The sequence below is a fragment of the Taurulus bubalis genome (assembly GCF_910589615.1).
Source record: "Taurulus bubalis genome assembly, chromosome: 9".
Classification (NCBI taxonomy): Eukaryota; Metazoa; Chordata; class Actinopteri; order Perciformes; family Cottidae; genus Taurulus; species Taurulus bubalis.
The window spans coordinates 14,100,847-14,165,807 of record NC_136597.1 but is presented as its reverse complement, the minus strand read 5'-3'; the positions used below and the strand labels follow the sequence as shown (position 1 = coordinate 14,165,807).

The 64,961-nt window shown below is 41.9% G+C and overlaps 1 protein-coding gene across 1 annotated transcript; it reads left to right on the top strand.

The window, feature by feature from the left end:
* Positions 1-9,419: 9,419 nt before the first annotated feature.
* Positions 9,420-64,362, top strand: pclob (piccolo presynaptic cytomatrix protein b; the record flags this gene model as incomplete). The annotated part of the gene is made up of 33 exons (XM_079223311.1): positions 9,420-10,454; positions 20,067-21,326; positions 21,704-22,747; positions 23,124-24,167; positions 24,537-25,580; positions 25,957-26,982; positions 34,151-34,285; positions 35,488-39,585; positions 40,720-42,391; positions 42,909-44,476; positions 44,684-44,949; positions 45,341-46,160; positions 46,533-47,583; positions 50,673-50,741; positions 51,057-51,083; positions 52,692-52,780; positions 52,871-52,946; positions 53,041-53,166; positions 54,755-54,863; positions 55,086-55,153; positions 55,253-55,497; positions 56,376-56,423; positions 56,517-56,647; positions 57,589-57,615; positions 58,047-58,140; positions 58,871-58,942; positions 59,343-59,634; positions 60,010-60,204; positions 62,041-62,182; positions 62,297-62,355; positions 63,059-63,196; positions 63,329-63,474; positions 64,219-64,362. The coding sequence occupies 33 exons, from the start codon at positions 9,420-9,422 to the stop codon at positions 64,360-64,362; spliced, it is 18,360 nt and encodes a 6,119-aa protein (XP_079079437.1).
* Positions 64,363-64,961: the final 599 nt, after the last annotated feature.

The following is a 64,961-nucleotide window of genomic DNA, read 5'->3' as shown; positions in this document are numbered from 1 at the left end:
TCTGTTGCTCTCCCTCAGGTTTCTTCCCTTTTTTCCCTGTGAAAGGGTTCTTACTATCTTTATTTGGGGCACTGTTTCCTGATCCGATGTGAGGTCCCGGGACAGGGAGGTTATGTTTACAGACTGTATAGCCCTCTGAGGCAAATTTGTACTTGTGATTTTGGGCTATACAAAATAAACTGAATTTAACTGAATTGAATATAATATGTCATAATCACTGAATCATTTATTTAAATGCCAAAAAGCTAAATCATAGGAAATCAAAGATTATCAGATAGCTGTAATATTTTGATGAAGATGAAACATTGTTTTCTCCAGCTGTAGAGCGGAGATACGAGATGAGGAAAACTAAGCTCAAGACAACATTTTGACTAAATCAGCCAGTCCCCTGACTCAAAGCTGCAGTAAGGATTTACATGAGTGATCTAATTAAAAGTATTCAGCAGATTTTTCACCCTTTGTGACATTTTAAGACACATTCTTCAAAGAGTCTTGTGCTACATTTCTAAATGATTAAATTAGGTTGGTCTCAAATGTAATACATCACTGATTAACTACCAGCTTTACCTTGCTTTTGTCACCCAATTCCTGTTGCACAGAACCTTTACTCTACAAAAAAATGTCATCTTAATTTTCCGAATATGCCTCAGCAATGTATGAAAAGACTTCATCAAGTATCCATATTTGCATAAAACATTCCTGCAAATTGGTTTTACTTAAATGTGTTAAAATGTGTTGGAGATTTGCTACAATTCATTTCTGACACCCTCTTGTATTTGCAGCACCCGTCTGAGCTGATGGCATTTCATGATAGCATGAAACAAGTCAACTATGAAATTAATTACTTCAATGGAATATTACTACTAAGGCACTAGTACTAGTAATACTGTATATCTGTATCTGTGGGTTATTACAGAATAGCTTGACATTTAAAATAAAGAGCCTTTTAGTGGGGCTGACTGTTTTACCATATCTGAAGTGATTTATCTGTAACAGTTTACAGTATCCTTCAAGGTTCTGTCAGTATCATACTACTATACTCATTCCTTCTGATGGAATATTTTGTTGGCTTACTTATTACTTTATTCTTAATTCTACAAGGTACAATGTTATGCAACATACAGTAAGCATCACGATTATCATTAATGTAATTTACATTTCTGAGAAATTTTAGGCTGCCTGTATCTGTTCCATCATTGCACTTTAGCACAAGTTTCCATTTTTGGTAATAGAATTCTAGGCATTTATAATTTATAAATTCACATTTGAGTCATATCGGTTTCAAGTCACATCATTTTTTTTTCCTTTCAAAGGCACTGTCAGGATCATGTCACAGTCTTAAATACATACCAACACTGTAAATAAATAAGACACCCTATAGGCAGAAGCAGTGTAAATGCACACATGGGCATTATAATAATATATGTATATATATATATATATATATATATATATATATATATATATTATACAAACAGCTGTAAGATACTCTGGAAGAGCATGAGCACGTCTTTGAGTCTAGCAAAACCGACCAGCTTGCATTCAAGTAGAGATTTCTGCTGTAGCTGAATGGAGGTTACACTTGAAGCCAAGCTGCATACATTTGAAAAATTATCCTCATAATGGACTGTTCAAACATTTTATGAGGCACTTTTTCCAGTGAATACATCAGGAACCAATAACACAGCAATGTGTGCGCATTACAGCAGCAGGCAGCTGGGAGCCTGTGGCCGCTGGTGAATATTTGATGAGAGAATGGATCCTCTCCCTGGGCAGGTTGAGTACAGTGTGTATACTCAATCACACACAAGCACACAGACACATGCGTATACACAAATGTACACACACATACACACACGCTCAGACACACACACCAGGTGGTATAGTTTCTCTGCTGTTCCACAGTCATACGCCAAGAAGGTACCAATGAAGATGATTTTAGAGTGCACTGCATACCTGCCGATGAAAAGAACACCAGAAAGTGATGCCTCTTATTCTCCATGCTCTGCCTCTTAGAAATCATGGACACACACGTACGCACATATAAGGTCAACTTATCTTCGTCACCAGTGTTTTTCAAGTGGTTTGAGAGGAATAGAGAGAGTCAAGACAAGGATGCCTTGAAATAGAGAAATACCACATGAAATTGTTTGCCACTATTTCCACACTTCTAGGATCACACCAGTATTTCTGAACGTTTGAGCCCATTTACTGTAAACCTGTTTTGAGGCTTGATTGTGTTGATTTTTTCTGTGTCACTGCAACGCAGACTTTTTCAAATAGATGCGCACTTAGAAACACATTAGCATATTTTAGCATGAAGAGGGTCACACATCTCTGACAACAAAGCAATCAAACATGGTGCTCATTTTGATAGACTCAAGCAAGTTGTAAGCCTTTGCAAGTTGTTTTTCATACTGTTGTGAAATTAATGAAAATCAGCCCGAACATGGTAAATACAAATAAAAAATCTAAAACTTTAGTTTACATTAAAAAGTTAGCAGTAATATATAGTGTGTGTAGGTTGTCCAGCTCCTGTAAACCTTTAAAAACAATGCTATTGAATAATTTTTTATGTCTTGGGAAGAAACATATTCACTTAGTACAGTACCTGCCTGTTATCAGAGCATGGTTTCCCTTTGACACTGTACACTGGAGGCTGGAGTCCTCAGGTAGTCTAAACCCCCATCTTATTTTACACCTCTTCAATTATATACAACCTGCTGTCTAGACCTTGTCACTGCACTTCGACAAACATTCTGATGTTCATCTCCCTGCAGAATGGCAAACAACACCGTTTATCAAAGAGCAATATATTCCGGGCGATATACCAACAACAATTATAGTGTTATCTATTCAGTGGAAGGCTGCATATGTTTTCAGTGATATGACTGGAATTTGTATTTAAAAGTCTTGTCCACTCTGCCATTATAAGGAAAGCATTTCTGAGAACATAATGCAAAGCTGTGCAAATTGTATTGCCTTTTAATATTACAAATTTATAGTGACAACAAGAAAGAGGTCTGACTCCAGGCCTTTGCCAGTTCCAATGAAGGCATACATTAGCACTGGAGCATCTGCAGCTCTGCTACACCCTCCTCCATTTTCTATTTAGAGCAACTCCTTCTCCACTCCATTCCTGTCCTCACATCCGCCAATGATTTTCCTCCACCTTATCTTTATGGTATTCATCAATTTAGTGTTCTCATTTCCATTATCTGATGTAGTTTTCTTCATCCCACTCTTTTCCACTCTTATTTTCATTCCCTTCCACTCCTCTCCCCTTTGCAAGTCTGACTCTGATCAGCAGTGATTTTCTGCTCACTGATTTGTTGGATTTGGGGGCGTGAACTGTGTTATCCATATAATTCTCCCATGACATAGCAGCTAAGGGAGGGACTGGTGGGAAAAGTGAGATAAAATAGCAAAAGTGGTGATCAGAGTGTACTGATGCCTTAAGGACGCTGTTCCTTTAAGAGTATTTTTAGTATGTCAGAAGGCAATGGTCACTGTTCATGAAAAAAAGACTGGGTGGCTTTAGAGACTTGTGCAGTGTTCTGGCATGAAGAGGAGCGAGGAAGAGAGAAGGCAAAGCACAAACCAGCAGACTACCAAGGCTTGGAAACCCGTGCATCGTGCTCATTCTCACACAATCAAGTTATCAGTCAGTCAATTACATTGTTGGTACATTTATAATGAATGACACTGTTTTGAATCAGTCCATGATGAATCAACTTAATTTTGTATTATTACTATTATTATTATTATTATTATTATTATTATTGTTGTAGAGACTACAAGTAGACTTAAATGTCATACTTGAAAACCAATAGATCAATTGTCAACTTCAATTTAATTTGTCGTTTTGTTGCATTCCATGGTGTCATGAGTGCATATTTTCCCCTCCTCGGTGCAGATATGTAAATTTAATGACACTGGCGTGTGTGTGATCAGGTTACTGTATTGATTACATGGTGACCCTGCCAAACACAGACACAGAGACCTAGATACCTAGAGAGGACAGCAATACACCTCCATGCAGGTTACTGCTCCAAACCGCTCGGGCTCTGCTCCAGAGAAAACCATGCCGGGGAAAAACTGCTTCGCTTTTCTCAAGGGTCAACGTCAGAGGTATGTCTCTGTTTGTGAAATAGTTTCTGAAGCAAAAATACTTTGCCATTTGTGAGGGACTCTTATGTTGTTTTGTTGTTGTTGTTGTTGTTGTTGTTGTTGTTGTTGTTATTGTTATTGTGGAAGTTGCAGTCTCATCCATGAGAACTACAGCTGAGAGAGTTATAAACTGCTTGGCAGCATTAAGCTCCAGTGTGTCGGCTTAATTAGAATGAGAGAGAGAGATAAGTAACGCTTCTGAGCTGGTTGTGCGGGGGCTAGGAACGGGCTTGATCGTGCAGAGAATAATACAAATGCTCCGTAAAGGTGATGTCTTTCTATTGGTGTACGCCTGAGTGGGCAGAAAGGCAACGCTGCAGAGAGGAGAACCACAGCACCTCAACGTCTGTCAGGTGAGACATGCCCTCATGTCTAGATTAATGTATTGGAAAATGAAATTCAGAAATAATTCCATTATAGTTAGCATTAATGGAGTCTGGGTTTGTCCCTTGGCAGCAAGGTGGCCTGATGGTTATTCGCTTTTGGCTCTTAGTATTTGGTCAAAATACTTGCAGGGTAGGTTACATACAGTACAAACTAAACTACTAAAAGGCATTTAGGTGTTAATACATTTTTCTGTATGGGCCCTGTGATGGACTGGTGACCTGTGGAGGATACCCCACCTCTCTTCCTATAGGCTCCAGATACCTGAACCTTGAACAGGTTAGGTTTCTTCTCATGGAGATCATCTTTCAATGTGAGCTGTGCCGTACTGGAATTACTGTGAACTTCATTTAAATGTAAACTAGAATTACATGATTTTAGGCAAGCGTTAAGGCCTGCTGTTAAATGAGTAACACTCTTTCGTAGCACTCTTTCATAACACTCCTTATCATTAATATTTATTTTTTATATCAAATTCTAGACTTCCTTTTTCAGATGTGGATGCAGATGTGTGAATGTTATACCTTAACTGAAGAATTCATGTGACTTGAAATGGTGAACATGGGAAAAAATATATTACTACAAGCTTCTGGAAAATAAATGTAGGCTTTGTGTCTCTATTAGGACTACTAAATTACACCACAGAGAAGGAAACAGTGACTGACGCTAATCATCCTTTGAAATACCTGCTGGGTATTCTGTCTGTTTCTTTAGGGAATCTGCTTGGATGGAAAGGAACTGGAAAAAAATCATATTAAAAAGACCTTTGATGGTAATTTTATCTAAGTCCCTCGTGTTATTATACTCACTACACATGTGGCAAAGCCAGACAAAAGAAAGCTGCAGGTGAAACATGTTTTAATACTCAACCATTTCGAATTGTTCCAGCTTTAATTCGTTTCACTCCTCAATACACACGAGAGCATGCAATTTGTTTTCGGGTTTGTCTCTACGAACGAGTGATGCTGTTAAAGTATATGATGCTTCAGCTGTGTGAGCGCAGGATTTAAGTCTGGTCTGGCGTTATCAGAGTGTGCGTGGGAGAAAAAGGATGGTGACAGAAGAGAATTGAGTTATTGCTTTTAGACTGACAAGCAGGGAGAGATCAAAAGAAAACAACATGATGGTGCCGCATCTGGTCATTGCCTGCTGTCTTACATAATATTGTTGACTGACAAACACAACTCACTTGTGGAGCAAGATGAAAACAGTTAAACAACATCAAACTTGTTTTTTTAAACAGCTGTTTCTTGAACCAGAAGTTATGTATTTATCTCAGAATATATTGGTTCAAGGGTTAAACAAAACATACAGATACATCTGGCACCAAATAATAAGTGGAATTTACTGTAAGAGCATTAAGTCTGAATTGACATATTTTCTATTTTGATACTCCACAAAAACAGGAAGGGTATCATCATTTATTATGTCTACTAAAACCATTTCCAAATAACACATTGTGAGGATGAGAAATAAGTAGTGTGAGATTATTTAAAGGATTTCCGGACCATATACAAACCCACTGCAAAGCGAGAGCATATTTCCCCAGATGGAGATTGTACTGATGAATGTTTCCTGTGTGTGTGTGTGTGTGTGTGTGTGTGTGTGTGTGTGTGTGTGTGTGTGTGTGTGTGTGTGTGTGTGTGTCTGGAATAAAGGCAAATCTGGCACTTTCCAAAGAGCTATAGCGATTCTGCCTCTCACACATCACACATGATGTAACTCTTCCACACGCCCACACACCACTTGCTCGCCATCCTTCCCACACTTCTCTTTCACGCTTACGACATTCCGAATAGGAATTCATCTATTGTATGTCGTGTGTAAATGTGCATGTGACTATGGGGTGGGGGTCTGTTCAGAAATGAGACATGTTCCTTTAATGGGGACCTATCATTGATGTTGAATAATCTTTATTGTGGCAGAAGGGTGATCTATGGAGGTGAGAAATCATTTCCCTCCTTATTTACTGGTGCAACGTTTCTCTTGCCATTTCAGTAAATAAAGTTGTCTTAACTCTAGATAAATAGATAGATAGATAGATAGATAGATAGATAGATAGATAGATAGATAGATAGATAGAAATATCAATTCTAAATAGTTGTGTAATCATATACTTTTCAAGAATCATGGTCAGTTCATGGTTGGCCACACGTCTCAGCATATTTATTCACAGTCCTGCAGCTGGAAGGAGGAAAGAAGAAAGCAAGCTAGTTTTGTATCACTTTAACAGTGGCACACGATAAGATCGTCCAGATTGTCTCTTCACATCTCATCCGCTTTGTAGGAAAACTCTTGTGGGAGAAATGCCAGAATAAGAAGGCCAGCACAGGAAGAAGAGACAGGTTAAATAAAGATTAAATAAGGCCATTTTATAATCATAGTTCTGCAATGTTGAGTTCTGCTGAAATGGGTTGTGTGCTAGCATTAAGCCACGGTTGACAGATGAATGGTGTTTAAGATATATGAGAGGGAGACACATGATCTATCAGTGTCTGACAATATTTGTTGTATGATCATATCAGGTAATATTTACATTAGGACAAACACATGGTGAGCTCATTTTGGGAGATGATGTGTATTTGGAATATAAATATAAAGGCAGGTATCAATCCAAAGACACAATATATTTTGACTCACTTCTAGCCTGTCTGATGATTCATTTAAAGTATATGAAACATACATGTGATGTGAGTGTTTTTTAAACAATTTTGAATATAAAATACAAATAGCCATGTGAAATACATTACACCCCTCTACTCACGATAGTAAATATGACAATGGTCGCTGAGAAAATGTGCAACATGCACGCACGAGGTGGGGTGGGGGTGGGGGAGGGAAGTCTTAAGGTCTTCGACGCGGATCACACGTGACTCCCGGGAAATAAATCGCCTTGTCCCCTTTAATTTCAATTTCCGTGCGTGATATATATTGTGATCACCTGTCAGATGCGGCGCCTGCGCACTGGAGTGGGAGGCGGAGTGGATGCTGATCGCTCTCTATCTGCTGCCCTGTGCCCTCCATCCCTCGGCGATCAGACAGACACGGACAGGGGAAATCCGAGGAGCGGTGGGCGGAGGATAGGGAGACAGACCTGCTGTTTAATGAAGGTACAATTTCCTTCGCTTTCACTGGAATACCGCGCTTTGCGTTTGACATTGTGACCGTGGAGGGTGAAGGATGCTCAACTGCAGGATGGGAGGAGATGAGTAGCGGGGACACAGAGCGGAGATCACAGGGTATTTCAGGAGACGTCGCCGATGACATGCCTTTTGCTGTGTTTCCTCGCTTATATATAGGCTGTTTTTTATGTTCCGGAATGTAGGAGCGTTTAGACTTTTTCCGATATCTGAAAAGACTCCCGGTCAAGGGCACACAAGTAGGTGATAATATGTTATTGTTATTTTATTTTTTGTTGTTGTATTATCTCTGCTCACCCGTGTGCACGGAGTTGTCATCACCTCGTAAGGGCTACGGACTGTCATGTTATCGGGTTTAGTGTAGTTGGGCGTAATGCATGCCGCTTTTTCACGAGGCTATACTACGGTAAAACGCGGTGGATCCGCTTCACCGCCTCTGGGTGAACCATCGCTGCCAGAGTGGACTGAGCGTATATACGTTAAATCCAGCTGTATGACATTTATTTGTAATGTTCATCACAGACCGTCATTGCCCTTATTGCTGCTTTTTCAAAGGAGAGTATCTGTATTCACTTCCCATGCATTACATGTGATGGGCCCCTACCCGGATGTGCCTGCAGTTTCTCCAGAGAGAGCGCTAGATTTCCTGTTTACTCGTCTTACTGCTGTAAAACACGTCCTGCATGAGATTTCTCACTCCCCAACACTCGGTGCCATTTGGGTGGTGGGTGACATCCGAGAATGTGATTAGCAGCGAAAGTCGGATTATTTGAAGAAAAATGTAACCCATGAGTCCACCTTGCACAGTCATTTGAATTAGGTTTGCAGAGTAGCCGGGTCCAATGAGAGCTATCTCACGCTCCTGTGTTACACATTGGTCAGTATTGTATTGCTGGCTGAAAGAGATCTCTGAGGTTTGTAAACGCTGTGATTACCGAGCGGCTCTGACCCTGTCCGTGGTCCTGAAAGCAACAGTCGAAGCAGAGCAAATCAAAGTGAGGCTGAACCATTAATGTCTTTCTCCGTATAAAGGTGACGATTGCTATGCAAATGTTGATTGCCTCAACCGAAATGGAAGTACATTGTGCTTGTGAAGCGCTGTGGTGTGTCACAAACTCGTTTTCTTCACATGTAAAGTGCAAATGTAAATATATTTTAAAGTGTGCAGTTTACGGATTTAGATATAGATGGGTTAGCCACGTGATACTATGTATGTGGAGTTGTTAGATATTATAATTATGTCTCAATATGTATACACAGGATAAAAAACTCACCTTTGAAATTTAATCCGTTAATGAGTGATATTAAGATTTCTCTACAGTCTTTATACTTTAGACGCTGTTGCTTCAGGTTTTTATTTTGTTTACCAGACATCATATTAGCTCAGACAGTACAGCAATGTGGTTCACAAATCCTCGTGCTCTCTTTCATTATCCCTCCATCTCGTCTTGTTCCCTGTCATCTCACACTTCCTCTATGTCTGTTTCTTGTGCATTTAGGAAGTCTGATGTAGATGCTGAGCCAGAGGAGAGCCCAGGGAGCAGCAGCAGCAGCGGGGCTGTAGATGCCCTCTCCACAGCCCCGTCACCAGCCCCCCCCCAGGCCTCTGCGGGAGAGCCAGGACAGAGTGGAGACAGCTCCTGCTTTGACTCCGACAGCCCTATAGATTCCAGCTCCTGCGAGGAAGAGGAGGGGGAGTTGGAGGGGGAGGAGGAAGACCCAGCTATGTTCTCCTCCAAATTCCTTAGTGGGGCCAACCCCCTGAATGCCGTGTCCTCTGCTGTCAATAAGTTTGGTTTATTTGGAGATGATAGGGAGGGGGATAAGAATAAGAAAGCACCTTCTCAGCAAGGGGCGAAGCCATCTGGAGAACAGCAGCCAGGAGCAGGCTCAGGCAAAGGCCCTCAACAGCAGCAGGGACCACAAAAATCAGGCCAGGGCACCCCTATGCAAAAGGGCCAGCCACTCCCTAACGAAGGATCACCACAGCTGCACGGGAATGGACAGGCTGGACCCCCAAACAAGCTTGGTGGGCATCCAGCTGCTCCAAAGGCAGGGACACAGCCTGAAGGCCAGCTTAAAAGAGAGCCTCAACAAAGTCAACCTAAGGGCCCATCACAGCAAGGTTCACCTAGGCCTGGAGCTCAACAACAGATTGGGAAGAGTGGAGCTCAACCAGGTTCTCCAAAAGCATCATCACAACAGGTTCCACCTAAGACAGGGATCCAACAAGAAGGGCCTGCTAAGACTGGTACACAGCAACAACAAGAACCTGCAAAGACTGGGGTGCAAGAGTCCACAAAAGTTGCCTCACAAAAAACTGTCTCACAGCACAAGTCACCTGAAGTAGGACAGCAACAGCAGGGGTCACCAAGAATTGGACAACAACAACAGGGCTCACCGAAACGTTCACAGCAACAACAGGGTTTCCCTAAAGTTGCACAGCAAGGCTCACTTAAAGTGGGACAACAACAGCAAGGCTTAAGGACTACACCCCATCAGCAGTCCTCGGACAAGCCTGAGTCACAGCAACAAGGCCCAAAGGGACCTGGTACACCTGGCCCGTGCAGAGCAGGATCTTCATCACCGGGACCAACCAAAGCTGGACCTCAGTCAAAAGCAGTAGCTAAGTCCCTTTGCCCAGTGTGTAACACAACAGAACTAAATATGCACACCAAGGAATCGCCTAACCATAAAACCTGTTCACAGTGTAAAACCGAAGTGTGCAGCTTGTGTGGCTTCAGCCCTCCAGATTCTGATGTAAGTAATAGCTTAGTATTTTGCTTATCTATAATTTGTTTTATTTGTATAAGTATGCTTGGTTAAAAAACTAAATGTGCATGCATTTTACTTCAGTAAAGTATATATTACAGTACATTTTTCGATCAATATAATTATCTTTGATGGCAAATACAAATTATTTTGCTATTCACTGCAGTCATGGTAGTGCAGTAATTGCTGAAAGTCCGTTTGACGTGAAGTTAAACTGCAATTGCAAAACTCCACTATATCCATCTATATATTATAATACTATGTTATAGCACTAATCATAACCAGTTGAATTAAGAGGAAATTAACAACACATTAGTATTGAAGTTATTCAATGTTATAAGTAATAATAATGGCACTTTTTTTCTTGTACTTTATATGCATTAATATGTCATCCTTGTCATTTTTTAATAGGGACATGAGTGGCTTTGTCTTTCCTGCCAGATGCAGAGAGCTCAAGGAGCCTCTGAACGACATGGACCATCCGTGAAAAAGCCTACACCCAACAAGGTTTCTGCTGCTCAAAACCAGACACCATCTCCTGCTGCATCTGTCAAAAAAGAGATGTCAGTCCCAGGTTCACCTCAGAAAATGCAGTCTACATTGGCAAAAGTTCCAGCCAAGGGTGAAGCTACTAAAGTTCCAGAAACTCAAAAACAGGCCAGTCCAGCATCTGTTCAGAAAATGACACCTGAGACCACATCCGGGTCTCTCAAACCAGATCAGACTAGTCAAAGTGGACGCAAGCAAAGCAGTGTCCAGCAAGAGTCAGGAGGATTATTTGGCTTGGGTGGAGTTAAAACTGAAGCTGGAAAGCCTGAAGCGTCAGTGACTGGAAAGATGTTTGGTTTTGGTTCCTCCATTTTTAGTTCTGCATCTAATATGATAGCCTCCGCTGTTCAGGATGAGCCTAAAACCACACCACCAGTTTCTCCCAAAATGCAGTCTACAAAAGAAACCAGACCAGCTACTGTCCAAAAGTCAGTGAAAGACAAGACACAAGAGCCACCCCAGCAGACAAAGGCTAATCCAGCAAGGCCGGTCAAAGTAGACAAAACTCCATCAGAGACTCCAAAGGCATCAGCGACCTTCCACAATGTCCCTGAAGGAGGTCAATCCACTTGTCCACTCTGTAAAATGGTGCTCAATATGGGCTCGAAGGACCCTTCCAACTACAACACCTGCACTGAATGCAAAAGCACTGTCTGCAACCAATGTGGATTTAACCCCATGCCAAATGTCAATACGGTAAGACACATGTTATCTTGATTAGGTTAACTAACAACTGAATTAATGAATAATTGAAGAAAAAGAGGAAGGAAAGGAAGTATACAAAACAAAATTAAGTTACATACGTCGCTATATAATATTATGATTTTGGAACCAAATTGCTATTGTTTCATGAGTAATTAGATTGGTTCTAAATAACTGGTAGGTTGGTTTAGGTACATTATTGCCTCCAAAGTGATCATTACTTGGATACAGAACAGATGACACTTGCAAATTAAGCTATTTTAAGATGTTAAGTTCCCTTTTGATGCTCAGAGTAGTTAAGTCATTTTCATTTCATTGTTTGGGATGGTAATCCCACATGGTATAATTCATGAATAGATGACATGGCAGCAATATTGTTTAGGCTACAGATTTATGACAGAGGAATGTTTGAGATATCATATATGTTGTGTTTTTGTCATGAAAAACACATTTATTGGAGTGGTATCTGTTTTTGTTTGTTTTCTGGGCAATGTCAAATCCTCTACTAAAGTTGCAAAGCTGTGAAGCCATTTTAATTCCATATCCTACTCACAGTGCCTCTAGTCTCTAAACAGCAAGATGGCTATGTGTCAGACCCTCGGCCAGACCTGGCAGACGATGGCTAGTCACACATACAAATGCAACTCCACATACCTCTAGCTTCACTGTGGTTTCCTGTAGTCTTAACCTTTTTTGAAGTAAAAATAGTTGTGCAATAAATAACCTTTTTGGGGTAATAATATTACAAATGTTGCATTGTCACATAAATCATTTACAATTCATTGATTCAAGGCTCTTGGAGAGAGAGTTTATCATTTAAACTGTTAATCTCATAGGAATTGTCTTGCAGGGAATACCACATATAAGGTAAATGGACATGGCATTCTGGCACTCAAAGGACTTGACATTTGACTCTGTAATTCAATGCACAGTTAGTAAGCCACCTTGCCAAGGACAGTCCAAGGCTACTTGATCTCGAGATACTGCTTCCACAACTAATGGCTTAAACAGTGGTAAACCAATATCAGGATGGGGAGTCCCTTTGTTTGCATTTTGCAAGCACTTTGAAAGTGGATGTTTTAGATATAGTCTAAACCACTGAAACTTTGGCAGTACTGCCATTTGATTTATTTTTTTATGAGCTTTTATTAGCATTTTTATGATGATAGAATTATTTGATTTAATTAAACACATTCAATTAAATACAAACATCTTATATGCAATTTTCTCAAATAATGCGGCAAATAATGGATGTAACCATTATAACAAGTCGGCTCACTGTATTCCATGCATCTACGTGTGTGTGTGTGTGTGTGTGTGTGTGTGTGTGTGTGTGTGTGTGTGTGTGTGTGTGTGTGTGTGAGAGTGTGTGAGAGTGTGTGAGAGAGAGAGTGTGCTTTTCTGATGCCTCAACTCCTAGATTATCTATTTCTTTTTTTGTTTACTCTTCAAACATGTACATGTTTAATTTGTTTGTTTGTTGTGTTTTTTAAGGGAAAGGAGTGGCTTTGTCTAAACTGCCAGGTGAAACGAGCTGCCAGTGGAATTGAACCTCAGAAAGACACATCTTTGGTCAATTCCTCATTTAAAAAAACTACTCCAGCACAGCCTGCACTACAAAAGACATCTGCACCAGGCTCTCCTCAGATGAAAGTATCTACACCTACAGTACAACCAGTCAAGGCTGACACTGCTAAAGGACCAGACAGTTATAAACAGGCTAGCCCCGCTACTGGTCAGAAAACAGCTCAGGAGAGCTGGACGACAGCTCCACAGAAACAACCAGACCAGACAAGCCAAACTGCACAAAAGCAGAGGAATGCCACAGTATCTACAGAGAAAGAGTCAGGAATGTTCTTTGGTTTTGGTGGTTCTAAAAGTCAGCCCGATGCGACAAAGCCTGCAGTTACTGGGAAAATGTTTGGTTTTGGTTCCTCCGTCTTCAGTTCTGCATCTACTTTGATAACCTCAGCTGTTCAAGATGAGCCCAAAACTACACCACCACGCTCTCCCAAAATGCCTGCTGCAAAGGACTCTAAACACCCCACTGCCAATATATCAGAACAAGAGAAGAAACCAGAACAATCCCAGCAGGCCAAGAGTTCTCCATCAGTACAGCAGAAAGCGGAAAAACTTCCATCAGAGCCCCCAAAGAGAGCATCCGCTTCCCCAGTTGTTTCCAAAGCAGGCCAGTCTACCTGTCCTCTATGTAAAGTGGAACTCAATGTGGGCTCTAAAGATCCTCCCAACTACAACACCTGTACCGAGTGCAAACACGCTGTCTGTAACCAATGTGGTTTCAATCCTATGACAAATGTTAAAGAGGTAAGATAAGAGTACTGTAAATTACAGAAAAAGTACTTGAACAGTGATTGTTGCATTGCTTTTGTATTATTACTGTAATTGAAATATTGTTAGAAATAACTTACAAGTAAAATACTTTCAATCGTATAACAACACTGATCTAAATTTGACTATTTACCTGTTTGCTCAAATATAGGTGAAGGAGTGGTTATGTCTCAACTGCCAGATGCAGAGAGCCCTCGGAGCAGCTGAGCCTCCAGGAACTCCTATGATGAAACTACTGGCCTCACCAAATAAAGTCCCTGCACCTGCCAATGCCATAAATAAGGAAACTCCCCCACTAGATAAACCTCAAAAGAAAGACATTCAAACAGCTGCTGAATCAAGGAAGACCTCCGCACCAGGCTCCCCTCAGAGGAAACCACCAACACCAGCAGAGCAGACAGCAAAGATGGAAGTTTTGAAAGGACCGGAGAGTCAGAAACAGGTCAGGCCAGCCCCTGGTCAGAAAACTCCAATTCAAAGCCATAAGACAGGTCCTCAGACACCACAGGACCACACAATTCAAACTGGGCATAAGCAGAATAATACTACCTCAGCTACACAAGAAGAATCCAGAGGGTTATTTGGATTTGGCAGTCCTAAACCTCAACCTGATGGTGCAAAACCTGCTGGATCATTGGGTGGAAAAATGTTTGGCTTTGGTTCCTCCATCTTCAGTTCTGCATCCACTTTAATAAACACAGCTGTCCAAGATGATTCCAAAACAACCCCACCAGTGTCTCCCAAGATGCCTGCCACAAAGCAAACCACATCTCAGCTTGCTGATAAACAAGAACAGGAGAAGAAACTACAGCCCATTATCTCTTCATCTCATCAAGCCAAAGTAGAAAAAGCTCCATCAGAGCCTCCAAAAGATGCAGCTGTTTCCTCAGTTATTCGCAAGGCAGGCCAACCTACCTGTCCACTCTGTAAGGTGGAACTCAACTTTGGCTCTAAGCAACCTCCCAACTACAACAAGTGCACTGAATGCAAGAACAACGTCTGTAACCAATGTGGATTTAATCCAATGCCAAATGTTTCAGAGGTAATATCAGCAAAGATTAATTTAATTTCAATACAAAATTTCAAATACAAAATTATGAGGCGTAAAAGTATCATATGGCAACCCATAATTGAACAGGAATACACCATGATATAAAGTGCATATATTGACATAATGAAATTATTGCATGCTGGTGTTGTAAATGTTTTGTAATTTAATTTCAATTTTGTTGTTGTTGTAGGTAAAAGAATGGTTATGCCTGGATTGTCAGATGCAGAGAGCTCTTAGTGCATCTGAACTCACAGGACCTCACAATACAGCTAACACAAGTTCCCCATCGGCTGTGCAGCAGAAAATAACAGCTCCCAATCAAGTCGAAACTCTAAAGGGGTTATCGAAATCTGATGCACCTTCAAAGATGGAGACGTCAGTGCCTGATGTACTTCAAAAGAAGGGGAGTCCCACACCAGGTTATCCTCAGAAGACACAGTCAACTAAGGCTGCTAAAGGACCAGAACGTGACACACAGGCTAGCCCCACTCCTGGCCGGAAAACTCCTCTAGATATTCGAGGGGCATCAGCTTCTCAGAAACCAACTGACCAGGCAAGTGAATTTGGACTGAAACAGAGTAAGGTCAACCTGGATTCAAAGCAGGAGTCAGGAAACGTATTTGGCCTGAGTGGTCCTACAACAAAGCCTGATGCCTCAAAAACAACTGAGTCAGTGACTGGCAAGATGTTTGGCTTTGGTTCCTCCATTTTCAGCTCAGCATCAACTTTGATATCATCCGCTGTTCAGGAAGAATCACGTACTACACCACCCGGTTCTCGTAAGATGTCTGCACCAGCACAAGCCTCACCCAAGATGTCTAATGTACCCAATATTTCTCCAAAAACTACACCAGCAGTTTCCCCCAAAATGTCCCCAGCAAGAGAGCCCAAAACCCTGGAGAAGAAACCAGAATTTTTCCAACAGAACAAACATGACAAAGCTCCATTACAGCCACCAAAGGCAGCAACAATCTCCAAAACATCTTCTAATGCAAGCCAGGCCACCTGTCCACTGTGTGAGGTTGAGATTAACATCAGCTCCAAGGACTTTCCAAACTACAACACTTGCACTGAGTGCAAGACCACAGTCTGTACCCAATGTGGATTTAACTCAATGTCTATAGACAAGGTAAGTGAAGGAATATATAAACAATACATTCATTATTAATATACTGTATGCATGTATACTATAATCTGTGATCCGTGGTCTTTTTTACGATTACCTCATTGACCAGTAGTGCAGTTTTGATGAGTCTGTTGCTCTAAATACTCAGGTTGTTGTCAATTACTACAATGTTTAATTGCAAAGCAACATATAACTGGTGTCTACTGTATTTTAGGGAAATGAGTGGCTATGTCTTAACTGTCAGATGAAAAGGGCAGTTGGATCATCTGAGCCTCCAGGGCCTCCCACATTGAAGATCCAAACATCTACTGGTAAAGTTCCTTCACCTGCTGCAGTCCAGTTGAAGGTCCATCCAGGCCCTGCTGTAGTAAAGAAAGAGACGTCAGAACCAGTCTCACCACAGAGAAAACAGTCACCATCTGTGCAGTCAGTGAAACTTGAAGCTGCTTCTGTACCATTGAAACAGGCCAGCCCAGCACCTGATCATAAAACACCACAGGAAATACAGAAGGCCGATCTAAGGAAGCCACCAGATCAGGCAAGACAACATGGAAGCAAGCAATCTGATTCTAAAAAGCCTGCAGAGTCAGTAACAAATAGGCAGACTGAACCTAAACAGAGTGATGCCTCAGCAGTGACACAGCAACAGGAAGGACGTTTCTTTGGTTTTGGTGGCAGTAAGACTCAACCCGAACCTGGAAAGCAGGCAGAGTCAGCAACTGGGAACATTTTTGGCTTTGGCTCTTCGATCTTCAGTTCTGCATCTACTTTGAGAACCTCAGCCGTTCAAGACCAGCCCAAAACTACTCCTCCATTGTCTCCCAAGATGTCTCCAGCAAAAGAGATCAAGTCCCCCAGTGCCCAGAAGCTTGAGCAGCAGAATAAAACAGGGTCATCCCAGCAGACCAAGACACCTCCATCAGTACCGGCCAATTTGAGCAAAGTCCCATCAGATTCTCCAAAGGTCGCAGCAGCTGTCAAACCAGGCCACTCTACTTGCCCACTCTGTAAGGTGGAACTCAACGTGGTTTCCAAAGATCCACCCAATTACAATACCTGCACTGAATGCAAGAACATTGTCTGTAACCAGTGTGGATTTAACCCTACGCCAAATGAAGCAGTGGTAAGACTCAAGAAAATATATATTAAAATATTATGTCGATGAATATTAAACTTTGTAAACCCTTGTAATACTCGTTTTAACTAGATGTACAGGTGCTGAAATATAGCAGAACATGAATATAAAACATAGTTATACACAGATTATCTAACAGGTTTTTTTAAACCTTTTTTCTGTTTGTTTTTTTTTCAGGTAAAGGAATGGCTATGTCTGACCTGCCAGATGCAGCGTGCTCTAGGCACAACACAGTCCCAGTCCCAGATACTTGCAAAACCCCAAAAGAATGAAATAATCAACCCAGTTAAAAATGAAAACAAAGACTCACCTCAAAGGGAACTGTCTGTTGCAGCAAAGCCAGCTATAGTCGACGCTGCAAACAAGCCAGAGGGTCAGAAACAGCCCAGCCCAGTTCCTTCTCAGAAAAGGCCACAAGAGACCCAGAAAACACCAGCTCCTAATAAATCACCAGACCACACAAGGCAAACTGAAGGCAAGCAGAGTAATGCCACAGCAGCGTCACAGCGAGATACAGGAGGCTTCTTTGGTTTTGGCGGTGGAAAAGCTCAACCAGCGACTGGGAAAATGTTAGGCTTTGGTTCTTCCATCTTCAGTTCTGCATCGACTTTAATAACCTCAGCTGTTCAGGACCAGCCCAAGACCACTCCACCAGTTTCTCCAAAGATGTCCCCAGCAAAAGGGACCAAATCCCCTGATGCCCAAAAGAAAGAACAACCGACAAAGTCAGAACAACCCCAGCAGACCAAGACACCCCCAACAGTACAGGCCAAAGTGGACAAAGCTTCATCAGAGCCTCCAAAGGTTGCAGCAGCCTCCAAAGCCACTGGCAGACCAGGCCCTTCTACCTGTCCACTCTGTAAGGTCGAACTCAACATGGGGTCCAAGGATCCACCTAATTTCAATGCCTGCACTGAATGCAAGAACACTGTCTGTAACCAGTGTGGATTTAACCCAATGACAAATGTATCAGAAGTAAGTGTGATTTTCTTTCCTTATAATATCTACATTTTATATAATTTTATATTCAAAACATATAATGACACATACAAAAATATATTATGATAAAATGTAAAAATGTCTACATAAATGTCACTGTGCTGTACTATGATGTTATCGTACAAAACCATGTGTGTTTAAAAGACACACTTACTCAAAATAATATGGTTTCCCCCTCAGATGGAGTGGTTGTGTCTGACTTGTCAGATGCAAAGAGCTCTCAAAGCAGCCGAATCAGTAGAGCCTCCAATGATGAAACCTCAGGCATCACCCAACAAAGTGTCCACACCTGGTGTTGCCCAAAAAGACATTATTTACACACAAAAGGGAGAAGTGACAGAAATAAATCCAAAGGACCGTCTAACACCAAGTGCACGACAAAAGAACGAAGAAACTACAACTTCAGTTCAAATAGACATCACCCAAAAATCAACCACTGTCTCATCACCTGCAAAAGAGACCCCAGGTACTGTTTCAGCCCCAACAAAAGTGGATAAAACTGCTTCAGCACCTACCAAGGAGGTTCCAACCTCGTTTGCACCTCCCGTCAAAGAGACAACAGCTGAAGTTTCAGACCTCAAGAAACCATTGCCTGCTCAAGCTCTTCCTCTCAACAAAGATATTGGAACTTCTCTCCAGAAGAAAAATAATTTCACTCCACCAAGTTCCCCTGCGCATAACAAACTATCAGAAAAGAAAGAGGATAAATCTAAAATAGTTGAGAAATCAGCTGATAAACCAGTCACATCTTCTGATGAAGTACAACCCCCAAAAGCTCTAAATAAAGAATCAAACTCTGTTGAAACATCCCTTGCCAAATCTGTTCTACCAGCAGCACCGCCAACAAGTCAAGAATCAGGAGGTTTCTTCAGCTTTGGTAGTCCTAAAACTCAGCGTGCTGCCTCAAAAACAACTGAAGCTGTGACTGGGAAGATGTTGGGATTTGGTTCATCCCTCTTCAGCTCAGCATCCACCTTGATAACATCTGCAGTTAAGGAGGAGTCCTGCACAACACCACCAAGTTCCCGTAAAATGTCTGCCCCAGCGCAAGTCTCTGGCAAGATGGCAAAATCACAGATTTCTCCAAATTCCAGCCCCCCAGTTTCTCCGAGGATAACTTCAGCAAAAGAGACCAAACTGACTGCTGCTCAGGAACCACCTCCGGATAAGGTACCAGATCAACCTCAGCAGACCAAGGCTCTCCAATCAGTACAGGCCAAAGTGGACAAAGATCCATCAGAGCTTTCAAAACCAGAAGCCTCCCAAGCGGCTCCCAAAGCTGGTCAGTCTACTTGTCCACTCTGTAAGGTGGAACTTAATATGGGCTCCAAAGATCTTCCCAACTACAACACCTGCTCCGAATGCAAAACCACTGTCTGCAACAAATGTGGATTTAATCAAATGCAAAATGTTACAAAGGTAATTAAATGACTGTAGCGTTCTACATTTTTGGTCACCAGACAGTTTTTCTGCTTTATTTGTATACATTGGCACAGGTACAAGTCGCAGAGTAAATATTTAGTTGACATTTTGAAATAGAACATATTGTATATACATTTAAATGTGTTCCTTGTTTCACTGTTGTCACTTCTAGATAAACAATGTATTTATTTGGATCAATACAACAATAGTTTTAATGTTTGTCAGTAACAAATGCAAATAATGTTACACATGTTCTGTGTTTTTCAGGCGAAAGAATGGCTTTGTCTAAACTGCCAGATGCAGAGAGCACTTGGAGCTTCTGAACCTTTAGGCCTTCCCATGATAAAACCTCAACCTTCACCAAGCAAAGAGACCCCAATGTCAACTTCTCAGGAAGGCATCAATAAGCCAGCGTCACCCAAAATTGAGCTTGTTAATACTACCACAACTAAGGAAACTGAATCCCCAGCCCTTGATGCACCAACAAAGAAAGTAACCCCTGCAGCTGCTTCATTACCTGACAAAACAGTTCCACCCACTACCACACAGGCTGATGTTTCACCAGCTTCACAAAAGCCTTCTGAAGACACACACAAAAGACAACCTAGTACGCCCCAGCAACAGCCTCCCAAAGCTGTGACATCTGCTCCTCCACCAGATCCAGAGGTAGAAAAGCTGTCCCCACAACAGTCACCAAAAGCTGTGACCTCTATTGCTAAGTCTGCTCCTCCACCAGATCAACAAGCGGGAGAGCCACCCCCAAAACAGCCTCTAAAAGCTGTGACTTCTATTGCTAAGTCTGCTCCTCCTCCAGATCCAGAGGCAGAAAAGCCGTTTCGACAACAGCCTCCAACAGCTGGAACTTCTATCGCAAAGTCTGCTCCTACACCAGATCGAGAAGTGGGAAAGCTACCCCCAAAACAGCCTCCTAAAGTTGGTACTTCTCCAGCCAAATCTTTAACACTACCTGCTCAGCCAGCAAAACAGACATCGGGTGGCTTATTTAGTTTTGGTAGTCCTAAAACACAACCTGCTGCTGCAAAGCCTGCTGAGTCAGTGTCTGGAAAGATGTTTGGCTTTGGGTCTTCTTTCCTAAGCTCTGCATCCACTTTGATAACCTCAGCTGTCCAGGATGAACCTAAGACTACACCACCAACTCCACGTAAGATGTCTACTACAGCCCATGACTCACCTAGAAGTACACCGCTAGCCTCCCCTAAAATGTTACCTGCAAAGGACAACAAGCCACCCGCTGTCCAGAAAACTGAAGAGAAGAAACCAGAGACACTACAGCAGGAAAAGACCCCTTCAACAGTACAAGCCAAAGTGGACAAAGCTCTATCAGAGCCCCCTAAGGCACAAACAGACATCCAAGGTGCTCCAAAAGCAGTTTCAACCATCTGTCCACTGTGTCAGGTCAACCTCAACATGGGCTCCAAAGATCCTCCCAACTACAACACTTGCACAGCATGCAAGACTACTGTCTGTAACCAATGTGGATTTAATACAATGACAATAGTTGCAGAGGTAAGTCACTGTCACTACAAGTCTGCTACTGAAAACAAATATCATTTGACATATATTGTTTTGTTAACCTCATGGTTTGTACTGTACAGCAGATTTATTATGTCTATCCTATGAGTATCATAATTGCCAAACATACATTAATTGGGAATTAACCGATTTCATCTTTAAAATAGGCATGATTTTAGTTGATATGAATTACAGATCATTGATTAAACACGTGACATGAAGATGCTGAAAGTGGTTAAATATCCTCTCAACTCTTTTAGGGATGAAATTACATACAATTTTATCGGTAACAAATGTGCCCTTTGGTTTGTCAAAATGCTGTGTTGTTGCTTGTTTTTAAACAATGATAAATTATATTGCACTTCTTTCAGATGAAAGAATGGCTTTGTCTGAACTGTCAGATGCAGAGAGCCCTAGGAGCATCTGAGCCCACTGGACATCCTGTCGTGAAACCACAGACCCCCCCATACAAGGTTCCTGGTTCTGAACTGAAGGATATACTGCAGGACAAGTCTACAGAATCTACAGCAATACAACAAGACCTCACAAAAGCAACTCCACAGAAAAAAGAAACCCCCAAAGCTGAGGCTCCAGTGCCGATTGCAGTCCAACAGACGGAGACAACACAACAAGATTTTGTGGAAAAGACGCAGGTCCTTTTGGGTACTGAACAAGGGCAAAGCCAACGCCAGGATGTGGCTGGCCAGCAGCAACCTGTTGGAAAATCCCCACAAGTACAGCTTTCTCAAACTCTAAAGCCAGAAGTTAAGGCAGGTCTTGCTAACCAAGAAATTGGAAAACCGCCACAACAGCCGTCACAATCTGCAACCACTATTGCCAAATCTGCACCTCCACCAGCCCAGCCTGCTAAAAAGGAGACCGGAGGCTTTTTTGGCTTAGGTAGTCCTAAAACACAACCTGCTGCTGCAAAGCCTGCTGAGTCAGTGTCTGGAAAGATGTTTGGCTTTGGGTCTTCGTTCCTAAGCTCTGCATCCACTGTGATAACCTCAGCTGTCCAGGATGAACCTACGACTACACCACCAACTCCATGTAAGATGTCTACTATAGCCCATGACTCACCTAGAAGTACACCGCTAGCCTCCCCTAAAATGTTTCCTGCAAAGGACAACAAGCTACCCGCTGTCCAGAAAACTGAAGAGAAGAAACTAGAGAAACCACAGCATGAAAAGACTCTTTCAACTGTACAAGCCAAAGTGGACAAAGCTCTATCAGAGCCCCCTAAGGCACAAACAGACATCCAAGGTGCTCCAAAAGCAGTTTCAACCATCTGTCCACTGTGTCAGGTCAACCTCAACATGGGCTCCAAAGATCCTCCCAACTACAACACTTGCACAGCATGCAAGACTACTGTCTGTAACCAATGTGGATTTAATACAATGGCAATTGTTGCAGAGGTAAGTCACTGTCACTACAAGTCTGCTACTGAAAACAAATATCATTTGACATACATTGTTTTGTTAACCTCATGGTTTGTACTATACAGCAGGTTTATTATGTCTATCCTATGAGTATCATAATTGCCAAACCTACATTATTAGGTATCAACTGATTTCATCTTTAAAATAGGCATGATTTTAGTTTATATGAATTACAGATCCGTGAATAAGCACGTGACATGAAGATACTGAAAGTGGTTAAATATCCTCTGTACTCTTTTAGTGATGAAATTACATACAATTTGTTCCATAACAAATTTGCCCAATGGTTTGTCAAAATGCTGTGTTGATGCTTGTTTTTAAACAATGATACATTATATTGCACTTCTTTCAGGTGAAAGAATGGCTTTGTTTGAACTGTCAGATGCAGAGAGCCCTAAGAGCATCTGAGCCCACTGGACATCCTGTCGTGAAACCACAGACCCCCCCATGCAAAGCTCCTGGTTCTGAACTGAAGGATGTACTGCAGGAGAAGTCTACAGAATCTACAGTAGTCAAAAAAGAGGTCACTCAAGCAACTCCACAGAAAAAAGAAACCCCCAAAGCTGAGGCTCCAGTGCCGATTGTAGTCCAACAGACGGAGACAACACAACGAGATTCTGTGGAAAAGACGCAGATCCTTTTGGGTACTGAACAAGGGCAAGACCAAAGCCAGGACGTGGCTGGCCAGCAGCAACCTGTTGGAAAATCCCCACAAGTACAGCTTTCTCAAACTCTAAAGCCAGAAGTTAAGGCAGGTCTTGCTAACCAAGAAATTGGAAAACCACCACAACAGCCCTCAGAATATGCAACCCCTATTGCCAAATCTGTACCTCCACCCGTTCAGCCTGCAAAACAGACATCGGGTGGCTTATTTAGTTTTGGTAGTCCTAAAACACAACCTGCTGCTGCAAAGCCTGCTGAGTCAGTGTCTGGAAAGATGTTTGGCTTCGGGTCTTCTTTCCTAAGCTCTGCATCCACTTTGATAACCTCAGCTGTCCAGGATGAACCTAAGACTACACCACCAACTCCACGTAAGATGTCTACTACAGCCCATGACTCACCTAGAAGTACACCGCTAGCCTCCCCTAAAATGTTACCTGCAAAAGATAATAAGCCACCCGTTGTCCAGAAAAAAGAGGAGAAGAAACTAGATAAACCACAGCAGGAAAAGACTCCTTCAACAGTACAAGCCAAAGTGGACAAAGCTCTATCAGAGCCCCCTAAGGCACAAACAGGCATCCAAGGTGCTTCACAAGCAGTTTCAACCATCTGCCCACTGTGTCAAGTCAACCTCAACATTCGCTCCAAAGATCCTCCCAACTACAACACGTGCACAGCATGCAAGACTACTGCCTGTAACCAATGTGGATTTAATACAATGGCAATTGATGCAGAGGTAAGTCACTGTCACTACAAGTCTGCTACTGAAAACAAATATAATTTGACATACATTGTTTTGTTAACCTCATGGTTTGTACTGTAGAGCAGGTTTATCATGTCTATTCTATGAGTATCATAGTCGCCAAACCTACATTATTAGGAATCAACTGATTTCCTCTAGGCATGGTTTAAGTTTAAATGAATTACAGACCAGTGAATAAACACGTGACATGAAGGTGCTGAAAGTGGTTCAATATCCTCTCTACTCCTTTAATGATAGAATTACATATAATGTGTTCTGTAACAAATTTGTCCCTTGGTTTGTCAAAACACTTTGTTGTTGCTTGTTTTTAAACAATTATACATTATATTGTACTGTTTTCAGGTGAAAGAATGGCTTTGTCTGAACTGTCAGATGCAGAGAGCCCTAGGAGCATCTGCGCCTACTGGAAATTCTGTCATGAAACCAATGACCCCCTCGTGCAAGGTTCCTGGTTCTGAACTGAAGGATATACTGCAGGACAAGTCTACAGAATCTACAGCAGTCAAAAAAGAGGTCACTCAAGCAACTCCACAGAAAAAAGAAACCCCCAAAGCTGAGGCTCCAGTGCCGATTGCAGTCCAACAGACGGAGACAACAACACAAGATTCTGTGGAAAAGACGCAGGTCTTTTTGGGTATTGAACAAGGGCAAGGCCAAAGCCAGGACGTGGCTGGCCAGCAGCAACCGGTTGGAAAATCCCCACAAGTACAGCTTCCTCAAACTCTAAAGCCAGATGTTAAGGCAGGTCTTGCAAACCAAGAAGTTGGAAAACCACCACAACAGCCCTCAAAATCTGCAACCCCTATTGCCAAATCTGCACCTCCACCAGCTCAGCCTGCAAAACAGGAGTCAGGAGGCTTTTTTGGCTTAGGTAGTCCTAAAATACAACCTGCTGCTGCAAAGCCTGCTGGGTCAGTGTCTGGAAAGATGTTTGGCTTCGGGTCTTCGTTCCTAAGCTCTGCATCTACTTTGATAACCTCAGCTGTCCAGGATGAACCTAAGACTACACCACCAACTCCACGTAAGATGTCTACTACAGCCCATGACTCACCTAGAAGTACACCGCTAGCATCCCCTAAAATGTTACCTGCAAAGGACAACAAGCCACCCGCTGTCCAGAAAACTGAAGAGAAGAAACCAGAGACACTACAGCAGGAAAAGACCCCTTCAACAGTACAAGCCAAAGTGGACAAAGCTCTATCAGAGCCCCCTAAGGCACAAACAGACATCCAAGGTGCTCCAAAAGCAGTTTCAACCATCTGTCCACTGTGTCAGGTCAACCTCAACATGGGCTCCAAAGATCCTCCCAACTACAACACTTGCACAGCATGCAAGACTACTGTCTGTAACCAATGTGGATTTAATACAATGACAATAGTTGCAGAGGTAAGTCACTGTCACTACAAGTCTGCTACTGAAAACAAATATCATTTGACATATATTGTTTTGTTAACCTCATGGTTTGTACTGTACAGCAGATTTATTATGTCTATCCTATGAGTATCATAATTGCCAAACATACATTAATTGGGAATTAACCGATTTCATCTTTAAAATAGGCATGATTTTAGTTGATATGAATTACAGATCGGTGAATAAACACGTGAAATGAAGGTGCTGAAAGGGGTTCAATATCCTCTGTACTCTTTAGTGATGAAATGACATACAATTTGTTCCATAACAAATTTGCCCCATGGTTTGTCAAAATGCTGTGTTGATGCTCATTTTTAAACAATGATACAATATATTGTACTTTTTTCAGGTGAAAGAATGGCTTTGTCTGAACTGTCAGATGCAGAGAGCCCTAAGAGCATCAGAGCCCGCTGAACATCCTGTCGTAAAACCACAGACCCCCCCATGCAAGCTTCCTGGTTCTGAACTGAAGGACATACTCCAGAACAAGTCTACAGAATCGACAGCAGTCAAAAAAGAGGTCACTCAAGCAACTCAACAGAAAAAAGAAACCCCCAAAGCTGAGGCTCCAGTGCCGATTGCAGTCCAACAGACGGAGACAACGACACGAGATTCTGTGAAAAAGACGCAGGTCCTTTTGGGTACTGAACAAGGGCAAGGCCAAACCCAGGACGTGGCTGGCCAGCAGCAAGCTGTTGGAAAATCCCCACAAGTACAGCTTTCTCAAACTCTAAAGCCAGAAGTTGTGGCAGGTCTTGCCAAACAAGAAGTTGGAAAACCACCACAACAGCCCTCAAAATCTCCAACCCCTATTGCAAAATCTGCACCTCCAACAGTTCAGCCTGCTAAACAGGAGTCAGGAGGCTTTTTTGGCTTAGGTAGTCCTAAAATACAACATGTTGCTGCAAAGCCTGCTGAGTCAGTGACTGGGAAGATGTTTGGTTTTGGTTCCTCTATCTTCAGCTCTGCATCTACATTGATAACCTCAGCTGTTCCAGTGGAACCTAAAACTACACCACCTACTCCCCGTAAGATGTCCACTACATCCATTGTCTCTCCTAAAGCTACACCTTCAGTTTCTAAGATTCCAGCTGCAAATGACTCCAAACCACCTGCTGCAGGGAAATCAGAGCCACCTCAACAGGCCAAACCTGCACCATCAGCACAAGCCAAAGTAGAGAAATCTCCGCCACAGCCTCCAAAATCTACAGACGTGACCCAAGTTGCTCCTAAAGCAGCTCTGTCCACTTGTCCACTCTGTAAGGTTGACCTCAACATGGGCTCCAAAGATCTTCCCAATTACAAAACATGCACTGAATGCAAGAACACTGTCTGCAACCTTTGTGGATTTAACCCCATGCCCCATACAGGAGCGGTAAGTGCAATATGTTTCATTCCACTTTTTTTTCACATACATTTCTTTTAGGTTTGGTAATTCCTCCTCTCTGTTTACTGTTCATTATTGCATAGTCAAGGACACCTTATTTTGGGTTGGAGTACGCAAGCAATAGCATTGATTTTTACAACTTTTTAATCTTTTTATTCTTTGGAATAATATTGTAAATAGTGGATAATTGGGTGATTGTCTGTGTGGGACACAATAGACCAAATTGTACCCCATTGCTGATTGAATAAGAGATGAAGATGCCACAGCAGAGAAAATATACGTAGCTTGCTTGAATTGGTTTTCAGTCTATGACTCAAGAAGTCTGTCTGCAGTTAATTCATGTAATCTATTTGAAGTATTGACCAAAGAGTTCTCAGACTAAATTAAAAACATACCAAATGCAGGCTATGTGGTGGCTGCTAACAGTCCACTATAGTGGCCTGAGTTATTACATAACAGCTCATGAGAAGGCAGCTTCAGCAGACCGGCAGCACTGCAAATGTATAAAAGTGATTGAGGGTTGTGCAACAGCATTAGTGAGATGGGATCTGCTGCCACAGCTGCCAGGGAATCTCCAGCCTCTGTGAGAGATCTGAGATGGCAAAGCCCTGTGATATGCCAATAAGCAGAGGTGAAACAGATTAAGTCCAACACAACACTGTGCACTACATTAAAGCAGCAGACATTTCCTTTCAGGCCATCTGGTCATTCACAGATCTGTGGCGCCATATAATTCAACAGTTCCCCCTTTGTTTTATGTGGGTGGCAGTAGCACAAGCGTGTACGTGCTTTGGGACATACCCACACATGCATGTAATTGTTGAATGCATGGCTGTGCACCACGTAAAGCTTTTTCATATCGTTTTTCTGTTGTTATAGTGCAGTACTATTTTTCTCTCTGAACAGCTCACATTCCCCTGTGGGGTTGGTCTGTTTTCCTTACAAACTGTATTAGCAGTTAATGCCTTGAATAATTCGGCTTTGTCAGAACCAGTGTTTTGGTGAACACATTACAGTTTAAAGTTGCTCAAATGATATAACACTGCACATACAAGTATTTATGAAACAGTACAATTAAGGTTAACTTTGATGTTCATACTTTCATAGTGTAAGATCCTATGAAAAACAAGTGGCACAGTTGGTTGCATTAAATCAGAAAAATATATATATAAAAGATATATTTATGAAAATTGTGTAAAAAAAGAAGGTTATTTTTAATATTTCTGTCTGACAGTCAAGAGTTGACAGTTGAGAATGGGAACAATGTTTTTGAATTATTTCCTCTCAGTAAACAATACAACTCATCTCTGTAGTGATTGAATGGCTGTAAGCATAATTTTTTCTCTTTTCTTTATTTCTGCTTTTAGTTGGGTTTCTCTGGAACAGATTACCACATGCCTATCCCAAATGGCACATTACTGTGGATAAATAGAATACAAATAGAAACAGAAATGTTTCTCACGTAATTGACACTTGTCACGTTGTTTATGGACACTAGAGAGGGGGAAGAGCCCGAGGGAACATGTTGTAAGGAGTAAGGGACTAGCTTGGATGATTGCTGCTGTGTGTACAACATTGATTCCTTCCTCTTACAATAATAGCTCTGAAAAACAGAAATAGCTTGGCATTAACACCACTGGACAGGATGAGCCACCATACTTATTGCTGTTCTACAATCTGATTTATCCAAAGGGGCTGTGCCTACCTACTATTATGAATGTATGTGGCTTCTTTTAAAATATAAAAAGGACTTGTAAGGTTTGAAAGATGAGAAGGCCACTTTAGGCAAAGTGAGTGCTGGCAGCAAGTCTATCCATTTTTCCTTTTTCTTTTTCTGCTTCAGCTGATGCCATCAAAAGCCTGGGAGTGACTGTTGGCCGATAAGTAGGACACACGTGTGTCGTGCTTTGCCAGCTAAAGCTTTGTGTGTGACAGTCGAGGCAACATGAATGATATTTTCTCAGTCCTTTTCTAAAATTTGACCATGTGCCTGTATTTTTTGCTTGAAATAGAGTTTGATTTCCCAGTACAAAGCAGTGTGTCCCGAATATGTTGTCTTAATGTAATGGGCTATTATAAGATCCATTTGACGAATCAACTGACAAAGGTTCTGCTAAGCTTCCATGAGAGACTGACCACAGACTGTTGACCCCATGATAAGGTGGAGACACTCGCTAGTGCACCCAGTGACTGTGTTAAAAATATCCACTCTGAGGAGGGACCAAACACTGCTTACCTGTTGCATTCCTTCTCTTTTTTCACAGCCTTTTTTGGAAAGTGCAATGAGGCTAGCAGTGCTAAAATTGAGTCGACTCATGCCTTGAACATGAAGCTGCATTCGTACATTTGTTATATCGGGTTTCATCAGTGTGAACACATAGTGCCACTGACCTGTTGTTTTTTAGGACAGATTATTGTATTCCTCTATTTGCTTATGGAAGGACAGAGTATGTTTGTTGTTTCATGACATTATGATGTGAGACTTAGCCCTCAGGCTGCAGTGATTTCCCTGAATATGAGAAAAGGATGTTGCTATTTTAATGCATGCTGTGGCTTTCTGTTAGAGTGAAGTAATAGGACCTCACCTAAGAGGTTTGACTGTGTTATTGTACCTCCTAGTGACTTTGCTTTCTATCTATGCCACACCCTCATATTCCCTCTCCTACCTCAATCTTTACCCATTGCATCCTGCCATGAAAAGGAAAGTTGATGAAGCATCATTTATCAGATTGGAAAAAGCAAGCAGTATATTTCCTCGTCTTTACAATGAAGCACTCTGTTTATTACAGATTAGTAGGTCAACGTTCTCTATTATCAGAGGGCTTGATTTATGAGGTTCTGCTCTGTAGGGGCCACTGAAAGCCAAGTATATTAGCCAGCTACAGCTTTTGCCAAAGGCATCTGCCAGAAAATCAATACGAAACTTACCAGCTCCAGAATCAACATCAGAAAAGCACTGACTTGAGGCTGAGAAATCGTGGTGTAGTCCACAGTTCAAAGACCATCCCCGCAGTCTAGCTATTATACAATGTAAATGTCAGTGCCATTGATACCCAGTTATTGGTTTATCACAAGAAGGTGTGGATTTGCACAAATATTAATAACTCAAATCATTTTGATTGATTAATTAGTGGGGAAAAGAGTGACAGGCTTTCTTGTAAGGAGCAGTTTGATAGATGTTCGAGCATTTAAATCGCAATGTTTTTGTTGAACCACACACATATCATAGCCAATGGTCCTGTACAGTGCTTTTCTAGCCTTCCGACCACTCAAAGCACTTTAACACTACATGACATGACATCATTCACACACTGATGAGAGGAGCTACCATGCAAGGTGCCACATCAGGATTATCAACCATTCATACACCATAGACGCAGCTACGGTAGCAATTTAGGGTTAAGTGTCTTGCTCAAGGACATATCGACATGGGCTAGCCGAGCCGGGGATCGAGCCAGCAATCCTCTGATTGAAGGACGACCGTGCTCACCACTCGCCACAGTCGCCCTGATAGTAAACTAGATGTATTCACTTTGTCAGATATCCATAATCCATGGCAGAAAGTCTAAAATGTGTATGTAGGATTGGAAAACTAATTAACACATTTGTATAATTTAAATGAAAGTATAAAATATTAAGGTATCTTAAAAAAATCCAATTTGTAAGGTAATCTGTGCCCAAAGTGAATGGATTTCTTCCCCAAGGTATTGCATTTTGAAAAACGTCTTGCTGTAAATACAGTTAAGAGGGCATTTCTTTATAAAGCTTAGTAGATCCAGTCTAATGCAGCACGCCTGTGTGTCAAGAGCATCATTTCCTGACTGCTGTCATTGTGAAGGTTTGGTAATCCAGCTCAGGCTAATCGTAGGGAGCAGCCTCTCCCACAGCTCTCTGCTTGGGGCTGCTGCTCTTTACTCATAAAACAGATTTAATTAGACAAAAGGACGATGGCGACTTTCCAAACCCTGTGGCTCTGATGCATGACTCTGAGACTATGTGGCTGTGAGGCCGTGACTGGCACTGGAGGGGAATGTGATGGGATTAGATCTTTTTGTTGAATGACGTCTTTTTTTTCTTCTTTTTTTCTTGCAGTCTGATATATATAATTAGGTTAGATACAAGGTTAGTGCAGTGGTGGTGCATACATGTGTACCTTTGGTACACATAAGGGTGGCTGTAACTCAGGGGGATGAGTGGTCGTCTCGCAACCACAAGGTAGCCGGCTCGATCCCCAGTCCCCCAATAGCTCACATGTCGAAGTGTCCCTGAGCAAGACACTGAACCCTTAACTGCTCCCCAGGTGCCTCACAGGGCTGCCCACTGCTCCCCATCCAGGGATGGGTCAAACGCAGAGAAGAATTTCCCCAAGGGGATTAATAAAGTGCATGTTTCTTTCTTCCTTTGCTGAATAGTTTTGGCATTCATTTGGAATACGATATTGCATTCTTCTCTGTGTGCTCTGTCCATCTGGTTATCTGTTCTGTTTGTTATCATACTGAGATTTAGGCCTGTGCAATACCAGCACCTGGAGAAGTGTGAGGGGCAGGGATACATTTAGATTGCATGAGAGTGAGAATACAGTAGACCAGCAGAAAGGCTCAGGAATGCTTGGCCATGGCCATCTGCACACACTGCTGTTTTATTCTTCTCTATCAGTCTCTCTTGATAGCTCTTTCAAGTTGTTCCTGTAAAAGGGGAGCAGAAGTAGAATAGGGAATAGGCCAAAATGTTGGATTTTAATGAGTTATGCAAATGTGGCTTTTTTACAATCTTGCTTCTTAACAAACTCTTTAATGTTAAAATGTTTGAATTTCAGTGCAATTATTATAAGTGGTTGAAAATTATTTTTTTAACTTAATATTATCCTTTTTCTTTTATATATGGGTATAATTGCATTTATTTCCATAGCAAAGATAGCATCAGTGCATATGAGCTGGTTCTGATAACTACTAACTAACTGATGACAAATGTATCATGTCAATGGCCTGGATAGTGACATGATGTAGCTGTGTGCAACAGGAGTACATTCCTTGTTAGCTTTCATCCTGCAAACGGGATAGAGGAGAGGGATGTCTGGGAATTATCCAAACAGATGTTTAAGGAGAATACTACGATTTCCAGGCCTGTCATTTTAACAAAAAAGATTAATAATAACTAAATCTGTTTTATCAACTCTGTTTACTGGTTTGTAAGCTATTCTATTTATCTAATGTAGATAAACTAGTTCCAATACAATCCAAGTATCGTACTGTAGACGGCTTATAGGGTGTTTATTCATACATAGAACAGGCTACTGTTGGCCGTAGCCTACGCCGTGAAACAGCAAAACCCCATGAAAGCCTCTCAACCAGCTTAACGTCTGCTCCGGGTCATAGACTCTGCTCCGAACGGCTCGTAACACAACACCACACCACCAACAACATCCTCGCTCTCCAATCACAGACACGCTTCACAGCTACCAGCTCCTGAGACGTTCACTTACATTCTGAACATAACATTTATAACACAACATTTCCCTCAGTCCGTTACAGTACGTTTTTGTAAACAAAAATAAGTCACCCTCGGGAGCTTTCATGTGCAAATGATTAGGCTCAAACTTTAAAGTTAAACATCAGTTTGCATCAAATCACAATCAATTTAGGTTTTATTGATGTATTGGTTTACACGATTATGAGCATCATGCACTATGCTGGTGAGGCTTTGTTTGTTACGGCTGGGCGCCAATAGGATTATCATATTCCTGACTGAATCACAACAGACTGAACAAAAGCATCTAAGTATCAATCAAAGTGGATTCATATGTATCAGGTTTCTCTTAAGTCAAGCCATGACTTAATTTATCGGCTGTAATCATGTTCACCAAGAATGTGTCTTAGTGAGCGAAAGCACCGTATAGCAATTGAGCTAATCATACTTTTCCTCTTCTGTTGCTGCTACCCCCAGTCTCTGGGAAGAATATGATCATTTATATTTTCAACCATGAAAAATTACAAATGGCTTTGAATATTTTTGACCAACCGTGTTTAAATATTCCCCGGAGCTTTGTCTTTCTGTTTGGGAGTATAATCACAAGAAGTCTTAGCAGTGTGATATTGTAAACTTGCTTATGAGAGGAGGCCTAGGCCAGGGTATGACAGAGGGTAGCTTACATCAAACTCAACTTAGCACATGAGAACTATTATTTTACGTCACTCCAGCTTGAACTGATGATAATTTCACTGAAAAATGTGTGTTAGTGAAACATCTAGATAATTCTCCTTTTTTATAAAGTGCATGAACATTAGTATGCACATGTGGCAATTGTGGTTCCATTATTAAGATGTATTTAATGCGTTCTACTGCTTTATCTAACGGAAAGAGCGAATGGTATTTCACAGGATATGTGTGCAATGTAATCTCCTCCTCTGTCCTTTACTCAGTACTGCTCTCTCTGGCTCTGCAGAGGCAGGCGCATTGCTGTGATTTGGTCTGCCAGGTTGCTTCAGACCCACTGCTTTATTTATTAACAGTATTTCTCTCTTCCTTAACTGACCATTAAAGGAGCTCAGATGTGATAAGAAATGTGTCTTTTGAGGATTACATTTTCAAAGTAATAGCATTGCTTATAAAATGTGATTAGCTCTTTTGCAAGGTAAGCATATCTGTATTGCTATTTTACAAGTGTCGTAAGTTCTAGTGTAATATTTCTTAGTTAGGAACCACAAGTATTTTTTCAAATTTGTATTTATTGTTGATATGTCTGTGTAAATGCTTTGGTTGTTTGAATTGTCCAGCAACGGAAGCTGGGTGAAGATTGAATTTATAATCATTTGAGTGCTGTTGTATTACTTAGCATAAGAGAGATACTGTGTTGTATTATATCATGTTCATGTCAATTATGGAAGCGAGTGCCAAAAGCTGTGACTTTGCTGTTCACCTGTACGTTCTACAATATGCCCTGCTTTTCTTATCCTCCTTTATGAATTAACCCTTGAGACCTATACTTTGAACAGTGATCTAATGAGAAATCTGCAAAATGCTGTTTTAGCACCACCTGAATATATAACAAATGCCTTTAGTTGTAAATGTGATATACCACGGTAAAGATGTTTTTATTTCAATCTTGTTATAGTGTGTTTCCTTAACACATCTTGTGTTTTTGTTTCATTGATCACAGAAGGAATGGCTGTGCCTGAACTGTCAGACTCAGAGGGCTTTGTCTGGACAGCTGGGAGACTCAGAAAAAATGTCCCAGCTTTCGCCTGTATCTGCCAAGCCAGGGACCCTGGCCACTCCTGCAACCGAAAAGGCAGTACCAACTGTTCCAACCCCAAACCCAAAGATGGAAACTACATCTATCAAAATGGAAATCACGGCTACAGCAGCTTCCGCACAAATAAAGATTGAGCATACACACATTCCCACAACAGCAACTATTTCACCTGTCATAGCAGAAAAACAGCCATTGGCAGCATCCACAGCAGAACTCATGACACCCAATATGGCCACTGTGCAACAGACAGCAGGAACACTAAAGGTTGAAGTGCCAAACACAGATGTTCCCAAGACTGTAACAATGCAAATTAGAGAAGAGTCAGTGAAAGTGGAGCTCAGTGAACCAGAATATCCCACAGTCGAAGAGTCTAAACCTGACTTTTCAAAAGTCAAAGTAGAAGTAGCTTCCTCTTTCCCTGGGACTGAAGCTACAGTTGTACCTACTCTCCCTACTGCTGCAGAGGGTAATGAAACAAAGTCAGAATTGTCTGCTCCAGAGAAGACTATGATGGAGGTATTGACTGATGATCATATCGAACTGACCGAGCCAACATCATCTTTACCACAAGCTGAGGTGCAACCAAAGTTGCAAGAACCACAGCTGGTATTGGAAGTAGAACCAGTCATAAGAGCAGACAGCAAGAAAATGGCTGATACGTTGGTTGAAAAGAGTGTTGATATCACCTTAACTCCAGTGACACAACAAGTATCTACAAAGAACATCATAATAAAAGTAAGTATGGGTCCACTTTATTAAAACTATAGTTTCTTGTATTGACAAATCAATAATAAAATGAATATTGTAGAAAAGAAGATAATTTAATATGATGGGGAGGTTCTGCCATTTTGGCTATACATTCCCTTTATTAGTTCAAATGTACTTAAAGATTGAATACCAATGTTGTCTTTAAAATTCCCAATGTTTGGCGACAAAACAGGGTGACAAACAGCCTCGAGCAATGATTGGGTCCGAAGATCAGGCCCGACCCTACATGAACGTCCTGCATAGTTTCTGTTGAAGCGTAATGAATTAAGCTTCAACCTATTTGGTACAGCCCTAAAATAAAGATGGTATGGCATTCCTGAAAATGAGTGTGAACTTGACTCAATTCGAGTGAAACATTGACAGGGCCCAATCATGTTCAGGCTCAATTTAAAGTAAAAGAAATGTGAAATAACAAAAGGTTCTTTCAAAGATGGAAATTATTTACTGTTATTTTTGTTTCTTCACATTTGTAGGAGCAAGATGAAATACATAAAGAACCAGTGAAAGAAATAAAAGTCACCCTCCCTACTTGGCAGGGTACATTTGAAAACAAGGTTGTCCCTGCAACAACTACAAAGCCTGAATCCAAAGCAGAAGAACATGATGAAGATCAACCTCAGATTTTACCCATATCACAAGAATTTAAAGATTGGCAAGTGGTTAGTGATGCAAGTAAACATGATATACCAGTAAATACAGATTCATCCATTCCAGTAAAGGAGGAAGTTAGAGCTGAGAGAAGGCGTCTAAGTTTCCAAGCAATGGCTCAGAGCAGTGACAGTGAGCTCACACCTTCACCTAAACTCCAGAGGAGAAGACTGGAGGTCAGCAATGTTTCGTCCAGCAGTGAGGACATTAAAACGGAAAGTGCTGACTCGTCTATGGTAGATGAAGAATTCATCCGGAAGCAGATAATGGGTATGGGTGATGAAGAAGAACGATCAGAAGATGAAAGAGAAGAATTTTTAGTAGACGAGGAAGTTATCAAAAAGGTTAAGCTTGATAATGCTTCGGTGACAGCAGAATCACTGTCTAGAAAAAGTAGTAGAGAGAATGAAGAAAGCCCAGCCAGGAAAAAAGGCCTCTCAAAAACAGACAATGAAACTACTCAAGATGATCCTGAAGCAATGCCCTGCACTACAATGAAGAAAGGTATTCCAGTCATGAGACACAGACAAAGCACTGATGAAGAAGTAGAGAGCATCACAGAATCCCTGTCAAAGGGATCATCTAGTGTTCAGGTATCTAGTTTCACCCCAGGATCTTCACCCACATCAGCCTCATCTCTGGAGGAGGACAGTGACAGCAGCCCCAGAAAGAAGAAAGTCAGTGGGGACAAACAGCATCGCAAAGGAAGACACAGGCAGCAAACCCAGGCTCTCCCAACCATTGAAGACTCCTCTGAAGAAGAGAAAATGAAGGGGGGAGAGAAACCTAGAAAAGACAAAGAGGAACTTCGAACCCATAGTGCGTTACTGTCTCCAACTGAAGACGCTTCCTCCACAGAGAATCTAAAGGAGGTCATCGTAATGGATGAAACCAGTAGAACATCTGGCTCTGAGTACTCTGCCAGTCTAGAATCGGAACCAGAGGCTTGGCGAGCTTTACAGAGAGTGCGTACGCCTTCACCAACAGTGATACCATACAACCCTTCTGATATGTTTAACGAGAAAGATACGGTGATAAAATCATTGAAGAGTGCTGAAGAAGCATATGAGGAAATTATTCAGAAGACAAAAGCTATTCCTGGGGAGAGTCCTCCTGATATTGAACCACTCTATGGAGGAATGGCAATAGAGGACTATCTTTATGAATCCTTAGTTGAGGAGCCTGGATTTAAGATGGGTGAATCTCAAGAGGAGGAAGTTAAACAGGATACAAGCTCTGAGTTTCTCAAAAAACTTAGGTCTTCAGAGGAGGTTTATGAGGAGATGATGCAGAAAAAGAGAGAACTGATGATGATAGAGCAAGAGTTTCAACAGGCCCAGACTGCCATAGCATCTTCATCATCAGGGACTTCTGTCACTGGGCCCCAATCAATTTCTGAGACCTGTGTGGTGACCATAGTCACAGAAGAGACATCCCTCACTGAACAAACTGACATGCTTCTTCCAGGCACTGAAACTTCTAGTGAAGTGCCAGTGAAGAAAAAGAAAAGGCCAGCTCCACCACGCCCCACTGAACCCCCTAAGCGTTCTGAGGTGAATGTTGTTCCAAGTACTCCTGTATCTGGAAGTGGATCTATTGGTTTTGCTAGGCCTATGGTTCCTCAAGATCCTGCACTCAGAAAGGCATTATTTCCCATACCAGACCTCAAAATTACCCGGTGTTCATCTGGGGAGGAAGAGGATGACAGTCTTGCAGACGAGTATGGTGTTGGTATTTCTTCTGATATTACCCCCAGTGATGACTCTGAGACGAAAGAGGATCCATCCATAAGCCCACCTTTGTCTGAAACCCCTGAGATGGAACCTTTCTGTGTGGTGTGTGAAATTCCAGAGCCAAAACCTATTCCAACTCCAATTTCAGCACCAGAACTAACCACTACACCCTCCCCTGTATCAACAATGTCACCTCCAACTTCACCAGCCACTCCAGATTCCAGTGTGGCTTCTAATGCTACATCTTCATCCTCATTCCAGGCTCAAACACCTCTTTCATCAGATTCAACTCCACTGTCTACACCAACAACTCAAACTTTTTTTACAACCCAATCACCTCCAGAGATCTTACCAGCATCTCCTGCCACAATTGCAGCAGTGCCGTCTAGTGGAGGCGCAGTTTCTCATCCCACTCTTACCGCAGTTATAGTTACAATACCAGATGTGGTGTCTGATCCATCCAAAGCTCAGACAACTCCAGCACTTCAAAATAAGACTACAGCTGAAGCTCCAACTCCAACCCTAGTAGGGATGTCTACTCCTGTACCTGTTGTGGTTCAGATGTCAGACCTGGTTTCATCTCCATCTCAGGTGTCTATCATGGCTCCAGCTATTGTACAGGTCTCAGCACAACGTCCCGCACCTGTTGTTGTCTTAGCTCAACCCACAATCCCATTTACACCTGTTACAGTCTCCACTCAAGCTTCAGCCAATGTTGTTTTTGATTCCGTCACTCTGGCCTCATGTCCTTGGCCAGTCATAGACCAGAAGAGGCCTGACCTGGTTTCAACTACATCTCCAATCTCTGCACAGACCCCACTACCAGCCTCAGAACTCGTATTTACCCCAGCTCAAACCCAAGCCAAAGTGGCAGCTGTCCCATCATTGAGCCCTGTCGTAATCCCAGCTCCAGTTCAAACAGCCTCGGTGCCTGCACCAGCTCCAGCATCAACTATTATAACCAAAAAGAAGGTCCCACCCCCTCCGCCCCCTCGATCTACATCAGTGTCATTACCTGAGACTAGCGCAGAGCTTCCACTTGTAAGGACTGTTCAGCATGTCACCCCGACTATGACCACCACCATAGCCAGGGGAACCACAGTGGTTGGCCAGCCGATGCAGTCTGTATTTGTGGATATACAGCCAAGAATGGAAGACATGCCACTAGATAGTGTTGCTGTACCACTGGTAGTGACGCCAACGAAACAAGGTCATGTAGTCATTATAGTACCAAGTGTGGAAAACATATCTATGCTTGGACAAACGCCACAAGATATAGCTAACACAGGGTCAGTAACTGCTACTACTTCTCTGACACAAATAAGTCAAATAGCTTCATATATACCCAGCACAGATACAGATTCACTATCCAGCAAGGTGTCAGCAGTGTCAGTAGTTCCAGCTCCACCCCTTTCACCGGAACCTATGGCAGGTACAATAGTTGTAGACACAGTCAAAATACCTGCAGCAGATACATCTCCACCATCTCCTAACACTTTACCCAAGCCAACTGTGTATCCAAAGCCGCTGGTGGCCACTGCAGTGACGATTGCCACAGTAACAGTAGCACAAGCGTCTGATACATCATCTGGCCCTAGTCAAACTGCAAAGCCTCCTCCACCCATCCCACCTAAGCCTATATCAATTCCAGCTGGACTGGTTTTCAGCCATAGGCCAGGCGAGAGTGTCAAGCCACCTCCCCCTCATGTGGCCCCCAAAGCTGCAACACTACCAAGGATCAAAGAACCTCCAAATGCTCTGTCACTTAGCCTGACACAGCCAGTGGAATCTAAATTGAGTGCAACATCTCCTAAATCACCTTTGTCTCCGAGACATTCCAAATGCTTGCAAACCTATGTTGTGATAACCCTTCCTTCTGAGCCTGGCTCACCAACAGAGGTTATAACAGTTCAAGCACCTGTAAGACGAGGCTCCATCCCATCTACAAAAGTGTCAGGGGTACGGACCACACCTTCAGAGCAAAAAACATGCACTGAGGCATTCTCAGCAGAGGCTATAGTTAGGAGAGCCTCTGTCCACACTGTAAGGCATCCACCTCCAATTACCATAGATCCAACTGTGGCAGTAGAGCAAGTAACTCCCAATGAAGTTGTGGCTAATAAAGTGCCAGCCAGGAGAGACAATGTGCCTTCTGCAGTACTACCACCGCCATCTGTTGCTGATGTCATGGTAGTGTCATTATGTCAGGACACATCTATTCAGGCACATAGTGTACCTCTTCCAATTAAGAAACCATATGTGCAACAGCAGCAATTAATTACTCAACCACTGCCACCACCTCAAACAATGTATGAGGTTATCACAATGGCCCCAGAGCCAAAGGTTATTATTCAACCACTAGCAGTCCAAGCCACAGCAATATCCCAGTATATACCACTTGTTGCTCAACATCCAAACATAGTCACGGAGGTTGTGACTGTGCCGTCAGAGGTTTCAGCTGAAGCACTAGTTCCTCAATCCCAAATACAAACTGTACTTGTGCAGCCACAGCATTTGAGAGAAGTTGTTACTGAGGAACCTTTAGTTTCACTAGTTCCCCAAGAAAGACCAGCTGCAGTGTCCACAACTGTTCTTAATCCACAAATTGCAGCTCAAATAGACATGTTACACCAAGAACCGGATATTCCTACTCATGTCATAGTCACCAAGACAGTTATGGTTAAATCACCAATACCAGGAGTGAGTCAGCAAATTCCTCCTCAACCGCAACTTACATTAGTTGAAGCAGTGACTCACTCTACAGAGCAAGAATTGCCCAGAGTTTTCACCAAGACTCCGACCATTGCTGAACTCCCATCAGTACCACAAACTGTTCGGCCTTTAGACGTCTTGCCTTTAGTGTCAGGGCAGCTATCCTCACAGCACCCACTTCTTGTTGCTGAAGTGTTGCCCCTCCCTAAAAGTGAATTACCTAAAGAGATTCATACAACCGAGACTTTGGTTAGAATACCAGGATTAGCAACAGTATCTCCAGTTCCTAACTCTCTATCTGTGGTTGTTGAAATTACCCCAACACCAGAAGTTGGACAGTTAATGTCACGAACGACAGTTGCTAAAATGATAACTCCTACAATTGGAAATGTAACGCCCTCACCTCTTGTGATGCAAGTCCAACCAATGGCAGTACAGCCAGAAGTACCTATTCCACAGGTCTATGGAGCAATTACATCCTCAGTCATGTCATCTTCAATGCCACCACTGGAGGTCACAGTATTGGAGCCTGAACGTGAGACAACCACAGGGATTATACCAAAGGATGTTGATGTAAGAGCTTCCATACCAACATTAGTGTTGCATCCCCAGGCAGCTGCTGGTATGCCAGTTGGAGCTATTTCTACTGGGGAAACTACCAGTAGGAGGAGGTCATCTATATCGTCCATAGTGCAGCCAACATACACCATGAGTGAAATGTTTCCCTATCCTGCAAAGTATGAAATACCAACCCAGGTGGTTACAACTGAGGCCTTTGCTGCCACTAGGAGAGAATCCATAACCATGCAACAATCATTATCATTGGCACATGTAATAAACATGCCAGCTGATAAAGACATTCCTATTGATGCTTATGCTGTTCAGATCCCCTACAGGAGTGGAGCCATTCATTCAACAGAAGAAATACCACAGGTATCAACTTATTCATCGGAATATGATCATCCTCTGGAGATAATAACAACTGAGGCATATTCCAGGAGAACCTCAATGCCCACTGCACAGGCCATTCCACAGGGAGTATCTGTGGCTCCAGTCACTATCACTCAAATTCAGCAGGAGTCTATTGAGAGCCAGGAGATTCGAGGACCAGAAAATGTGGTCTCCAGTATGAGTCACATGTATTCTTCTTCAATTTCCACCTCAGGCCAGCCTCCTGAAAGCCTCCCAAGCCTTGTCACTCAGGTGGTCACCACTGAGGTCCAGAAGACCATTGTATCTGTTGTTCATGAAAGACTTCCACAAGTCCCTCAACACAGTATAGCAATCACCATACAACCAGACATAGCTAAAGTCCAACCTCTGCCAAAACAGAATGGAAAGATAATCTACCCTGGTGATGTCATCGATTTGCGGACCATGAAGGTTGACATAAAGATGACTGAGCAAGGCATGGACCTAACACCACCGGAGTCATGTCGACAGTCTTTTTCAAGTGACTCTATTGGGCGCCAAATCACAGCAGTGCAGCCTGAGATAGTAAATCTTAGTGCAGAGATCACCCCTGCAACCACGCTGTCTGTGGTCACAGACACCATCACAATAGTCACATGCACAGCCACCATTGCCTCATATAACACTACTCCAGCTGAGAAACCCCTTGATTTGCAAGGCCCTGTTACGTCAATGCCGCTGCCTCTCACCACATACAAATCATTCGAACCGCTCGCTCAGATTGTATACAGACCTGTGAATTCCCAGCCTGTAGTCAGTGTGGTAGCATCCACAGCTCAAGACATACCCATTAATCTTTCCTTTGGAGCTCTGGTCTCCTCAGTTGGCAAACCGTCAATGATTTCCCCAGTAGCTATCAGCAATGGAGGTGCTGTCATTTCTCTAGAGGCCACAGGGGCTATGGATCTGTCAAACTACAGGCCAGTGAGAGCTATGGTAGCTTTGTCTGACAAAAGCCCAGGAGTGGTGACCACTGTTGTAGAAGATGATGGGACTCCAGTCGACCTTACAGCTGGTAGGAGGATTGTATGCTGTGATATCATTTACAAGCTACCATTTGCAGGAAGCTGCAGAACACTGCCCCCTGTTATAACCCAACCTGACAACCGTTTTGGCTATAGAGATGACCACTACCAATATGATAATGCTGGACTGTATGGTATCAAAGGCATGAATGGTATGAAAGCCTCAATGTCTGAGACCAACCTGACAGAGGCAGGACTGTTTTCCTATGATCCCAAGAATGATTATGACTATCTAAGTGGATCTTCAGATGGCGCTATAGACCTCACTGCTGCCAAATTTTCTTCTGGTGAGTATGGGGCTATTTCTGTTTATTTGCAGTATTTTCATTACCATGCTCTGTGCTTGCTTCATGGGCTTGCATTTAATTATTTTAATAGACTTGAAACTATATTAATGAATTTAGTTTAATGTACCAAGTGTTTTATTATTTAACTTATATATAATTACAGTTCAATTATTTGTTACATAAGGCATATGTGGTTTTGTTCCCTTTAAGTTCATTAAGTCATGCTTTCCATTGTTGTTTAATTTGCTTTTTGGTCTACGCATGTTTTAAATAAATATTAAAACCTGCTTTTTTTCTTTTGTCTTCATACAGATGCATGTGTGTGCCTCCGTGTGCTCCCTCAATATTTTGGTTTTGCGTCTTGCTAGCCAAAATAAGTACAGATATGCATGTGAAATGAGAGTATTTTTAAATCCAAATTGCATGACCTTCAACTCATACAGCACAGTATGTTTGTTCATGAAATAATAATGTATTTGATGAAGTAAACTATATATCTTTGGACTTATTATGGCAGGTAAAGCTCTCGACTACACTAGCAAAGCTACTGGAATTCACCCTGGGATGATTGCTGCTCCATACTCCCAGGTCCCTGCCGCTGGATTTGGTGTGACTGGTGTTCTAAGAACCTCAGATGGAATAGTGTACTCCTCTGTTGCTGCCCCAGTTCCATCCACGTATGCAATTACAACTCAACCGGGCTCCGTCTTTAGTACTACCTTAACACCTACATCAACAGTCCAGAACCAGTCATTGCCTCATCCGTATGGCTTCATTCCCAGTACAGACCCTGGACAGATACTTACTTTTGACACAGGGCTACCTAAGGAGCTTCTACCCACAGCTTTGGCTGACATCATTACAGGCTACCCAGACATGTACTCAGACACCACCCTGGAAGCAATTGCTGCCTCTCTGGATGCCTTAGCCTCTTCCCCAATATTCCCTGGCTTAGACAACACCAAGATGGCCCAGTATCAGATGGAGAGGGAGTTTCTAGAGCTAGAGAAGCTGAAGCAGCTTTGTCTTGCTGAGGAGATTGAGTGGGAGAGGCAAGAGATCCAGCGTTACCGTGAACAGGAGCAGCTTATGGTCCAACGGGAACTGGAGGAGCTTCAGGCTCTGAAACAGCAGCTTCTCATGCAGCAGGAAGAAGAGCACCATGCCCACATGGTGGCCCAGCAGGAGACCTATACCCAGCAGAAAGAGCAGTTGCTACAAATCCAACAACTTCAACTCCAACTCCAACGCCAGCTTGATGAGCATTATGGTAGCACTGGGAACACAGGAAACCTCCTAGATGCTAAATATGTAGGGGTAGGGGACAGTGGCCAGTACTGGCCTGTCAAAGATGAGTCTACAAGTCCATCTATTGGGACACAGTTCGTGGAAAGTCAGGACCAGCTTACTCTTGTAAAGAGCCTTCAAGCTGATCAGGACACAGGGAAAAAAATAATTGATAGTGGAGTGCAGACAGATGATGAAGACTCAGCAGAGAAGCAATATGTAGGAAGGAGAAAGAAGAATAAGAGAAATGTTGATAGCTCAGCTCAGACTGATGATGAGGACCAAGATGAATGGGATGCTCCCACAAAAGCTCGACGACGCTCTCGAAAACACAGCAGCGATGGGAAACATGGCTCCAGGGTCTCGAGCATTGCTATCCAAACAGTGGCAGAAATATCTGTCCAGACTGACCACTCTGGAACTATCAAACGACCCAGTGTCAAGATGGACACGAAGGTGGAAATCATCAAGCATATTTCAGCTCCAGAGAACTCTCAGAGAGGTGGCAGTTTGAGCTGTCAGACAGACTCAGATAGAAGGCTCACACCTATTGAGGTGGGGTACAACACACACATAACAGCAGATGTCCCATTCAAGTCCAAAGTCTTCTACACCTCAGTCTCCCCGATGTCCCCTGAAAAGTCCATTGGAGGGCAGAGAATGTTAACTGCTGACTCAACCAGATTCTCCTCTGGCCCTCGTATATTAAAGGCTGGTCAAAAGTCTCTGTCTGATCCTAAATCCCTAAGTCCCACCACAGATGACAGGATGGGTGGATACTACGCAGACAGCTATTCTGTAAGTCATAGCAGAATATAAATGGAAAAAATAACTGTCTCATTATTATTGACAATAATAATAATTACTCTGTTTATGATTACTTCAGAATGATACAAATGCTTTGAATACAACAATTATAGATACTTATACAGTGAATTGTAATTTGATTGTCTTTTTAATCATTATTCAATGATTGACAGATTTATAATTTGTTTTATGTTCTAGAGCCGAGGCTCTCCATCTGATACAGGTAAGAAGGTAAAACGGACACTACCAGATCCCCCTCCTGAGGATGACTCATTGACAGGACGTTCAGGCTACAGCAGCAACTCTGCACGTCGCCGTCTTGCCCGCAGTACAACAATGGCCCGGGCAAAGATCCTGCAGGACATTGACAAGGAGCTTGATCTGGTGGAAAGAGAATCTTCTAAACTTCGCAAGAAACAAGCTGAGCTAGATGAAGAAGAGAAGGAAATTGACGCCAAGCTACGGTAAAATGCTGCAGATTTGACATCAACACAATTGAGGATTTAGGCTTGCACTTTGTTTCAGACCGTGTGACATTACTTCATTAACAAATAATGTTAGTGACAATTAGATAAGGCATGCATTAATTACAACTAATATAATTTCTCCCTCTCATGCAATCATTATTCCTAATTAATCTACATGATTCCCCTCTTACCTTGATAGCTTATGGGCTAAAAGGCTGCCTTGACATCACACAGTGAGACCTCTCATCACTCACACATGTCACACTCATACAAAAGGTACTATTGTGTGAGAACCCGGAATTGTGTTGCCTCTTTGGTTGTAATGTTGATAGAGTTGTTAGAGGTGAAATCGTAAAACAATATGTGTCCTTTTTTGTTATTACTGTAGGTACCTTGAGATGGGTATCAACCGGCGTAAGGACGCGTTGCTGAAGGAGAGAGAGAAGAGAGAGAGGGCCTATCTCCAGGGGGTGGCAGAGGAAAGAGACTACATGTCAGACAGTGAGGTTAGCAACATCAGGGAGGCCAGGGGTGATGGCTTGGAGAGACCACGGACAGCTCCCCAGTCGGAGTTTGACCAATTCATCCCCCCCCAGACAGAAGCTGATTCCCAGTACAACACACTAACTAGTCCCTACTCGCACTATGCCCAATATGTTCCCCAAACCCAAACCACCAGCCACTACACCCAACAGAACCTATATCAGCAGCAGTCCCTTTACCATCAACAGGTGTCTCCTTACTCAACCCTATCCCTCCCACATACCCAGGGTCAGTCTAGCAGCTACCAACATGCTCTGCTCTTGCAGCAGGAAAAGCAGCGACAAACTACTTTAGAGCCTAAGATCACCACCAACTATGAAGTGATACACAACCAGCCTCTGCTCATTGTGCCAACCTCCACAGAAAGTGGTTATGGAGTTTCTCACCTGGGGGCCAAGTATGGCAGCTTGGACTTGAGGATGGGGCTAGGGGAGAGGAGCATGGCCTCTAGTCCCATGTCTAGCATTTCTGCTGATTCCTTCTATGCTGATATTGACCACCACGGTTCCAGGAACTACGTGCTGATAGAGGACATAGGGGAGCTCACCAAGGCCTCAGCAGGGCTGAGCAACACTGGCTTGGGATCTGGATTCAACATTCCTGATAAGGAGTTGTCCAAGGCCGACAGACTACTCAGGGCAGCAGAAGTCAGGAGCACAGCAGAGGTAAATACTGTAATGTTACATCATCCGCATTTCTAACTCCTCATGCTATATTTCTATTTTGCTTTTAAGGGTACAGTTACTGAAAAAAATGTCTTGCTATACTGCTTTTGTATTCCTATAATGCAATGTTATAGACTGCTCAAAATGCAGCAAAACGGATGGCAGCAAAACATAGCTTTATCACTGATACTACAGTGTTTTGGCAAAACAGATCGGGGTCTATGGAAAGACATATGGTTCAGTCTGTCCACGTCTGTATGTATGTCAATGATCACACATTCTTGAGGTATATGTAACAGATATAAAATGCATTAGTTAATGTGTGAGTTTGAGCAAACACTCAATGGATGTCATATTATCTTTCCCTTTTAGGTGGCAGAATTTTTAGGCTCATCTCGGCTTCAGGGTTATGGCAAAGGAGAAGATGAGACAATGGAGGAGCCTTATGAGCTGAAGCTACTGAAGCAGCAGATCAAGCAAGAGTTCAGACGAGGAACTGAGGGACTAGAACACTTAACAGGGCTAGGCCTACCCCATTATCTCCCCAGTGATGGCAGTTTTCGTCACTTCCCTAAAGGAGAGAAATATAGCATTGGCAGGCTCACCCTTGAAAAACAGGCTGCAAAGCAACTCCCAACAGCTGTGCTTTACCAGAAACAGATGAAAAACAAAAAGGCTGTAATAGATCCGAAGGCCATCACAAAGTGTTCCCCAATTCAAGAGAGTAGGGGCTTGGAGCCTGACTTTGGCAGCTACATGGGATCTGGGGCCTCTTCTGTGACCAATCTGGCTGCTACAGCTAGGTTGCTTCAGGATGAGATTACATTTGGGCTAAGAAAAAACTTGTCTGAGCAGCAAAAATATTTGGGCTCTTCCCTAGGCGCCAACTTAGCTGGTTCTCTAAATTTTGGGCAGTCCTTTGGACTTGGATCCACTATCAGGGCCACAGCCCAGGATGATGGCACCTACCCAAGTGGCACCCGTTCCCGACCCTCATCACGCCCTTCCTCCCGCCCCTCTTCTGTCTATGGATTGGATCTATCTATCAAACGAGACCTGTCCAGCTCCTCACTTAGACTTAAAACAGAAGGAGAGGTCCTAGATGCAGCATTTGCTCCTGGGGTGGCGAGAGCAAAGCCCACCAGTCTCCCTATCAGCCAAAGTAGGGGACGTATCCCTATTGTGGCTCAGAACTCTGAGGAGGAGAGCCCTCTGAGCCCAGTGGGGAAGCCTATGGGTATGGCTAGAGCCTCAGCTGGACCTCTCCCACCCATCTCTGCTGATTCCAGGGACCAATTTGGGTCTAGCCATTCCCTGCCAGAGGTACAACAACATATGAGGGAGGAATCTCGGACACGAGGCTATGATCGAGACATCGCATTCATCATGGATGACTTACAAGGTGCCATGTCTGACAGCGAAGGTAAATGGAGCCTCAGACTGTTGCAGCAACACAACTGTGTGGACCTGCTTGTCATGCATGCAAATACTGAGTGGTTTTACTGAGTTTGTGCATTAACTGGTTCTTTCTCAATCATCAGTACTCCAGATAGTTGTTGTTGTTGGTTGTTCATTACTATAATTCCCTCACTCATGGTAAATGTCCCATTATATGTTTGCCTGCTCTTTCCTTTCTTTGTAATATCTTACTCACCGATACATAATACTCTTGGTCTGAGTTTATGTATGTCACTAATCAGTTCTATCCGTGTTTGTCATGTGATTTCTTTTGCATGATTTCTTTTTTTTTTTACAATGGCTTTACCTCTGTGTAGTTAAATCATTATCTTTGCTCCTAAAACTGGTATGCACATAATCTATGGGCTTGAAGTTATTCATACACATTATCCTCATTACAGCTGCCTTATTTTTTCATCTTTATGCCGTGTTCACACCGGACAAATTTGCGGCGCGACCAGTTTACATGTTAAGTCAATCCACAGATGCGCTGCGGCGCGAATTTGCGGCGAGATAGACGCGTTGAAGGCGGCGCGAACAGAACGTTTGACCTAGGGCGAATAAAGTGAAGGACGCGGCGCGAATTCGCGTGAGTTGAATTATCCCAACTCTGGCGGAGAAATCGCGTGACGCAAAGTTGCGGCAGCCAATCAGCGTTGAGAATCAGCGTTGAGAATCAGCGTTGAGAATCAGCGTTGAGAAGCTCCGCCCGTCACCACCGCCATCTCCCCGTTTCTGAATGAAACTGCTGCTGCTCCGCCTGAACCAGCGCTGACAGCGGCTTCATTGAGACGCTGTTGTGGGACTACGGATAATATTATGAACCCAGACACCATGGAGTTTGATGTTCCGACATATGTGGAGTTTACACAAAAAGTATAAAGCAGAACTAGTGCTTATTTCCATGCTGGATGGCATAATCAGTATCGTTTTACGGAGATATGCGAGACGCAGTTCCTGGAGGAGTCGGTGAAATTCACCGAGCTGTGTGCGGCTACGGATGATGTTATGAACCCAAATACGAGGGCGTTTCATGTTCCGACATGTTTGGGACTTCCACAACAAGTATAAAGCAGAACTAGTGGTTATTTATTCCATGGTCGATAGCGGAAATGAAAGCTTCGTCGCTTGTCTCTCACAGAGGCAAGTAACAGAGCTAAGCCACGCCCCTTTGGTCGCGCCGCGAATTCGCGTTTGGTGTGAACACCCTCTTTCTACTTGCGCGAGTAAACTTCCGCGGTGGACGCGGCGCCGCAAATTCGCGTCGCGTCCGTTGTGAACACGGCATTAAAAGTTAGATACTACAATGATCTTTTAATTGTAAGAAGTTATATAAAAGATTTAGAAAAAAAACCTAAAATGTGTGAATTGTAAGTATTTCTTAAAAAATGAATAGTATGTTAAAATAGTTTAATCAGTTTATCATATATGCCTCTTAAATATACAGTAAATTGCAGTAACTTACACATTATACATTGTATTATGATATGTTTACATAATATACACATGTTTAATGATCATGGTAATAATAATGATAATAAAATACATGTTTCAGAATGTTTGGTTGATGACATCTAGAGGGTTTGAGACGCTGTAAAGGACTTTTACATAAAGGTATGACAAGGAGTGTCTAGGGATCCTCTGTCTTTTTTTCAAACCCTCTCCCACCAACCTGCAGAGCAAATAATGTAGATCCTCGCTTCAGAAATAAAGTACACTACCGTTCAAAAGTTTGGGGTCACTTAGAAATGTCCTTATTTTTCAAAGAAAAGCACTGTTTTTTTCAATGAAGATAACATTAAATTAATCAGAAATACAATATACATGTTTATGTGGTAAATGACTATTCTAGGCAGAAACGTCTGGTTTTTGATGAAATATCTACATAGGTGTATAGAGGCCCATTTCCAGCAACTATCACTCCAGTGTTCTAATGGTACATTGTGTTTGCTCATCGCATAGAAGACTAATGGATGATTAGAAAACCCTTGAAAACCCTTGTGCAATTATGTTAGCACAGCTTAAAACAGTTATGCTGGCCTTCCTTTGAGCTAGTTGAGTATCTGGAACATAACATTTGTGGGTTCGATTATACTCTCAAAATGGCCAGAAAAAGATAACTTTCATGTGAAACTCGCCAGTCTATTCTTGTTCTTAGAAATGAAGGCTATTCCATGCGAGAAATTGCGAAGAAACTGAAAATTTGTCTGGGTGACCCCAAACTTTTGAACAGTAGTGTATATTTTCTTGTCTGTTAGTTATTTTGGAAAACAAATAGCAGCAGTACGTTTAAAGGAATGCTGCTGAATCATTGTGTTGAGATGTACTCAGGGTGCAGTTATTACAGCATTCACTTTATGTAGTTACTTTTTTCTAACTCCTAGCAAGTCAGTGACACGAACCTATTAATTACAGAATAATCTAGTTTCCAGGAGTACATTTCAACCCATACCGCAATGCAATGGCTTTTTCTCAAGGACTACCGTGCAGTTAATGTGTACTGTTACAAATAATATTAAGCACCATATTATTGTGTCTTATTTGTCTTCTATGTAACTGTATGTCTTTCTTTCTATATGTCTTTAATTTTCTATCTGTATCTGATTTTGCATCCTTGCATGTTGTGCAATATATACGTTTTCCATTTCCATTTCAATAAAGTGAAGGTTTTCTGCTTGTTGGTTGTTGCTGTGGATGTCTCATTGCAATGTGAGATGTCTATGTCCCCTAGTGATTGACAGCAAATATTGACACGTACTATCTCCATCTTTTTAAGTGTGGGATTGGTAGTGTTCCATTAGGTTAGACCAATTAATTTCAGTCGATGTCAATAGACCATTTTTAAGATTGAATTGGATACCGTATGTTGTACATTTAGTAGAAAGAGTTATACTCAGACATTTTGGAAAAAAGTACAATATGAAAGGCCAATGTCTTTTGCAAAGCAATTGCCTGATTAGGACTAAGTTTAGGGGATCACTATGGTTCAATTTTGATAAGAAGGTGATATTTGTCCTGACCCCAGGTAAAAGTGTCCATCTGCCTTGATTACAGCACTAAGTGAATCCATGCTGGCTTTGAACAGAGATGATGCCAGAATCGTTCATGAAAGTATCAGACACGGTAGAGTATTTTACAGTACTAGTTAAAAAACATTACTGGCTATTATTGGCTCAATCATACATTAATTGATAGGTTGACTTTTTTATTTCTAACGCTACTGCTTAAATTAAATTTTAATTAAACAGTCTGACAGGCTAATAATATCATACTTGCAGTAATGTCAAGCATGCATCTACCATTGACTACTTATTTCAGTGCATGTGCTGAAGTATACTCACAATACAAATATAGTGTTAGTGCAGTTCCTTAGTTTGTTAGATTACTGAACATGTGTTGAACGCATTTCTGAAAAAAACATATAACTTTGTACCCCAGCTGGAGGCCCAAACTGGAATATAGAAGGTGAGACAGCATCACAATTCCATGTAGTGACATAGACTGTATGCCTCCATGCCGCATATCATCGTTCTGACTGGTTCACTTCTCTGGTTGATTTTGTAAACAAATTCACACTCATTCTGGAATTACCCACATCTCAATAGTATACAATACATGTCATTCAGCAGATCTCTAGTAGTTGACATGTCAGATCCATTCTGGAATGAATCCCATCTTAATGGCACTAGAATTTTTTTTACAAGTCATATACTAAAGTGACTTCAGTTATAAATCATTTTGGAATGACGACACATTACAGTGCTTCTATAAGCATATCAGACCCATTTCCAGTATTCATGTGCATGCCCTTTTGCAACAAAAATCACATGTGTATTGTGTGATCATGCATAAGTGTTACCACAAAAATATGTTTCAATTGTTATTGCAGCACATTTATGTTAAGGCATTTTATCCAATTTGTTAATAGAATTCTGAAAGTTTATTTTGCCAAAGAAAACTCTAATACTAATAAGAACTGATGCTTTCTTCTCTAATCAAAGACATTTAGCTAACAGGCAACATTTGCTTTCAGCATATAAAGTCATCAGCCCATTTCTTCTCATCATTATTGCAGCATCTCCTTGGTGGAATTAGATCACTGATAATACAAAGAGACATTTGGCGGACCTAAGCACATTCAATCCTTAGTGACAATCTATTGCATTGAACAGCAGAGTGATGACTTCACATTCTCCACCAACCTGCCTTGTTACCATGGCTTTAAATGTTGTTTGAGTCTTGACATAATGATGCCAAATGTAACATTGATTGTTTTCTGGTATTACATATCATGCTTTAAGGTGTTAGATGTGTGTATGATGAGCTTTTCACAGCACACATAACTTAGTACATCATAAATACATGAACATAGTACAGTATTGGTTTACAGTTATATGGTTTATTGATCCTGTACTATAGACTATAGGAAGGTATAAGATACTGTGGAGATATTTCTCCACCTTCACTCTCAAAATTATTTTATTAAGAAACAAAGTATTGAATATTTACTATCACTATTTTTCATTCTTCTTATTCTTATATTATTGGAATAAAACACACAATAGGACAATTCCAACCCACAGTGTTTTGTCTGAAATTATTATGAAGTAATAGTACATTGTTTTCAACGGCTTCTTTCAACAACAATGTTTCATATACAGCAGTTATGACAATGTGGACAAAGAAGAGCCCCTCACACTGAGACGGGGAGCACTGCATAGTATCAAAAGCATGCAAAACTTAAAATACTCTTGAAATGTATTCATCCTTCATTCAGTGCTTGCAGTGACCATTTGATCTCACAGTCGGCATGGATAGGGTGGACCAAATCTTATACTTATTTGCTTTCACCTATCCATTCAAGAAAGATCGTTCTGCATTTGTACAAACATGGAGGGATGTGTGTTAAACTTTAGGATGCATACTAGCTGTTTCCAAAGCTTGATTGCAAGATAGATCTCTGTCCAAGTAGTCATTAGCATGTTGATATCAGTTATTTATCAAGCTATCGGGGATAAAGTATATGTGTTTTTCTGTGAACATTGCTGTTAACCACTATATCTCCCTGTCTAGCCTACCACCTGAGAAGAGAGGACACAGATTGGTTTGATAAGCCAAGTGAAGGGCATCCGCAGAGCGGAAACATGTCAGACAGGAGACAGGTGAGATCCAAGTTAACAACATTCAACTTCACACAATGCACACTTCACACTTCACACTGTCTTTATTCTGTAAATTCTTTAAAATTTCAGATGAAACTGGTGCCTTATGTCTTCCCTCACACTTACATCAAGCTGAAGAGAGACCACAAAGACACCAGTGTGTCAGGTAGAACACATAGACATTTCATGTAATGATGCCACACAATCATGTTCTATCATCTTTTAGTTAATTATGATTTGCATGTTTATTTTTCCCTCAGGGAACGGCCTTGGAATCCGTGTGGTAGGTGGGAAGGAGGTTCCGGGTAGCCGAGGAGAGATTGGCGCCTACATTGCCAAGGTTATCCCTGGTGGTGTGGCCGAACAAACAGGACAAGTTGCAGAGGGTAAGAGGAACATGAGAAAAGGAGGTAGTATACAATAGTGTGAATCTTCCCCAACTGGCTTGTTTGGCAAATTTATTCCATTATTACTATTTTCTAATCTGGAAATACAACATTCACATTAAGAATGGAAAAAAACAACTTCTTATTGACTTCATTTAACAAGAGAACTCGCTGGGTATAGAAGCTGCGTTCATTTGACTTTGATACACATGGTAAGAAATACAATTACTGAAGCCGGAGAGATTAATGGTGTAAATGCAAATCTTTAAACTGTTATTATTTTTAGGTCAGTGCTTAAGCCTTCAGTTAAATCCCTGCCTGAATCACTGCATTCCAGATGGAGATGTGCGAGGCTGCAGTAGCCTTCTGTGTTGTGGTCTGTCATATCTCATTCACCCAATACAACACATCCAAACACAAAAAAAGCCTGTCAACCCACCCTCGACAGCACTGGGCTGTGTTAGTCATCAAACTATATTAAGCATCATTCTAGACTCACAAATACATGGAGGCAAGCATGGACAAACACACATGCACAATATTTAGCTTCATGAATATTAAGAAATCCGTGATCATTAATTTGTACATTAAGTTGTTAGAATTTTCGAATGATTTTTGTCCAAACATGTTCATTGTTTGGACAGAGATGAGCCTGAATATTAATCGTAATTCCCACAGTTTGAAAATATTTTGAGGACAAAATTGGCTTATGTTTCTCCCTTTAAAGGGAACTACACCACAGGGAATTGCCATTGCACAAGGGAGGGTGGTGAAGAACAGATCAGCTAATGTATTTGTTCTCGGTCTGATGCATTTTATTATTTTTTTGGGTTTGGAAATAATAAGATAGAAATGGTTTGACCGGGTTCCCTTTTTATGGCATTATTATTTGTTATAAAGAAATAAGAATCATGGTCATGCTGGCAGTGTTCAAGCGTATACTGAATTGAAAGATGTATATGTTTCAGCGGAACATGCCTTCAGGTGCAAAATGAAAAAAGTGGGGGAGGATACGGAAAATGATGTAGAGAGAGAAGAGGGAATACTCTAAATGAGCACAGGCTCATGCAGAAGGATATAGAGATAATACATCAAGCCTTTATTGTCACAGCAGCTGGTGAGTTGCTTTGAAAGCAGAAGTCTAATATGAAGACCAGATTTCATTTTTGTAAGTGAGGCTTCTTAAAGCGCTAGCCTTGAGTTGGAATTTTGAGTTTGCTGAGCACAAATGTGTGTATGAATTTAAATATAACTTTGAGATGCATTGTTTTGTCTCATTTCTTTTATGTCCAATATGCCAATCTTTGAGTTAAAACAAATCTGATTGTTTGTTAAACTCTGTGTGTACATCTCTGTAATTATTCAATATTAAAGTCAACACCACAGCCAAATGAAAAATGTTTAGTTTCCCACTGGGTATACTTCAAATTAAAGCATTTATTCTGCTGTGTGAGTATGTAGGCTGCATTATCGAGACTGAATCATGTTTCATATACAAAGAGGGCGTGACAGGAATTTGCTGAAAAGCTATAACAGATTGTGTGGGAATTGTCTCAGAATCTGCCTGCCTGCCTTTATCACACCACAGGAATGCAGGTGTTGGAGTGGAACGGAATCTCTCTGACCGGAAAGACTTATGAAGAAGTGCAGTGCATCATGGGCCAGCCATGTGCAGAGGCGGAGCTCTGTGTGAGACTGTGAGTTACATCTGTCATCATTTACCCCTCGATCCCACTGAAACTCCAACATGTTTAGTTGCAATATGGTAACTCTGCACCCCTGTACACCTTCTCTCCTCCCTCCTTTCCCTTCTCTTCATTCCACACCCCTTCATCTGACAAATATCACTCTATGACCAATTACTGCTAAAATACACTGGTTGATATTCCATTATACATTTCCTGTATGGATCCAAACAGCGACCTTAATATGCTGTCAGACCCTGAGCACCCACAAGCCCTGGAGCACCATGTCCAGCTTAAGGCTGGTATGTACAAGGCTTTGTTGATATGTCTGCATGCATGCATGTATCTGTGTACCTAGTTCACATAAATACAAGGTGAATTACTATACGCATTTGTCTCAGTAGGTGGGCAGCGTTCCCCTGGTGTGGATCCTAAGCAGTTGGCAGCAGAACTGCAGAAGGTGTCCCAGCAGCTGGCTCCTAGTATGTCTGGGGCAGGGCTTGGGCCTGGGGGTTTGGGTGTCCTCTCTGCACTGGAGCGGTCCGCCCTCATCCACTCGGGCACTGGATCGGCTGCCTCCAGTGGTGTGCCAAGCCCCGGCCAGCCCGCATCCCCTGCCATAAACAAGAAACAACGACACAAGGTTGTGGATTTGATCTAGTAGCACACTTTCTGCTGCCTCATCTTCAGTTGTGAAGAGTTCAGGTTACAATGTGATGACAAGAAGGAATATAGAAAAGGAAGAACTGGTTTATATGTCAAAGGTTGATACATTGTGTAAAATGTAAATCTATTTTGAACTAATAATAATATTAGTCTGTTTTGAGCCACAGTTTGTGGAACCCTGTGTGCACCTCCATTAGTATTACATCATGTATGACACTACAAAGGGGAGGTTGCATGTGAAGGTCAAATGGTGTGGCTGTGTTCATCAAACAGTGGCAGGCAAATTACAGAAAGAGAACAAGTGGTGCAGTGCATGACCCTGGGTATGGGTGTTCTTTACACATGCAATGGGAAACATATACATCATTTAAATAAACTCTTCATTATAAGCAAATGTTTAAATGCTTGATTTTTGAAAAGCATTTACACTGATAGAAAAAAAGAGGATGCATTATGTAATGAGAAATGGTGATGTCTGCCGTGTACAGAATATATTGTATTTGTACTTTGTAAATCATCTAAACTGAAATGTACATGTTTCATTAATGTCTAAGTACTTACAATAATTGATTAACCTTCTCAAACTTCACTGAAGGACTTTCCAGTCAATTACACAGTTCCTATAGTCAAACCTCTCCTGAGCGAGATATAGATCCAGTGAGAAATCTTTACTCGGCATCTTTTCTGCAAGGACAACCTATTCATCTGTAAGCTGACAAAAAATATTTCAAGAGTGAAGTCAAAGCACCATTTACTGCATCTAATCCCAGGCAAGTCTGGTACGAGCTTTTCTTTGTGGGTCAGATCATGAAACAATCTTTTTACAATCATTGTATGCTCTTCCTTATTTTCTTGTAGCCAATAGAAGTAATATGGACACCTCATCCCATCACTGGAGAAATTCAGGTATTAAAACACTTTCATAAAATACTAGAGAAATATGTTCAGCTGTAGTTTGGTCTTTCTCACCCATCCCCCACTCCACTCGTTTTCCCTCAGCTCCAGATCAACTACGACAGAAACCTAGGAAACCTGATCGTCCACGTCCTGCAGGCTAGAAACCTGGCCCCGAGGGACAACGACGGCTACTCTGACCCTTTTGTCAAGGTCTACCTCTTACCGGGAAGAGGGTGAGCTCTGAGTGTGTTTGAGTGTTCACAAATGTCTGGTCTCTGTCTGCCTTTCTGCATCTGTGTCTGTCCTGTTTCCTCTCCCCCTATTTCTTTCTGACTTTATATTTACTGTCCTGTACTGAACTGACTAACTACCTGAGTTTGTATGAGAGAATGAGACTGGACATGATGACATGAGGCAGTCATTTGTAGGTTAATTGATCATTTAATATTATTTAATCTCTTTGAATCAATAGATGGGTGTTTTAGATTGTATGCAAAGCTGCGAGGGGAGCCATACTGCAATATTATAATATGTTGAATTACATGGTCATAGACAGCATACATGTGTGCAAACATACTATATGCTAAATTCACACGCTATCTCTTACTCTGCCTAGTTTTGACTGAATTGAGACTTGTAGTATTATCCCTGGGTATCTTGCCAAATCCACCATCCTCCCAAGAGTCTGTGATCTGTAATCAATAAAGCCGTTGTCTGCTCTATAACAGTATCTGCTCTTAGATAATGACCCAATTGGACATGTTTATGATAGTATAAGCCCTCTCTGTTGCACCCTGTGTAGGTTAGAAATAAAAGCTCTGTAGGAGAGCACTTTCCCACCCCTGCTGTTTCATTTGAAGAGTATTTTGAAATGCATTTGTCAGACATTAATATTAGAGTGCACAGCCATGCTATAACAACAACAGAATAGTTAATTAGTCATTCACCCATGAACCAGATGTAATCATTGTGAGGCTTTTGCAGTCTTGCGTCACATACATTGCTTGGGCACAAAAACAGTGATACACCCTGCACCCAGAATGTTGATTGCCTCAGCTCTCTATCCTTTACTGCCTTTTTTTTGAGCTCTCTGAGCTTCTCTGACTGTTTTTTGTGTTTTTGCTTTTCTTGTTTGTGATATCTGCCCTCCTCCTCCTCTTCTGGACTCCCTCAGCCAAGTCATGGTTGTCCAGAATGCAAGGTAGTGTGGTGCTGATCTTTGCTTTTCGTTGGTGTTATGTTTTTCTTTCCGTAAATTATGTCTCCAACGTGTTTTTCCATCCTTTTGTTGTGGCCTTTGTTGTTCGTCCAATTATCGGCTCTATTTCATGGTGTTTAAGAACACTCCTGTCATTGCTTTTTCTCTCCATGCCTCTCACTTTTAGCTCTCCACAGCCTCTATCTCTGAAGTACTTTGTCATTTTGTGAAAGCATCTTCGACAATTTAAATTACATTTAAATGTGTTTCTGTTGTCTCCACATCAGGAGATTGACTATTGTACATGCATCTCTTCTGTCCACATGTATTGAGTACATCACAGTGTGGTGAATGTTTGCCATGGGGTCAGGCAGGGAAGAGAAATTTTGATGTATTACTGATCACCCATCATTCTGAATATCATGACTTATCAGTGCTGATAACAAAAGAAGGACCAAGTATGCCCAGAAGACCATGAACCCAGAATGGAACCAGACCGTCATCTACAAGAACATTCATTTGGAGCAGGTACAGTTCAGAATTACATTAACACACACGCACACGCACACATACACACACACACACACACACACACACACACACACACACACACACACACACACACTTTTACTTCCTTTCCATTACTCGCCATTTTAGGTGATGTGGAACACTCCTATTAGGATTCTGTCATCATGCCTTGTCCCTAGGGCTGTTCTCTGAATCCCTTTGCAACCTCTTATCAGAACTCCCAAGACTCAAGTTAACAACCATCATTTTTGCTCTAAAGCAGTCTCATCACGGACAGCCTAATTGCATGTCATTTTAACAAAAAGAGTGATATCAACTTGGTAATCATGTGCCTGTGTGCTTGTCTGTGACTTTGTAAATGTCACTGTGTACATGGGTGTGTGCTTTTCTTGGGTGTCTGTGTTTTCTGGGAGCATATGTTGATGGTGACAGAGACACCACCCAAACTGTAATTACCACAGATGGGATGAGTGCAGATGCACTAGCTTTAGTGGTCAGAGATTAGATTGGCTCCTCCAGGGCTGCCTTCTGTTAATCACGTCTCATTGCTGGCCGAAGACTGCTGGCCCTAAAAGTGTTGCTGCATCGTTCGTTTGCCCACTCACATGCACGCAAACACAGACCACAATCACACATGCACATTTCTCTCCCTCACACTTGCATACATGCACAGATGATCCCACGTCATAATCTGTGCTACTCTCTCCTCTTCTTCACTCTTTCTATCCAGTTAAAGAAAAAGACGCTGGAGGTGACAGTTTGGGACTATGACAGATCCTCCTCCAATGACTTCCTTGGAGAAGTGAGTGCTTTTGAAATCTAATTGTGTGTGAAAATGTCGAAAGCATTTAGTGTTTACCTCACACAAGAGTTTCTGCTGCTTTTTCTCCCCTGATGGACCAGCTTTTCCTAAAACTACCTAATGCTATTAGCATCATCTCCCTCCTCTCACAAAGTCAAAGTCAAGCTTTGTTTCATGCCTGTACATCTCTTTCGTGAGCAGGACTATTCTTTGATATGCTAATTGAATTAGCCAATGCATTACAATTATTTAGCAAATAGACTGTTTGCAGAAACTGTATTGTTATTTACCTTCATACTAATTCCTCTCTGTGTTCACTTGTATCATTGAGTCTTTTCCTAACTATTTATTTTCTTTCTCTCGATGTGATGTGTGTGTTTGTATGTTAATTGTGTCTCAGGTGTTGATTGACTTGTCGAAAACTGCTCAGCTAGACAACACTCCTCGCTGGCTGCCTTTGAATGAGCAGAGCGAGAGCATTGAGCATAGCAAAGCCCACCATGCTTGTCAAGGCCCACCCGGGTCCGGGTCAGGTCCGGGTTATGGTCAGGGACACAGCCTGGGCCATATGTCAGGCCCTGGGCTGGGGCCTGGGCATGCTGGGGGACAAGGACAAGACGGGAGTTATGATTCACCTAAGAGCTCTGTGATCAAGAGCAGAAGCCATGGAATCTTCCCTGATCCATCCAAAGGTAAAGTAATCCTCGAAAGTACTTGTTTACATCTAGAAACATGCACATCCTCAATTTCCATAATTTAAATTAGTCATTGTATTATATATGACACATCATGACACAGATTATCCTTAACAGGTGTGGGTAATCTGGTATGCGACATTACCATGTGTATTGTGTATTAATAATGCACAATACCATGTGTATTGCGTATTGATGTGGGTAATCTTTTTTTTTTATAAATGTACCTCTCAGTTGTCATTTCTCAACTGTCAACTGCTACATGGAGCAGTGGAGCAGGAAACATATATACTGTTCATATAGTGGATTCATCTACACCTCTTTCCTCTCGTCCCGTTAGCAGTTATAAACATCAATTTCTTCTTCCTCCAGACATGCAGATGTTGCCTTTGGAAAAGTCACACAGCAGCCCCAGCAGCTCTAAATCGTCCTCTGATGGTCAACTGCGCTCCCATGGCCCCTCCCGAAGCCAAAGCAAGAGCAGCGTCACTCAGGCCCACCTTGAGGATGCTGGGATAGCCATTGCTGCCGCCGAGGCTGCAGTGCAACAGTCCCGCCTGCAACCAAGTAAATCCCAACCCTATCCATGATACATTTCCTGTGACATGCTTCCTTTTTCCTGCGCATGCACGCTTTGTTGAGATTGTTTGATGAAAACCTGAACCTCTGAGCGTTCACCTCCTTAACATTTTAACTTTGCCTTCTGCTCTCCTCATCTTATAATCTTAGTTTAATTTCTCCTCAAAGTTAGATCAATCTTACTAATATAATCACAAAACAAAGTCCGAGACTAAAAAAAAAAATAATAGAAAAAAACAATTAACTGAGATATATCAAAACTGTTAAATTGTATTCAATCTTCTATCGTATTTGACATTTCCCAATTTAAAAAACAAAACAAATTCCTGCCTATTTTTTTAATCATATGTCGGAAATAAAGGTGCTTTATTCCTGAGGTATTTACACAGCAGAAGAGAACAAAAACAAAACTAAAGATCATTTAATTAGCTCCAAAATAAGAGCTGCCCCTCTGTGTCTACATCTGTGCATGTGCCAATCCCAAGTATATGGTTTCTATAGAACCCTAGTGTAGAGATCTCCAACCCCAGTATAGAAACCAAACTGGGATGGCAATCCCTCACGTCTTGCACTATATTAACACAATTTAAACAATATCCATTGTTGTGTTTATGCGTAATCTTCAGTGTGACGTCCTGATAATGAAGGACTATGTTGTCTTCCCTTTCTGAGATAAGTTAGCCCAGTGTTAGAAATATTTAAGCATGCAGTTGCAGCTTCCCTGGCCTCTGTTTCCTGGCCACTGAGGACTTTGTGATGCTGCAGTCTCTCTGTGTGTGCATGCGTGTGCCATATGAATGAACCGTTAGATACGTGGCAAAACCCACACACAGACACACAGGCTCCCCTCCCTACCCAATCCTCTCCAAAACCTGCCGCCTTAAACAAAGGGGACACAAATCTGAGACTGAAGCAGTCAAACCAGGAAACACAGGCACACCAAGAAGTTCAAAAGGCAACAGGAGCCTCACTCACCGGCCAATGAGAGTAAAGCGATCAGCTAACCATGAGAGGAACAGAAGTGTCGAGGGAAGGTGAGGCAACATAGGACAAATGTACTGCTAAATATTATTAATCCTAACTCATTAACCATAATGCAATATTACTAAAATGCAATGGATAAGAAACTAAATTAACTTCACCATATAACCAAATGTTTAAATAATTATCATTTAATTATTTTGATGTGTGTAAATCTGTGAATGTCTGACAGAGTGCATGTGCGTGTATTGTTTTGTTTATTCTGTTTTTGTTATTGCCTAGCAGTTAGATTATGTTTCAAACATAAGAACTGCTAGTCATTGTTTTGAAGCAAATGTAGACAGTGGACACTGAGATCATGAAGGCAAAGAATGTGTCCACCCTCAGTCTAGACAGAAATACTTCACATATTCCCTGAACTAATCACACTTCTCCATACTGTAAGAGCATAACTCAACAGCAGCCAGGAGCCAAGATTAAATAATGAAATCTACGAAAGAACATCCATATTTTCATTTTAATTTGTGAATTAAACTCAGTGACCTTCATCTATGTCCAGTGAAGGGAATTGCTGTGATCTTTATGAGTTAATCAAGGTCATTTACACTACACTGCTAAATGCAAGGACGAGCTGTCATCTACGCTGATGTGTCCCTCCCCTGCTATGCTGTTATGTGATGCTCAGTCCCGTTATGTGTGACAGACAGCGTCACTGTCAGTGAGTGATAGCAGGGGGTGTGAAGTGTTTCTGTCATGTATGCACGTGTGATAGATAGATAGATAGATAGATAGATAGATAGGTCGATCATTTCTTCACCTTCACGCTCCCTCTTGCACCCACAGGACCAGGACACCGACTGGGTGATGTCTCAGGTTCCGTGGTGCTGTCTGCTCCGAATCTTCTGGGAGAATCCTATGGAGGTCTGGACGGGGAAGAGGGGGCGGGCATTGGAGTGGACAGTGCCATTTTCCAAGTGCCACGCATGTGAGACCATTTATAGCTCCATTTATAGCTCCTTCTTAGTAAGGCTGACAGTAAAGACTGACATTAAATTGTTATGCAATAGGTCTGACGATGCTCATATGTTTTTCCCCACAGTGGTAAAACTATTCCAAATGGCACTGACAAAAACCAACTAGGGACCCCAGAAAATGAAGGCAAGTTCCAGAAATGTGCTCCGTTTACAGTTGTTACTTGGTTGTATGTCTCCACCTGCTGGGTAATTTGTATAACAACACTATTTCATTCTTTATTTATTTACCCAGCCACTCTTTTAACCTCCTCCACTGTGTTTTCATAATGACTACATTTAATTATGGTGTCAAATGCTCAGTTAATCAGAATCAATATTTACCCATCCTAATGACTTAATGCAAGGCTTGTGATCATGGAAGAGAAGTGGATGTCACACTATCCCACCCACTGTCATAACCATGTCTACATTTCATGTAGCTCAGGTGTCATGATGCCGCCCATCCATCTCTAGTTACAATTTGTAACAAAGAGCCCAAGGTTATCTTAGGCTGTAGCCTGGCAGCTGTTACACAGATGAGGGTCAGGAGGTCATTTCCATGATGCCTGGCAACTCATTTAACACATTTAACCCAGCCTGACTTAGTTACAACTCTCATACTTAAATATCAATGGAGACACATGGCAGTCAATAAGACCCATGTGAAACTGTGTAGATGTTCCCTGACTTTCATTCTGCTGTGAATCCAGGTTTAGTGATGCATACTTGTTAAATTATTTAAATAATACTTTTCTGTTGGAGTTTGCCTTCAAGTACTTACAAGTAGAGTTCAATCATCTGATTCTAAAAACTGATCACCAACATATCTTTTTCATGCTTATTTTTAGGTGGTAAAACACAAATAATGGGGGAGATCAAGGTGGCTCTCAAGAAGGAAGTAAAGACAGAAGGGGACCAACTGGTCTTGGAGGTCCTTCAATGCAGAAACATCACTTACAAGTTTAAAAGTCCCGACCACCTACCAGGTCTGCAAGTAGTGTGTAGCTTACGTGAGCACATGCATGAGTGCAAGTATATTGGTGTGTTTTTCCAGAAAATAAATAAATAGTCTGCAGTTTCACTAATCCATATTTATGATTGATCTAATATGTCTTCAGATCTGTATGTGAAGTTGTATGTGGTCAATGTAGCCACTCAGAAGAGGATCATTAAGAAGAAGACCAGAGTTTGTCGACACGACCGAGAGCCCTCTTTTAATGAGACCTTCAGATTCCCCCTCAATTCAACTGGACACTCCATACAGGTACAACAGGCCACTATTGAGACAGCTGCAGACTAACAGACAAGGAGTTGGCTCTGTCCATCTGTCCAACATGATGTGGCACACAATATTACTCCAACTGTATCACGTTTACATTTTTTTCTGTATATCTGGTCAGCCTGTTCATCAGAGAGAATTGATTTCATGCATAGATTTGCAGTAATTTGTGGTGTATTGCTCCAGCTATTCCAGATCAGTTAATATCCAGCATCTTAAAAATGGTTAATTGGAGCAAATTAAAACTGGAGGCTTGTAACGTCAGCCAAGTTTTTTTATAAACCGCTCTGCATGCTCATGTAGTAGCTGGGAGATTGAACCTCGTCTTGGAGGGCTGCAAGATAAATGTAGTAGCTGGTCAATTATATAAAAGGTAAAGTCAACAGACTGTTCAGTTACTAGCAAATCATATCTCATGCTCTCCAACTCTTTTTTAGACAATGCTGAAGGAAAATGAAGTGTGATGTGCTAGAAATATAAATACATGCATTTGTAGACTTGTTTGTAATTAATAATAATAATTATAATACTTATATTGCATTCTAATTGAAAGGTTTGTAACCACTTCACCCAATGTTGCTTGCATTATTCATGCTGACTAATATGCTTTTACCAGTGCACTCTTCAACATGGAATGAGTGTGTGAGCTGACAAAGCACAAACACCAACAATCAGATAACAACATAGTAAGCCATGAAACATCTCTTTCCCTCTCCAATGTATCTCCAGCTTTTCTTGGTGTCAAATGGAGGCAAGTTCATGAAGAAGACCCTGATTGGGGAAGCCTACATCTGGCTGGACAAGGTGGACATGAGGAAGAGAGTGGTCAGCTGGCACAAGTTGTTCGTCAGCTCCACTCAGACCATCCCATGAGCGCCACACCAAAAGGATGGATATAAGACAGATTGACAAAAGGTGAAGCCAGAATGTCGTAGTTTAGAGATCTGATTTGACAAAAGATGAAGAAGAGAAGAAAAAAAATGTCATGAAGACGAAATAAAAAGATCCATTTAATGAATTTCCTCTGTTGATAAGTTATAAGAAGGAGGGAACGATGTGCTAATACCATAATAACTTTATCAGTCCAACACTGCCAGCACACATGTCCACCTCTTCCCAAATCTAGTCTGTGCTGGCTGTGGACTTTGCTTGTAGGATGCAAACATGCAAAAACTACAGCAGGCACTGGGACACACTCAGCAGCAATATGGCTTTGAGAGCAGCGATGTCTTTCTTACCATAGTTCCACATGCGACTTTGTTGTTTTGGTGCTGTGCAACTGAGCTAACATATCTAACAGAGGGAGGGATGTTTTTTGTTTTTTACCTTGATCATCAACTGAAATGTGTTTTCTTCATATGAGAGTCATTATTGTAATTCCCAAATGATGTTTGTGATTTGTGTGGACATCAGTGCTCTTGACGTGTTTAATGATGAAGGAATGCATAATGTTTTTGTATTATAGTCTTTCA